Source organism: Chelonia mydas, chromosome 7, assembly GCF_015237465.2.
Source record: "Chelonia mydas isolate rCheMyd1 chromosome 7, rCheMyd1.pri.v2, whole genome shotgun sequence".
Classification (NCBI taxonomy): domain Eukaryota; kingdom Metazoa; phylum Chordata; order Testudines; family Cheloniidae; genus Chelonia; species Chelonia mydas.
In genome coordinates, this window is record NC_057853.1 from 34,353,487 (window position 1) to 34,414,828 (window position 61,342).

General features: G+C 41.8%; 1 protein-coding gene across 5 annotated transcripts; it reads right to left on the minus strand.

Annotated features, from left to right (window-relative positions):
* Positions 1–496: 496 nt before the first annotated feature.
* FBXW12 (F-box and WD repeat domain containing 12) lies at positions 497–29,352 on the minus strand. 5 transcript variants are annotated; one of them, XM_037905654.2, is made up of 10 exons: positions 29,031–29,352; positions 25,331–25,368; positions 23,279–23,442; positions 21,900–22,021; positions 16,858–17,067; positions 15,143–15,307; positions 12,750–12,957; positions 11,583–11,764; positions 11,371–11,498; positions 497–3,111 (listed from the first exon to the last, which is right to left on the minus strand). In XM_037905654.2, the coding sequence occupies exons 1-10, from the start codon at positions 29,121–29,123 to the stop codon at positions 2,925–2,927; spliced, it is 1,497 nt and encodes a 498-aa protein (XP_037761582.1). In that variant the 5' UTR covers positions 29,124–29,352; the 3' UTR covers positions 497–2,924. The 5 variants fall into 5 exon arrangements, with proteins under 5 accessions (XP_037761582.1, XP_043406382.1, XP_037761583.1 ...); XM_043550447.1 differs by having other exon boundaries at positions 23,390–23,442; positions 29,031–29,349; XM_037905655.2 differs by lacking the exon at positions 497–3,111 and adding an exon at positions 8,316–10,701.
* Between the last annotated feature and the right edge of the window lie 31,990 nt (positions 29,353–61,342).

The window sequence follows — 61,342 nt, forward strand, 5'->3', positions numbered from 1 at the left end:
GGGTGTTAATCCTCACAGAAAAACACAAGGGAATGAAGTAGGAAAACAAGGATGCATGTGGACATCTTGTTACAATGTCTTTTAAAAGAATGACACCTTAATTTTGATTCAGGCATAAGTCCAACTTATGCTTTTCCTTTTATTAAATTTCTCGCTTAATAAGCCACCCTCTGAAAAGCATATCAGGTGGGGAATTAAATATCAGAAGTAAACAATTGATACTTGATATGATGAAGTAAACATTCCCCATCCTGGGAGTACATAATACCATAATGGAAACACATGCATTATGAAACAGACATTTCAGGGGAAATAAATAACTGGCACTCTAATTGTTCTGTGAAATACAGTCGTTCAGAATGCTGTAGTTCTTCAGCTAACTAAAAAAGGAAATGGCAAACTTCTGTTCAGTGGAAGACTGTATTACTGTAGCAGTTGATTCAAAAAGATGGTGAGATCAGCAATGTTTATGTAAAAATTGGGCAACAGTTCGGAGTGGTTGTAGTTAGAACAGTGCTTTGTTCTATACTTTTATTTCAGTTATGTCAAACATTTTTGTTTACAGATTAAAATGTTTGTTCCAGCATCAGCACTGCATGCTCAACCTGATTTCTAATTGGTTTTTTTGCTATATATGTAACCTACCTTCAATAGTTTATGGTCTTGAAGTTAGGAGTAGCTGGTGACTTTGATACAGCAGATAAAACTAGATTGCTGCTTGCAGGCTTACTGTTGTGTTGCTTGACAAATCTATGGCCTCAAGGCCCTTCATGTATGTAAAACAGTTTCAACCTCTGGAGGAAGGTAAACACTTGCATCTGTTTTACAGATGGTAAAATGAAATACAGATTAAATGACTTGAAAGTTACACAGCAAGTTACTAGCAGAGCTGTTTGATTAGAAGGCAGGACTCCGGGATTCATTGTTCAAATCTCGATTATGTTGTCTTTAAGTAAACTAAGCAAATATTTGGGCATCAGGATGTGTTGTGTACTTTTCTGACCATAGCACTATCGCTTGTACATTAAGTTATTACCGATATTTATGTTAATGTATCATCTTGTCTGAAGAGATTTGATCTGTAGCATGCTGTGGACAGGCAGCATGTATCAATATCTGGCCAACAGATTGTTTACTACCCTAGAAGTAATACACTGAAGTTAACAGCTTTTTAAAGTTTGTTGGTTACAGTAGGCAATGGTCACTTTCTAATTTTGTTTTTGTAAATCTTTTATCTCCAAACATGTCTAGTACTCTTGGCAGGTACCCCTCAGTTCTTAAAAACACAGACCTCAATATCTGATATTCCTGTTTGCAATCATTTACTGAAATTAGAAGTAATGTAAAATGCTTTGATACAGTCACTTTGAACCATTGATTTAAATCAGATTTAGGCTTTGTAAATCCATTTGAAAACTTGTGCTATTGAAACTTTACTTTAAAATTCATATACTACATTATAAATATTGTAAGGAGCCACTAGTTGCAGAGTATTTTGAGTAGTACAAAATTAACTACAGCAAAAAAGTGAAAATTATTGTTCTGATCTTGTAAGCACTGAAGCAAATACATAACTATATTCACCATGTATAGTCCAGTTGTCTTTAGTGGGACTATTCAGGCTTAAAGTTAAGTATGTTTGGATTATTGAGGGCTAAAACTATTTTTATTCAGTTCTTCTCCTAATGGCGCAAACTCTGTTCCTACAAAGCAAAATGGTCTGTGTTAACAAAGTTTAGACTTTCAGTACATTTAAAAAAAAAAAAAGGCAAGCCTAAGTTTAGGCATGAAAGCCCATAGTTGTGCTCGAAAATTGCACCCTTCATTGCCTAAGTCCCCTTAATTTCAAACTGCAAACTCTGATAAAGTATATCCTTGTCAGGGCATTTTAGCTTTCTTGATTTGTGGAAGTTCAATATACTGTATCAGAAGGTGGAGTAGCTGCAAATTTAGCTGGGGCTACTTGCTGATTTTGTTTGTTTCTGATGCTTTTACAGTGAGGATATTAGTGACCCTGGACATGTGTTCAGTATAGATGACCATTTTAAGTTTAAAATTTATAAGAAGAAAAATCATTAAACAAGTAAAAAAAAAAAACCCTCTACTTCAGTAGTTTGACTATAAAATGGGATGAAAGTAAAGAACTAGCACCCTGCAAATAAAAATTTAAATTTTAAAATTATTGAAAATTTTCCCACCATGCTTAGAATCTTCAGTTTTCTCCTTTGTATTTTCCAAAAAAAAAAAAAAAGTATTGGAGCTTTGATTTAAATTGAGAAACTTGTACTTTAACAGGTTGCCTACAACTATGGTCGTGTGCTGTCTTGCAGAGTTAAAATTTTTATTCCTTTGCCTTTAGAGAAAATTTGGATCAGAATAGTCTGTCATTTTGTAGTGTATTAAAGCTGTATCCGTCTCACAGCTAACGGGTTTTTATAGTTTGCTGGTAAGCTCCTACAAGGACTGCTTCGTCATCTTTAGTAACTGCTACTCCTGAGTTGAAAATTGAATATGGAAACAGAGCAGTGTCACCATTCCAAGGACCTAGATAAGATGAAATGGAACTTCACTAGAATTTTTTCTTGCAAATTTGTATACCTTGTCATCTCCAGAATTGTAATAGACGAAAATCCACTAGCAACCATTTCCTGGGGCCAGTTTCCCTTCTTTCGCAGTTGGGAGAATGTGTTAGTGGGCATGAGCTATTTGTGTCTTAGGTTGTAATGTAGTAAGACACAGATCAAACAAAAGAGAAATAACATATAAGCAAATAATTCATCTTTTTAAAACTTAAGCCTACACATTTTAGCAAGTCTCATAATGGTCATGAACAATTCCCCACACAGGTTAGTCAGTATATTATAGCGTATTAGAATTTTAAATGCATTCTGAAAGCTCAGTGAAAAATAGTTGCAGAATGATGATCACATGTTTTTAAAAAAAAAAAAAAAAAAACCCAATAATAACAGAAGCAATCTGAAGGTAGTCAGGTGGGACCTGGTGTGCAAATGAATCCCAGTGGCATTGGGAAGAGTGGCTGGATTTGTAGGTAGCCCAACTCGGGTTCTACTGTAGCTATGAACACCTCGGGAATGGAGGTTGTCCTTTACTCTGAAATGTTAGTAAAGGAACAAAACGTTAGGGTTCTTTCAAGCTTACAACTGAACATTGACTTAATACTACTTTGAAACTGTACTATGCAGAAGAAAAATGCTGTTTTCCCTTTATTTTTTAGTTGTTTACATTTAACACAGTGTACTGCATTGTATTTGCTTTTTCCTCCGTCTGCTTCTGCCTGATTGGAACCAGAAGTGTGCAAATGAGGGGTGTGGGTGACTGGTCAGTTCATAACTCTGGTGTTTAACTCTGAGGTTTTAATATACTGTAGAGCTGCTACTTCTCTACAGGAGATTGGGACTGAAATTAAAGCGCAGATTGGAAGCTTAGACCTCTGTTCTCTATAGGGAATCCTGCTAGTCTGGTGGAGACTAGGATGCCCTGAATTCATTTCTGCTGACTACTGCAGCTGGAATGGGGAGGTCTGGGACTTTGGTAGATGGTCCTGGATCACCACCTGGTGAAGTTGTATGCAGGGGAGAAGCAGCACCTGGTGACCACAGACAACTCCCATTGGAGTAGAGTAATGAGCAGTAAACTTGCCCTTTGCACCCTGTTGGTCCTATATGAAAATATAAATGAATCAATTTTATCTTGCTTATTCAGTACAGTACCATACTTCTTCACTTCTATAGTTGAAGATTAAGACCTGTGGAACTTGCATTTCACTTATTTCAGTGAATTTAAAATATACTATAACTAAATGTGACAATCACTAGTTGACTGTAGAATGCAAAACTTACAGGTGTGACTGCTTGTACTGTAGGTATTTACTACGTGTGCATCTCAAGCTGAGGTAACCACTAACTGTAAAAATACAAATTGAAATTCCAAACACCTGATTATTCTTTTTTTAGAACTTTAATTTTGTTCCAGTGGGTTCTTAGTCTGCCTGCATTTCATAAACATACATAAAGACATCTGCTATAAAACTTCTTGAGATATTTTAAAAATGTGGTTGTCATTTTCTGGAAGTTATGTTTGCTAAACTTCCAAAATACAAAAATTCTCTATTTAATTCTTTCATCTAGTTCGGGGAAGAGGAAGTCATCAATTCTGTATTGCACTGCTCTATAAAAATACCACAATAGTTCCAGTCAGAAACAGTAAATTCTAAGTCTCTCCCTAGGAAAAAGAAATTGGAATTTATAGAAACTTTTTTGGAATAAAAACTGAGAATTAATCCACAACTTCACCCATCAGAGGATTAAAAGGTGCTGGGCTTCTAGAAAGCAGAGAAAAACTTTAAATAACTTCAGATACATGTTTATAAATTATAGTCCAAAAGACAGGTTTTTTATTAAGAATAAACTTTATTAAGATTTAAAGGCCGCAGAAACCCATTTTCAATCATTTTGAAAAAATGGACTTTACTTCAGTATCTTGAGTGATGCATATTTATTTTCACAACTGGATAATGTAACAAACATAGGATGCTTTTTCCATTCAGATGGAAGCGAGTGCTGAGATATGTTGGATTAAATTTATAGCTCAAAACAGTGAAGAAAATGAGTGATGGTAGCCTGACCATCTAGTTATTGCAGCATGTAATCAACAGCCATTATCTTTAAGCATAATCTGATGGACAGACTATAAGACCTGGAGTCACACTGAGTCTGCTTCCCACTCTGGCGTGCTGTATGATGACCAATGACATCTTCCTCATTGGTAAAATGAGGACTGAACGTACTCACACTGGTATTTGAGATTTCATTAAAGTGTTTTAAGACCCTAGGACAGACTGCACTATAAAAGTACTATATTAGAAAGATAAAACAGGGTTAGTAGAGTTTAATTTCATTACATCCTTGTTCAGGTATGGTTTGTCTGCTCTTAAACTTAATACCAAAAAGTGCCTGTATGGGGGAAATGTTTTTTCTTACATTGAGTTGAAAGCAACTACAGGCACCTGTATATTGAGGAACAGCAAGCTAGTCTAGTGATGGAGAGGGGAAATGATTTGCAGCCTCCCAATTTCTTGTAACAAGTTAATATGGGAATTTTGTAGCTTCAGAAGTAAAACTAAGGCAGAGCCTTGCATGCTTTTTATGGTTTCCAATATGGCTTCAAGTTGCAATGGGGGAGGTTTAGATTGGATATTAGGAAAAACTTTTTCACTAAGAGGGTGGTGAAACACTGGAATGCGTTACCTAGGGAGGTGGTAGAATCTCCTTCCTTACAGGTTTTTAAGGTCAGGCTTGACAAAGCCCTGGCTGGGATGATTTAACTGGGACTTGGTCCTGCTTTGAGCAGGGGGTTGGACTAGATGACCTTCTGGGGTCCCTTCCAACCCTGATATTCTATGATTCTATGTTGTCTTAACTTCTGTAATTCAAAATTATGAAAAAGCCACACTGGTTTCAACAACATTTACAATGTAAACTTCCAAAAACAATCTACTTTATGTATGAGAGTTAGAGCAATGGGCTTCTAGTAATGCAGTTTTACTGTCTTTATACTTTGTGTTTTTGGTATGCTATGTTGCTGCCATGTAAACACTTGTTACAGACAATTTTAGACTAATTTAAAACTATAAATAACTTTGGATTTTAAGGGTGTAGTGTAGAAATTTAGACCTGTGCTTTTGCAGATTTGTTATGCATCTTGGATTTCATTAAACCCACTGGATTCACTCACTCAGTGAGTGACAGAGGGACAGCTTTGGGTTACACCTGTTTGGCTTAATCTGACATAGTTCACCTCACTGCACAGAGAAGGCATCAGCAGACTCTGTGTCTTGGATATGAGTTACCTTTGCACAGCTCTCTGCTTTGCTAGTGAAAACTCATGGAAAAGCAAAGAATCTCATGAAAAGATTTTTAGTCTTTCTGCACATATTTTTTTTATTTCACATCTGACTCCAGGATCTTTGCCTACCCTGAGCTAATCTAAATAAGGTTGTGCCAAATCTGTATAATAGCTTCTGATCTTGTTCCAGTGCTACTGTTCAAATTTATTTCTGTTTTGGGAATTAGGACCAACAGCTTATGCCCATCTGTGCAATGAAATACTTAAAAAAATTAAATTATGATAGGCATAAGGTTCATGAAAGCAGGTCTGGGGTTTTTTGCTAATCCCACTAAAAAGCAATCCACTAAAATTCATTGTCAGTATTTGTACAAATGAAGGTACAGAATTGAATTTTGGAAACGTTTTTTGCTTTTGTTTGCTGTTCATGGAGGAATAATGTCATCCGTTTGTGTGTAAATGCACTGGATCACTGGTTGTATTAAGGCTTTGTTTGAAGACTTGTCTGAGAATCTTAAATTAGAATTGTGAAGAAAATCTAGTAAATGTATAGTATTTGAACTGTTTAGAAAGCTTCACTGCTAAATACTTATTTCAGGCTGTTAATTATTTTTCCAAATATAAATCAGCTTTGCTCCCCCATTCCCTGTTTTCAAGCTACCTTTGCCAAGGAGTGGATTCTGAATCATATGTATCTGCCTGGCCCACGTTTAGATTTAGGTCGTTCTCTCCACCCCGCCCCCCCCCCCCCCTCCCCCCCTTCAGGATCATAGTCAACTGAAGTGCTAGTAAAAAGAAAAGAAGTACTTGTGGCACCTTAGAGACTAACAAATTTATTTGAGCATAAGCTTTCGTGAGCTACAGCTCACTTCGTCGGATGCTAGTGTGGAAACTGGCTTTAAATTTACATCCGACTGAATTAGTACATCTTGTTTAACTTTTTTAAAAGTTAAGTACATTTTAAGTTGCTTTTGGAGAAACAAGTTGAATTCATATTGTAGAGCCTAGAGGGGCCCAATCAGGATCAAAGCAGTATTGTGCTGCATGCTGTACATCAAGGTAATCTCTGCCCCCAAGAACTTAATCTAAGATCTGCGGTAACAATTTGCTGACTGATATACTGCAAAGTAGCACTTTTGTACTGTTAGATATAAAGTTAGCATTTAACTGCCATACGCTAAATCAGTTTAAAACACTGGTAGTTCATGGTATTATATTTTGTATTTGGTCTAGATTATAGGCATTAAGCCCTTACACTGGTACAACTAGAAACATTGGCTGAAGAAAGCCATGGTATTTAGGTTTCACTGTTACTATTAATTCACAAGAGGAATAAGTGATGTAGGTCTGTATGTAAGATTTCTGATACTGTCTTTGTTCTACTTTCAGATTTGAGATTACATCTATGGAAGAAGATTGTAATTTAACTCATTTTTAAAAGAAAATTGAGTTTTAGATACCTTTCTTGCTCTGCATCTTGCTGTCTATCCAGTGGTGAAGTCTTGAGAGCCCCAATGGTTGGTATAATTTTTAAAAAAGTCTGAGATCAAAATCTTCCTAAGTAACTTGTTGCATGGGGAAGCTTTCTCTCTGGTAAACTGTTATGTATAATATAGATGCTGTCTTGTAGCTAACTTGTCTTTAGTAAAACAACATTCCCTCTACATCTGAACTAAGAAGATGCCTGCACTGTGGGATGAGGTAGTAGGTTGTATAGTTTTAGGGTCATACCCACAACTGGGAGATAACTATACAATCTACTGTCTTTCCTAAAGCAGCAGAAAATCAGCAATGTCAGATCTTTCGCTTTAAAGTTTATTCTCCAGTTCTTCAGACCTTCTCTAGGTCAAAGGGCTTGTGGGCAGAGGAAATACATTTCTGTAGCATAGCAGAGTTGATATGTATGTCTGGATTTGTTTATCCCAGGAAAGTCAGTTTCTTTACCATTCTGATTTTCAAGTTAGATTTTTTTTTTTTAATTCTCTTTAGGGGAGAAACACAGGTATGGAAGAATAGATTTCATCCTAACTGTATATTGCATGGGGTAATTTAAAAACTAAAACTGTTGCATTTCTAATTAAGCAAAATACTAGTAGTGGTAATTGGTTCCATAAGATACAACTTGTTCAAAGTTGAATAGCTGTGCAGCTAAGCTATATTTCCTGAAACTAGGACTGTTAAGTACAAATTTCTCTATTGGAGTGAGGTAGTAGATTGTATAGTTGTAGGGTAGTTATTTTACCCTGTTCAGGAGATAACTATACAATCTATTGCCTTCCCCGAGGAGTAAAAAAATCTGCAGTTCCTTTGCATGCTAGTTGAGCATCCTGAGTTTACAGTTGGTGAGTGGACTTTCAGGTGATTTGAGTGGCTGGATTTATAGCACTAAATGCTAATGTGGCACACCCTAACATTGCATTTGGCTACTGTGCTGAATTTTTTTTCAAAGGTGAGTGATGTGTTTATATACAAATGGTCTTTCAAATGTTTTCTGTTGCATTACTAATCTTGACTTAAAGTGGTCAGACAGTCACACACAAGTTTTGAAATTCATGGGTGCCCTGACAGCATGTAGCCCAAGTAGCCAGTAAACTGATGTGAGAAAATGACTTCAGCAGTACTATCTTGTGTAAACACTTCACTGTCTCTCTCCACTTCTTCTCCCCCACCCCAAGGCTAGGGAGTGAGATTCAATTAGTGGTTCTCCACTTTTTCTTTGCACCTTACTAAATGGGAGAGTAATCCCCATCAGAGTGTAGGATGGCTATGATCCCCTGATGCCTGTTTTAACCATCCTGGTGGGTTATGAGCCCCAGAAGGTTTTCTTTACCCAATAAATCTGAGCTGGTTACATTTATTTTTTAAATGGCATAGGCTCAAACTTGTTCTTTCACTGCCTAAAATGGTTAAACCCTGACTCGTTTATTGTGTGGGAGAAGGAGCTACCTGATAAGTGATTAATTTTAGGGGCTGTTCTGACTGAACAAGTGGTAGTGGGCTTAATTAAGGTGAATCTGAAGCAGTATATCAGTCATCAAGGTTTTTAGTCTAGAGACAACTTCTGTAACTGATCCACCATTCCTGACTTATTACCAAATATAGTGAAATAAAGCTGAGGTTATCTGGAAATATAAATGAATGTAAAATGTCACAGTATATGTATGTCTGAAAACAAAGTCAAAAGAAACTGCAATAAAAGTTAACAGCTGATTTCACAGTGCAGCTGCTAAATAGAAGAACTGCAGAAGAAAGTGGGCTCCTAGGAAGAGGTAGTAGGTTGCATAGTTTTAGGGCAGGGATTTTGCTCACAAGGAGTTAACTATACAACCTGCTGCCTTTCTTAGGGCTTTATTATTACAACAGGACCATTTTGGCTCAGTCTAAACTTCTGCAGCTTTGATATGTGAAGAAAAAACTGGTGTAAGCCAAACATTTGATCATATTAAGTTTTAATGAAAGTAAGTGTGGCAGCAACAGACTCATTCTGACAACCCATGTAGAGTACTAACCTCAAGGTTGTAGCCGTATAGTGTTGCTTTGGAGGACAAACAGAACACACTATTTGCTCTTTTAGTAAAAGTGAGTGATGTAATATGGTAAGAGTCTCTCTCACCTGCCTTTCAAGATTAGGCTAAGATTTTCCAGCACTGAATGAGAGAGTTAAGGTATATTGTTAGTTCAGGTGACTTCTAATATTAGAAGTGAGGGATGTACCTCTTAAAGTACTCAATGCTGATGAAAGTCTCAGGTTCGTAATGACAACTCAGATTTTCTATAAGATGAATAAAATCAAGCTTTAAAACCCTTAAACATTTTAGATGTTTAATCATGGATATTCTTAAGGGAAGACTTGCAGCCAGCTTAAAAACAAATAATGTTGAATGAATCACAAGCAATGGAAGGAAGTATAAGGGTCCTTTCCTGTAGCTGTGTGAAAGAAGAAACTGTTCTGTGACTACACCATTGCAATATAAATGTATAGCAGAGTATTATGTACTTTTTTTCAAGACTTCATGTTGGTCTAAATCTTGCAGGTGTGGAAAAGATGTCCCCTGCTATGTTACTTAGGGGTAGTCAGTATGTACTTCAGTTCTTGACAGAGTATCATACATCTGCTGGATAAAACACCATGCCAGGAGATGTTGCACTGAACCACACTATATTGACAGAACCAGGTTCAAGAATTGTTTCCTTCCTGTTTTTTTTTTTTTTGCATTAAAGCACATATTGAGTATTTCCATGAGCCTAATTGTACTTTGTTGCAGAGCCAATAAATTTTAAACTGTTGTATGACTCTTTATTTAGGGTAAGCGTGCCTAAATTTTCATGATGGAAAGTGAAGTTTACTTATTGAGATACTGCATTCTAAAGGCTATAATATAAATAGCCGTGGCATCACTGAAATTAGTGTATTTTAAAGGACTATTTTTATTCCACAATTGTACTAGATGAAGTACAGCTTAAGGATGATCTCTAAACATTGTGGTTAAACTTCAGTATATATGCTATGTGGTGGTAGCATTATTTTTATGGCTACCACACAGGCTTTTACTTGACCCCACAACTGATGGTTTCTGATTAAGGCGACCTAGCTTCATGGTGCTCATCAGCATCTCTTCTATTCAAATGGGGGTGTTCACAAAGCTTACCACTGTATATTGCTCAAAGGGAACACCTCTAGCTAAGCAACACCCACAACTGCAGCTAAAATGAAGGATTATTAAATGTTTCACCATTTACAAGTTAAAGGAATATGCTCTTAAAATACTTGTTTCGTCACTTTCAGCTACCACACCTACAATGCTGATGTTGTCACATGCCACATCTGTAAAGCCCCTGTTGCAGAAAAATTGTGAACAGAACAAGTTAAATTGAAAACCTTTTAACAGGGAGCTAGTTTTACAATTTAAAGTTTAAACACATTAAAACAATATTATTTTAATCTAGCAGCCCAAAGCACTTAGGTACCCTAAACTTTCAGAGTGTGGCAGGAGGAGAGCCTGAATAGTGCCTTGGCAGTATGTTGCATAAGCTCTGCCTGGAGTTTAAACTCCATTACACTGCAGCTTCTCAAAACATAGATACAACTTACTGAAAAATAAAGGTGTGACTTTTTTGACAGATGGCTTACAGCAGAAATTGACTTTATACAAAAGAATACTATGCAAAATACGAGAACCACATGCTCAGTTTACTAGAAATTTTTTTACATATAAAAAGGCTTGAATGGCTGAAGGTGATGTATCTTCCACAGCTGTTTGAACAGCAGGGTAATTTATTCCTAAAAAGGTCATTTAAGTTTGATATTTTATGTGGGGGTGGTCACTGCTGCTGTCTTCAAAGAAAATCTGCCTCACATTGATTGCCAATGTCAGTTCACCTTTCAATGTACTGAGTTGTTCACATGTTTTTGTAAGTGGAAGAAAATTAATCATATAATAAACAAAGGCTTGATTTATATCACAACTTGCTAGGTTTATCTAGTTACCAATTGAGCTTTCTTACCTTGACCATCTGTGGGTTCCCCCTAGTAAGTAATAGCGACTTGTCAGTGAAGAGATTTTGTTTACTTTTTTCCATGTGTACACACGGAGTGAGAGATCCAAAGATGATGTGACAACATGAAAAGAATCCTTCCAATTTAAAATAAAATACTGTAGTTAAAGTACAGTAAACAATGCAAAAAAAAATTAGTACTAAACAGTTGAGGCACATACCACCCATATTGAAGTGATTGTATTGTTGTGATGCTGGAAAGCTTCTAATTGAGTCCCAAAAATTGAATATAGTTTTAAGTTTGATCCACATCCTAGAAGAATTGTTTCTGTTCCATGCCCTTCCATGAGAATTGCTGTGGGCCAAGTGCTTTGTGGCAGTGTGAAACTTGCAATCTGTTGAGCTTTTATAAAGAGAATACAGTACTTGTAAACACACATACTTCAAAGATTATATTTCAACTCTAAAATCACTTGTATTACAATCTGCAGTATAAAGAGTTTAGATGTATATATCTATAGCGATATCTATTTTTAAAAAGAAACCCCTTCTCTGGTGCCCAGACAGCTTGGGCCTGCTTACTATGAGCATGATATCAATGTTCTTTTCCATGATCTACCTCTACCATCCCATGATAGGTCTCCCTCTCTTTGTGATAGAGCTACATAGTCAGGAGAAGCAGTTGAACAGGAGCCCTATTTTTACATAAGGGGCTGCAGGCTTTGTGTTCTTAATGAGGGTCCCTTGACTTTGGAAATCACCTTCTAGCCACTAGGGACTGTGTGTGTATATTTTAATTTAGCCTCTTATCCTTTTGCATTCTGCAAGGGATACAGGGGGGGAAAAAAAACCTCTCTCTACTCCTTAAGTAACTTCTTGAGAACAAAGGGGGGCCTGCCACTATATGCCAATGGTCAGCTGGCTCTGTGGGAGCAGTGCTAGTGATTGTTTCCAGAGTTGAGTAGTCCTAGACATGTGTGTCAGTGTGCCCTAGCTGAGCTTGACTGCTGGGACAGTACATAGGGAAGTGTTGGCTTCAGTAAGGACACAAGCTATGCACAGCTTTACAGATCAATTTCAAACACCTCAAACTGCAACCAGAAGCCAATTAGCATAGTTCCTGAAGAACAGCTGCAACAAATGCAACTTATTTTTTCCAGTCTCCTATAACAAGTAACAATGGATATTATCCACATTTAAAAAAAAAATCTTGAGAGACCAAGTATAGAAAATTCCATCCCCAAAATAAAATGTTTTGGAAAGAGTTTTGTATCCTGAACTATAATAGTAGACATCTGTGATTACTACTGAAAAAAACAAAACCACAAATGGAATAAAATTATTTCTCTGCTATGAAGTGTTTATAGGCAATAGTTATCAAAACATACCTAGAACTTCCGTTTTATATTTAGACTTTTTGACAGCTAGATCAAACACTGTGATGTTCCTTTGAACTGACATGCGATCTTGGTGCATTACTGCTATTCTTGCTGGTGCTTTTGGTAACCAGCAGACAACAGCACAATTGTTGACAGGCAGAGAACTAGATATGGGTGGTTCATCCACTGGGTTAATCAAGCAATCTGTATAAAACATCTGGTGTAGGGAAAAACAAAGACAAATAAACTATTCAGTCTGCAGTGCCACCTATGAAAAAACCTTAAAGACTTCATAATTCTTGCTAAGGATTTTTTCCATAAAGAAAAGCTTTTTGCTAAATCAGATTTATTGAAGTTTATCTTTCAATGGTTTACTGAAAGTCATCACGGTCTTAATGAAAAGTGTGAGTTTGATGTTTGTGAAAGTATGGGATAGGACCTGGCATAGCTGAGCCTTAGAGCTTGCCTCCACTTAGCAGAGGATTGACAGCCAGTGATCGATCCACCAAGGGTCAATTTAGCGGGTCTAGTGAAAACTCGCTAAATCACCACTGATCAACCAGAGATTAACCACTGATCGCTCTCCCGTAGACTCCACTGGAACCAGAAGCGTAAGGTAAGTTGATGAGAGAGTTTCTCCCGTCGACCAAGTGCAGCGTAGACACCGCAATAAGTCAACCTAAGGTACGTCGACTCCAGCTACATTATTCACATAGCTGGAGTTGCGTAACTTAGGTCCATTTAGCCCAGTACCGTAGAGCTGCCCACAGACTGAGCTGGATTCCTTACACAGCTCTGCCAGTGTATCTGAATGTTTAACGACAGCATTCTCTGCTATTCCACTCCACTTTCCTTTTGTCCAAGAGGCAGTTGTGCTAAAATGTGCATGTGGAAAGGGTGTAGGGGGTGTTGGATGCTAGCAGAGTACTGCCGAAAGTGGCACTTTTTGCACGAAGAAGGATCACAAATGACTTGTGGCCTGGTTTATTATTTTGTGAGGTGTTTCTAGTAAACTTTTCAGTGTCCATTCTAAAACATAATCTGACCTGTCAAGGGCGGTTGAAACTTTGTTGTTGCTCAAGTTATCTAATTTATAGTAGAATCTCTCTTACACAAATACGAATCTAGGGTGAATTTAAAGCTGGTTGGGAAACAACATTTTCTGCAAAAATGTATCCGGAATTGGGACAAAAATGCCAAAACCTCAAATTTTCACAGAACTGAAATCCCACATTATTTTGTTTCAGAAACATTGAAACATGGTGTTTCCAAAATGAAATGTGCTTCCTAGGATCCCTGGCTGCCCATCTAGTAGGCTGCAGTGGAGATGGGGACACCAGAAACCCTGACAGCTGCTAAGGAAAGTAATGATTGTCTCACTGCTGCCCATCCCTGAATAGCAGTTGTGAAATTGACCAGACTCTGGTCAAGTTACTCATCTTGCCAGTTTCACTGCTGCTATTTAGTGGTGGGCAGCAGTGAAACTGAAAATAATTGTCAGTTTGTCTGCGTCTGCCAGAGTTCTTGGGTCCTCTGTAGCCTACCTGGTGAACTAACTGGGAGTGTTGATTCACAAGCTCCTGTTGCAGCCAGGGCTCTCAGAAGCTGGGCAATGGAGGGAAGTAACTGGCCTGGAAGATATGGGGTCCTGAATCCAGGGAAGTCCGCATAGGCAAGCTGGCAGAAAACCAGGCAGGAGTCCAATATAAATTTGTCAAAATCTACCCCTCTCCAAAAAAACCATTTAGGTTTTGACAAATCAACAAACTCCGATGAAAAAAGTGTCTTGTTGGAATTTAGCTGAACCTAGCCATTAGCAAGGAAATTCAGTTGTAAGATTTCTCATTCTGTAAAGAGCAAGAGCTTGACAGTACCCTACTAGGTGCGTCAGATGCCCAACACTGAGAACAAGTTATTTGTTTACTCTTCCAGCAAAGGTTCTACGGTATTTTTATTTTTCTAATTTTCACATTAGTTATTAGCAGATATGGAAAATTGCTACGTAGGCTCTACTTGCACCACAAAAATTTTAAGCAACATTTTAGATATTCAAATTCAGCCCGTTGCATTACAAGCAGAGTGTTTTGTAACAGAGAAAGCTGCATTATAAATTATGTGTAATGCCATTAAGATTTATGGGATAAAATACATTGAGCACTTCGTTCAGGAAGGGCAAATTCTTTACGTGAATTAGGAAAATATTCTAACAAAGGAAGAATAAATATTTTCCTACTTTGAGACGGAGATTGTTCTAGTGTATATAAATGCTGCTGAGTCCATTAGTCAGTAAGATATGCCAATAGATCCAAGAGGAAGGCAAGAGACTATATTAAAACGTTGTAGAGACCCTATATTTAAATGCAGCTCCCAATTTTATGTGAGGGTTTAACAGCATACTGTACCTTTGGAAATGTATTTGCATTCTCAGTAGATCCAGCAACTAGACATTGCTTGTCCGGTGAACAAAGTAATAAATCAATGCTAGAGTTTTGAAATGCTGCAATACATGAAACCTGATTTAGATTAGGAACTTCTAACGTATAGATAGCACCTCCTGCAGTAGCCACCTACAATAAAGAAAAGATGAGTAAGAAAGAAACATGGTTACATCCCAGCTTCTGTAAAAAAAGAATTTATATGAATCTGAAGGTTTCGTGCTCATGACATCAAGCATTTTTGTCTCATTTGAATTTAAACTTCGAGTGGTACTATTAGCACCAGGCTTGAAGACTAAAGTGTATCCTACATCAAGATGTGCATAGCACAGAGTCCCCCACATAGTCCATTCAAAAGAAAAGGAAACTTCCTACTGAGGCTTTTAAAAAGAAAAAGCGGAGTCCATTTTTAGGGGTCATCACAGATGCTTTCCCGATGCTCTTACAGCAGTTGGCATACAGGATGAACCGCCTCCTTATATGTGTTGAATCAGACACCTTCTATATATTGTGTATGAGGAGCAGCAGAAGCAAAAGGCAGTGGAGAGAGATTTCCTAATGATTCAATGTCTTTGATTCCAGTCTCTGAAGTGGGAATTCAGTTCTCCACCAGTCCATCAAGTGCTGCTGCAGTAGCACAATGCCACTATGCTGTAATTTTGAACTGCTATAATATACATTCAGTCCTCTTAACCCTGTTCCCAGCAGTTATGAGGAATACAGGAATGTGCAGTACTCATCCCCTCGCTAGCAGCACTAACTCCACGGAGGGCTGAAACAGTCACTTCCCAAATAAGCCCCACAGACACACAACTATAAATAAAGCCTTTTTCTATTCCTATCCAAAATATGCACAAATTCTATTGTCCTGCTCTGGCATGCTTCCACACCACACATGCCTGTACTTGTTCCATTGTAATAGCACGGCAGAAGACGTACATTACAACCATTTGTGTAAGCACTTAGTATGTGGCATTTTCCTGTGTTCTAGATACTTTGTTCCAAAAAGATGTAGAAAAACTTAGGGGAGTCCAAGGAAGAGGGCTTGGAGGAAAGATTTTAGTTTCCTCCAAGAAACTAAATCGAGAAATCGAGTTGCTCCTTATCCACATTATATTAGTTATATATATATAAATAAATGTGGATATATAATGTGGATAAGGAGCAACTCGAAGGGGATATGATGGTCTCCAAAGTGTATAAACACAAGGGAGCATGACTGTGCTATAATCAACAGAAAAAGAATGAAGTTAGTAAAATAATAAATTTGAAGCTAAATATCAGAACTCCAGGCTGTGAGAACTAAAGCTCTTCGAAGAGACACATCCACACAGTCTAGTGGTTAAAGTTCCATCCCTGAAGATTTTTGAAATGAGATTGGATGAAGCACTAGATCATAGATCATCCGGTGCAGAATAATTAATTCTTTACAGACTGTCCTAGGATGAAATCCTGGCCTCACTGAAATGAACTGAAGTTTTGCCATTGATTCCAATAGGGCCGAGATTTCACCTGAAGTCTCTTTCAATAAATTTTATGCACCTTTAATTCCTATCTCCCAGTGCTTAAAATGCACCATATCAGAAGCGTATTCCTCATTATTTTAAGTGAGCACATATCTAGGTGTAGCTGATCTTGTTAGATAAGTGGTCATTAATTTACGGTCACCTTGGTTTACTTACAGTTAGGAAGGGCTTATTGTTCACTGAGTAGGTAACCAGACTGGACGAGGATGACGATGTAGAGAATGCAGCAAGCTCTTCCCCGGTTTCTCCATGCCAGACTTTAATGGTTCCAAAGGCGTCTGTGCTGATTGCTAGTTTGTACTGTGGGACAGTAATAACCTTTACAAATGGCACTTCCTGGGAGGGACTTGACCATATCTGTGTACCCTGAACAAAAATATACAGTTAGGGGCCAGCTTATGGGCATTTTAAATAGATTTAAATTGTTATCAATAATGCATCCCCTTTTTCCCAGTTGCTTGTTTTTGTATGTATATACCATTGAAGATATTATCTATTTCAATAACATTTTCCTTGGTATTTTCCAGTCTGTGTGTTGAAATAGTTTTCCTTTAACAAGATAGCCATTATTTTCTCCTTGTTGGAACTCTCTTCCCCCACTGGATTCTACTAATGACTCAGCTTACTCCATTGTATTTCAAAAATCCTAAATTGCAGCCAAGAAGCTGTTTCCAAAGATGACATCATTTTAAATAACCTGATGTTTCCTTTGCACCACAAATCTCACTTGTTCTTCGCACACCCAATGACTGCAGACCACAGGACTGGAAAATTCCACTCCTTCACCCCCACTTGATAGCAAGAATCTGCAATAGTTTTTAAATCTTCCTTCTCCCCTATTCTCTTTTACTGTCCCTACCATCTTTAGGGTACCATCACAAACTGGTCTGCATTGAGAATTAAAAGCACATTTTAGAGCCACATGTACATGCAGGCAGACTACACAGCAACATTTGCTACCTTGCTTTGCAGATTCATCTCAGTTAGGACCCTTTGCTACTCAAGTGCTGGGTCTCTCCTGAGCAGGAATTACCAATAGCATTTCACTCTGCCAAAATGGATGGTGGTTTCTGAAGTGGTCTAATGATCACAAGAATTAAATTGAGACCAAGCACACTTCCACAAGTCATCTTTGCAAGAATTGATTCTAGTGGCCCAGTTTATCTTTGGCATAATTCTGTTCAGGTCAACTGATACAAGCGGAGGTGCACCTGCTTGCTTCCATGGGTCAAGTTCTATCCTGTTGTAACTGACACAGGAATCCTGGGCTGAACTCAACAGTAACAAACAGTGTTGTAAATTAGTCAGAAAATGGGTGTGCATGTCAGATGATTGATGTTATTGGTCACGGTCCATCGATTTACCATTTAATAGGCATGCAAATTGTAGGTGTGTAATACTGCATGCCAAAGGTTTGTAGGGGGGAAATACTACCAATACTGGCACCAGCTAACTTAAAAGTTTGCCGTATTATTGCACTCATTTCCCCAACCATGTTTACAAGGGTTTGTCTCTCATAGTTGATCTTGAATGCTTTACATTTGGCCAGTTAAATGACACTGGTTCAATTTAAGGTGTATTTTCTAACTGTACGTGATAATGTGCAGTCCTGGAGTACCTTAATATTACCATTTTAAATTTTGATTGCATTTAACAAGTCTAGTTTCAGAGTAACAGCCGTGTTAGTCTGTATTCGCAAAAAGAAAAGGAGTACTTGTGGCACCTTAGAGACTAACCAATTTATTTGAGCATAAGCTTTCGTGAGCTAGAGCTCACTTCATCAGATGCATTTGTGGAAAGTATAGAAGATCTTTTTATACACACAAAGCATGAAAAAATACCTCCCCCCACCCCACTCTCCTGCTGGTAATAGCTTATCTAAAGTGATCCCTCTCCTTACACTGTGTATGATAATCAAGTTGGGCCATTTCCAGCACAAATCCAGGGTTTAACAAGAACATTGGGGGGGGGGGTAGGAAAACCAAGGGGAAATAGGTTACCTTGCATAATGACTTAGCCACTCCCAGTCTCTATTCAAGCCTAAGTTAATTGTATCCAATTTGCAAATGAATTCCAATTCAACAGTCTCTCGCTGGAGTCTGGTTTTGAAGTTTTTCTGTTGTAAAATAGCAACTTTCATGTCTGTAATCGCATGACCAGAGAGATTGAAGTGTTCTCCGACTGGTTTATGAGTGTTATAATTCTTGACATCTGATTTGTGTCCATTTGTTCTTTTACGTAGAGACTGTCCAGTTTGACCAATGTACATGGCAGAGGGTACATGCCACAAGTACTCCTTTTGACAAGTCTAATTTCTTTAAAAGTAATATTCCCCAATAGCTGTTTTCAGGGGCACCAACCTAAAGCCTATTCAGTGACTATCTTAAAAAAAAAAAAAAAAAAAAATAGAAATCAACACATACGGCACTTTAATCTTATTGCAAAATTTCACATGAACCTTCAGGCAAGATTGTCACGCTAAACATTGTGTAGTCTGTCCCCCCCTCCCAGACAAAGCAGCAACAGCAAATACTTTACGCTCTTAGAAATGCTGAAATCTAAGATCTAATTCAAATGAAGCCAATGGAGCTTTGATGCATGAAGAACCTTCACAGTAATAGGACAGAATACTAGAAATATGAATTGCTTGCATACTCTGCCAGATCTCTTTGTTCCTCTCAAATGTGGACAGAGAAGTCAGGGAAGAAAAGTCTGATCTCATTAATATACCATGGTTTTTGTGCTGTGATTTGAATTAGATATTGAACATTATGGATGGACCACAAGCCTGCATCTCTAGTCAGAGTTTAAGGCCGGAAGGAACCATCCAACACCCACACGCTAAACCCCACAATCAAAATGAGACTAAAGGACTAGCCTATTCTGTGCCACAGGCAAAGAATAGGAGGGCCCAACCTGCACCAGTGCCCAAGGCCCCCACAATGGCAGGGAAATGTCAGACTCTCCTAAAAACAAATTGTTTGCTCCTACAATTCCTATTGGGAGAGTGTTCGAGAACCTCTTTCCTCTGATGGTTAGAAGCCTTCTAAATTTCAGCCTGAATTTGTTCATGGACAGTTTACATTCATTTGCTGTTGTGCCAACATTGTCCTTTATCTTAAATAGCTCTTTGCCTCCCTGGTATTTACCCCTCCTCCCCCAACATATTTATAGATAATAATCTTATCCCTTCTCAGATTTTTGCTAGCCTAAATAAGCCAAGCTCTTCCAGTCTCCTGTCATAAAATACGCCCTCCATTCCCCAGTCATCCTATTTCCTGAATGTGGGTGACCACAATTGTATCCAGTATCTCAAGCGAGGTGTTACTAGTACTTTGTACAATGGCATTATTGTTTCTCTGTCTCTGTCTCTACTGGAAATGCCTCTCCTAATACATCCTAGGATCGCATTTGCCTTTTTCACAGCCACATTAAATTGATGACTCAGTTATCCTGTTCTTGACCCATACGCCCAGGTCTCTTTCCTCCTCTGTCTCTTCCAACTGATGGACTCCACATGAGTACCTGGGGTGTTAATCTTTTGTGATCAAGACTGGCACTACTGCTAAAGAGGGCTTTAAACTAGGAGATGAGGTTGCAAGAGGCTCATGAAGTCTCCAGTGTATTGAAGCCAGGCATGGAGCAGGAAAATCAGCTAACAGAAGATATAGTAAGGGATAAGGGAACACCACAAGCTAGAAAACTGGGTGAGGTCTGAGGGAAACAACTGAAGTGCTTGGACACAAATGCAAGGAATCTGGGCAACAGAATGGAGGAACTGGTACTACTGGTGCAGGAGGTTAAACCAGATATAGGGATTATAGAAAAGTGGTGGAAAAGCACTCATGACTGGAATAGAGGTATTGAAGGTTATGTACTGTTTAAGAGAGAGAAGAATAAAGGTAAAGATGGTGGGGTAGCATTGCACATCAACAAAGCTGTAAACTTAAAGAAGTGATAGTACAGACAAAATCTGCTTGGGTCAAAATCACATTGGGGAAGGGTTGTAAAAGGAGGTTCTCCTGGGATAGTATTAGGGGTCTGCTATAGACTCGAAGAGTCAGACTCTGTTATGGATAGCAATCACTTCAGTATTATTAGAGAAATACTTTGCAGACTTGTGTCATAATGGGAAACTTTAAACTTCCTTGATATAGATTGTAGAATAAATACTACTAATACTTGTAAGGCCCAGTTATTCCTGGATGTGATAGATGACAGTTTTCTTCATCAAATAGTCACTGAACCAACAAGAGGTGATGCAATTTTAGACTTAATTTTGTTAAGTAGTGAGACATCACAGAAAAGCAGGTCATAGGAAATAATCTTGGATTGAGTGATCACAAATTGATTCACTTTAAATTAAATGAAGGACAACCCAAATCATGTCATCAACTCTGTTTTTTTATTTCCAAAGGGCAGACTTTGGGAAAGTAAGGAAATTACTTTAAGTCAGTTGGAGGGAAGAGCTCAAGGACTTAAATCCGAAAGAGGCTTGAAATTTCTTCAAATCAACTATACAAAAACAATCTGTATTTTGCAAAACTTGTAGGGAAAGGTTCCAGACCCCCCCTAGATGAATAGCCACCTCAAAAAAGGTTCATAGGAAGAAGCAGAGAGCTTATAGGGAACGGGAAAAGGGGCTTATCAGCAAACAAAGCTATACTGTAAAAGTTAGAAAAATGTAAGAATAAAATGAGAATTGCTAAAAGTCAAGCTGAATTAGCTCTTGCCAAGGAAATTAAATCATAGGGGTTTTTTTTTATGTAAATAAAAAGGAAGGATGAGGTTGGGCCACTATGCAGTGTGGATGGCAAAGAGATTTAAGATCTAGGTATGGCCCCAAAACTAAAACTAGTGAGTGTTCTCTTCTGTACATTAAAAAATGCCACGATTTCCCCCTGCATAACATTAGAGAGATGACACTAGGAACAAAAACTGGGTTATCTGTAGTCCCCCTTCCTAATTTACATATTAGCCATCTTATGGCATCTGTATTTTTGGAATAGTTCACTCAGTTTGAATTGAAAAGCATGGGCAATGTTTGACCTGTATTTTAACTATTGCCTTCTGATGATTTAGAGCTATTCTAGAACAACAAATTGTGTAAGAGGAGTTGGATACATAATTGTTTTTTAAATGATTGTATCGCTATTCTTGATTGTGACACTGGACTTGTAAACGAGTGTGCATCTCACCTCTTGGACCTGCCATGCTCGGATAGTGCCATCAGTAGATGCAGTGCAAACCACAGACCTCAGCTTTCCAGCGCCAAACACGTGCTCGTTGTCTGAGAGATAAGCCAGACCAACTATTTTACCTACAATAATAAAATACAACAAAAATATCAGTATGACTGTCAACTAATTTCATGCCCACCAGGAACAGTAAGGCCCCTATCCAGCAAAGCATTAAATAGGAGACTAATGGAATTAAGCAGAATGGGGATGCAAATCTGGGGAGGTCTGGATTGCTTCCTGGCACGTTATCATTCTGCACTTTCAAACACGGCCTAGTAGTTTGTTCCTAATATTCAGAGGAACGGTAGATAGAGTGTTCCATTTTTCATGAGTGTGATGACTCACTTATTAGCGTAGCCCATGCTGTTATCCAAAACCTGTTCAGTCAAAATAAAAAAAACTTTTCATGCAACAACAACAACAACAACAAAAGTGTCTGCAGGAGAGAAAATAAATCACATAAATTATTCCCGATGCTGACGAGGTGATTAAACAATATTTATTTCAGCAAATAACTTCAGAATAATACCTGGGTAGTAATAAAATGGCTTAGTTAAAACTGTTAACCCTTTGCTTGACAATCTTACTGTTTGAAAATATGATGTATTCCAAAACTTGCATTCTAGTTGGTTTTATAATATGATGCCTTCATGGCTTGAGTTAGCATGAAATTAAAGGGTAAATTGCACTAGCTGAAGGGAATATAATAAGTTAGATTCAACTTTTATTTGTGTGTGGAATCCAGAGTCCAGTCTTATTTTTATGTGTGGGTACTATTTAATTTGGACTTCACTGAAGGTGACATGCAACTCAGAGGATATAGGGCCAGATTTTTAAAAGGTGTATGTGTGTCTAAAGATAAAGATAGGCACCTAACTCCCTTTAAAAGTCTGGCCATAGTTATCAGTGAAGAGAGAATTTATTTAAGCAGCATGGAATAACAGATGAGATTTTTATTTGGTTTTATGTCACTGTCTTTGAAGACGACATTTTCTGCAAAATGTTATGGGATGAAGCTAGTAATTTTAAAACATTCAGGGCTCTGTGCACACCCCATCATACCATACAGCCAATTTTCCAAGGTGCTTCAACTGAACCTGAAGTTTTTCCTCATGGTTTTGTACCAGTAAAACTTTCCAGCTTTTGGATTTGTGGGATTTGCATGTAAAAAAAATGCATGTTCAAATTGGGAACAACAATTTTGCAGGCTGCTAAAGTCTTTATTGCTAATGTATAAAGCATTTGTCTGCCTAGATCCCATGAGGGGTTGGATCCATTTGTACAAAACACCTTACAACAACAGAAGTAACGATTCTTTTTACCGTTTTCTCACATACCTTTATGCCCCCTCATGGACCTACATATATAATCAGCTGATGGCCGGCCTGATGCCATTTCATGCTCAAGTTTGGAGCGGTGGAGATAGTACTGTTTCCATGTCTGCATACCGGGAGTCAGGTTGGAAATATTGCAAAAGGTCCAACGATCTAGGCACATCCTTCTATGAAACATAAAGGTGACACTATTCAGTTAAAAGTAGGGGATGGTCATTCTGCAACACTTTTCTTAACTATTCACACTTGCTGGATGTCACTAGCTAGGTACATCCAAATATTTGTCATGGATAAAAGCATGATTTTGTTATTTACTTGGGGAATTTAAGATGCGGCAGTGGAGAAAGGGAATTCCTCCCCAGTCACAAAACAAGACCCTGCAGTTACCATCATGAAATATGAAGAGATGGAAATAAGGAAACGCCATCATGGATTGAGAGTACAAACATCGATTTGTCTGCCTCCGCTATTTTGCTCACTGCAACATGCTGAAAATGTTAAAAAAAAAAAAAAAAAAAAAAAAAAAAAAGCCCGGTTGCATATAACGCATTGGAGAAAACATTCTAGAACTGTTTGAGTGAAAGTGTAACTTCCTGAAGTACGGACAGTCAGTGAGAGACTTACAGCAATCCCCAGAGTGGGTGTGATTCAGCAGCACTTGAGTCTGTGTGCTTTTCCACTGACTTTATTAGGCAGAAGATCAGGCCCAGAAAGCACAATTTCTACTCCCTATAAAGGCACTTGTGGAAAGATGTGACTGAGAACCAGTTTTTCCTCTAAGATGTCCCCAACCTCTACAAGGGAGTGCCTGACCTTTGGAGAGTCTGACTGTACGAAAACAAGGTTTGTAAGCTCAAAATAGGGTCACCTAAAATGAAAATGTCCCTGTGATAGTAAACACGCTCCCAGCCAATAGTGGTAAACTCTCCCGGAACCTGAACTGATCTGTTCTTTCCTAATTCTGGAATTTATTAATTTATTTGTAAATAATTTAAAAGAAAACATGCTAATGAAAGGTGCCAGCCTGTAGACCAAAGGCCTGTATTTGTCTGCTGAATAGATACAGCCCACTTGGTGGCAGCAGAAGCTTCCCCACTAGGGTGACCAGATGTCTTGATATTATAGGGGGACAGTCCCGATATTCAGGGCTTTTTCTTATATAGGTGCCTATTACCCCCCATCCCTGTCTCGATTTTTCACACTTGCTATCTGGTCACCCTATTCCCCACCCTGCCCTGTCAATGTACTTAGAAGGAAAATCTCTATAAGAGTTGGAAGATAGCAGTGAGGCCATAGGCTAGACTGAGGCTGTGCTAACACGGATGCCAATTAAGTTATAACTTAACTGTGTTGCTGCTGAGGTAACAGATGGGTCTGCCTTATTCATTACTGTATTTTTAAAAGATTATCCAGGGTGCCCAAAGCACTGGAGGGGTGCTCTTATTACAGAGCAGTAACAAAGTTATTAAAATAAGGTGGTATTTGTATGACGTGGCTATAGTTTCATATCAGCCAAAGGGAATGGATTCCAAACACTATGGTGGTTGAAAAACCGTGTGCGCACACATATACATGCCTTACAATCAAGCCTGGGAGCCCTTTGTCCACCATGTATGCTCTTCAACTTTATGTAGTTTAAATTCTTGGGTCACAAGTATTTCCAGGTTTCTCATTCTGTGTATGCCCCAAGAGAGACTGGGTTCTCTCAGTCCCCATCAGAGTCAGTGAGGGGTGAGGGCACCCAAGTTGATGTTCAGCACCTTGCAGGACTGGTCTGTTTGAACTTGGTAGCCATGAAGCCCCTGAAAGGGCCCACCCACAGGAACACTAAATGACCACCTTCTTAGGAAAGGAGGTGCCAAAATGGGAACCAAAGGCTACTAAAAAAGGCAAAGCAAAAGTACCGGGCAGGTGGCTATAAAAGAATGCCAATGCGGGACACTGAGCAGGGAACCCCAGGCAGTGCCCACGCTACCCCAAAAAGACAACCTTGCAGCTTGTCAGCTATTACAATACCCAGACTGGACTCCCTGAAACACTAAAAGGGGCACTCACCTCCATAGGGAAGTTGTGCCTGCGGCTTCGTTCCATGCCTATTACAAAGGGAAGGGAGAAAGATGAGACATTTTAGAATGAAGGAAGCTGAGTTTCAGACTTTTCAGTGTTACTGTGACTGACAGAAAAGAGAAGATAACACCAGTCATTGAAGAGGGAAGGGGACCAGGAAATCTTTCTAGGTCTGCCGTGCACCCCCATTTCTTTGAATCATCACTCTTTTAAAGTTTACATTTTGTTTGAATGTTTAGCACAACACAGTAAGGGGGAATTTTCAAATCAATTAATTGGTTATAGTTTTACATTGATTTTTATAGGAATTATACAGTTAAAATCATGAACAAAGTTTTGTAAATTTGGACATATGTATATGGACTGGCCTAGCAAGCTTTTTAGTTAAGTAGTTCAGGCTTAATCCCAAAATTTGAAAATAATTATTGTGACGTGAAAGATCAATAAAGATCTAAGCTTCGAACACCCAAATAACTTGCTACTAGCAGAAATAACATCAAATGGAGAGTAAAAACTCATTTTTACAAGATCCAATAAGCTGAATGTATGTGATCAGATAGAGATAGTGTATAGATCTTAAAGGATTGTTAACAGTTCAGTTTATACCACCCACTGCACATTTAGTGTAGGATATTAAAGCCATACAGAACACAGTAATATGGAGTATACTACCGATTCAGAAATGTGCTAGATAACTATTCAAGATTGTATTTTGTTGACATTTCCTTCAGTGTTTGTGTACACATGTTTTATCTGTATGTCTGTTTACTTCGCCATACTAAAAGCTATATAACTATTTAAAGAGTGCCATCCTGCACCATCTAGGTATTTAAGATAGCACAGTAAAAGCAATCTAAAACAGAAAAGCAGGTTAATATTGTAACATTAAAATGGGTTATTGCCACCTGCAGATGAAAAGAACAGACGGAGGACCTGTGACACAAGGATAAAAATAGAGGAAAAGAGGTTATAAATATGGGGCCAACAGTGGCCATAACAAACACATGCCTTCGGGGAAAAACCAAACCAATTCACCCACCCTTATATATTGTTTAAAGAGTATTCCACACCCTGGGGCCAACCAAAGCAAAGTCTTGATCTCTTGCCAACCTAAAACATGGCAACTGGATTCTCAAAAGATGAGTGACATCTCAACGTAGGTACCTGTCAGGTTCCTCCAGGAGGCCTCAAATATATAAAGGAAAGTGCCAATTTGATATATCAGGTTTAAAAGGTATGCAGGATGGGTCTAATGCAATCCTGGCTGCTCATACCAGCAAGCATATGCACAGCTGCACTCTGAACACACTGCAAGTGACAAACATTCATTTGGAAAGAGCATTTCCCAACAGCAGGATGGACTACACACTGCAGCTGGATTCCTGACAGCAGAGAAGTTGAAACGTCAAGCTGATATTTTTCATTGTTGTTCTCTCCCCCTGCTCCCAGTTCCGTCTAGGATGGGTTTACTCAAGACTTTGTACTCAGTGTGCTCGTTCTGAACTGGCTCAAATAAAATAATCTCCTGAACTTTGCTTCAGTGGTTTGCCAATCAACTGCCATCTGTGTAAAAGCAGCTCTTAGAAATTGTTTACAAAATAAGCACTGCATTATAATAAATAATGCTACTAATAATTGCATTTTATAGAATCTTCCAGCCAGAGATCGTACAGTGCTTTACTTTTATTAATGAATTTAGCCTCACTGCTCTCCGGTGAGGTAGGGAAGTCTGAGTTCCATATATTAAATGGGGAACTCGGCGCACAGTTAAGCAATTTATTGAAAGTTAGACAGGAGTTTTATGCATAGCAAGGCAAACAGCCCAAATTGTTTGGCTCCCAGTGCTGTCCTTTACCTGGTAGGTATTGCTTCCTCTCTATTCCAGCGGAGAGGATCAGTCTTTTGGTTACAGTTATCACTGATAAACCATTACTGCAGATCACATGGGATGGGCAGAGCTTTGCGTCAAGTGTGAAATAAAACAGACTAGCTTTCTCACCTGGTCTAGCTGCTTTGAGTCATTCTGGAGAATCCAAAGGGGATCCCCAACTGGCATACAGCTGCTGTAATGGCTGTACACCCAATCCCAAACTTGGTCCCTGCTGTGCTCACTAGCAGGAGCACCTGACATTTTGTGTCACTATGAACGAGTCCCTATTTTCCTCCTCAAGATCTGCTCATCCCCACAGAGTAGGAGCAGGCACGGGGGCTAGGCAGGAGCCTATGTGCTTCCACATTGCAGAAACAAGATGGTGTTTGCTAGGGGAGGTTAAGAGATCCTGCAGCAGCTTCTGTTGCTGCCCTCCATTTTTTATCCTCCCCTGCCTCATTCTCTGCCCTGACCCTCCCACCCCTCTGGCAACAGCTGCTTCCCCCCTGGTGGCTTGGATGCAGCATAGGGAGTATGGAGAGTTTGGATGCGATAGCATGCTATACGCAATTCTTCTGCCATGGCTGCCAGGCAGAGACTAGAGAAGAGAAAACCTGCAGGCTCATGGGGGTGTGATCTCAGAGAGGCTGGGGCTGCAGCCCTGAGCATGGATCAGAGTGGGGTGATCATGGAGGTGAAAGAAAGGCTGGCTCAAGGGAGAGGCCCATTACCAGTGGTCATGAAGGGTGGGAAGGGAACACTTATGTGTAGTGATGATGGTTGTCTCCAGACTTGTGTGTGCTCCTCCAGCCCGCAGGTGCTGGAACTACTGGTGGGGAGGGTAGGGTGCTGCTGCACCCCCTGGCTTTAAGCGATTTCCATTATATATAGGTTTCAGAGTAGCAGCCGTGTTAGTCTGTATCCGCAAAAAGAAAAGGAGGACTTGTGGCACCTTAGAGACTAACAAATTTATTTGCGCATAAGCTTTCATGAGCTACAGCTCACTTCATCGGATGCCCGATGAAGTGAGCTGTAGCTCATGAAAGCTTTATGCGCAAATAAATTTGTTAGTCTCTAAGGTGCCACAAGTACTCCTTTTATTATATACAGAGTTTACAGTTTGGTTCAATGACAGCACCCCTGCTCCAGCCTGCTGTCAATTTCACAGCTCAGATAGCTGGTGCTGGTGGCCGCTCTGCTGGAGTTTCTAAATGTCAGGGCAAAACAAACACCCCCCAGGGCCACGCAGGTACTTTATTTGTGAAGCAGGCTCCCCTGCTGCCCTGCAGGGTGTGCTCAGGTGCAGTGGCAGGCAACTGGGGGGGGGAGGGGGGGGGGAGAACAGGAACCACTGCATCCGATGAAGTGAGCTGTAGCTCAGGAAAGCGTATGCTCAAATAAATTGGTTAGTCTCTAAGGTGCCACAAGTCCTCCTGTTCTTTTTGCAAATACAGACTAACATGGCTGCTACTCTGAAACTTTGGTGGGAAAAGGCATCCCCGGGAGTGGGGAGAAGCGCTAAGGCAGCTCTGGCGGGACAGGGAGCTCTAGGAAATGGGCTTGCAAAGGCCCTTTCATTCTTCCAGCGCCAGGGCTCGCCCAGCCTGGTGCAGCGTGTCTGGGAAAAGAGAGAAGCCCCCACCCCAGGGGCACGGGCCGTGCAGCGGCCCCCAGGGCTGGGCTGAGCAGACGCCACCCGTGTCCTGCCAACGGGGTGCGACCGAGCCCGCGTCTCCCTGCGCTACACGCGCGGCTGCGGGCGCTGGAGCAGAGCCGAGGCGCCCCCCGCCGCGGGTGCGGCCAGCCCCAGCTGGGTACCTGGTTCACCCGCGCGGCGCGGAGCAGATCCGGTGCCTCCAGGTAGGAGAAGACGTGGACGAGGCAGTCCAGCGTGAGCAGCTCGCTGCCCATCTCCAGCCCGCACCCCCGCCGCGCCGGGGAGCGCCCGGCCGCTTCCACGCCTGGGCCTGACGTCTCTCCGCTTCCGGACCAAGCGTCCTGCTTCAGCTACAGCGGCTGCTCCGGGGCGGAGCTAGGGCGCCTGGCGATCAGCTGGCTGCGCTGATTACACCGGCACCGCCCCTTGCCCCAGGCACAGCGCGCGGGGCCCCTGCCAGCCAAAATACTTCATGGGCGCGGCCAGCTAGTTGCACGAGGGCTGCTAAAGTGTAACGCAGCGCTCCGGGCGCGGGCACAATCTGCTCAGGACAGGACTAAATACTTTGTTTGAGGCTTGTCCTCTGTGCCCATTTGTAATCCTCTTTCTAAGCCCCAAGCCCCCTTCTCTCCTTTACTTCCTTCAACCTGTGTCAAGGCCCCATCCTCTCATCCCTACCTGTGAGAGCAGAGTGGGCCACCCAGTGTTGAGATGCAGCTACTTCTAGGGTGGCACATGGTAGCTTGACTAGGTTACAATAACATCACATCTCTACTTAGGGCAGGCAGTGAAGGTGAATCCTTGATCCGGCTGAAATGACAGGGGGACTATCCATAGCCAGAATGCAGTTACCTGAGTTGAAATAGGACAAAGATTAAAGACACCCTTGCCCTCTTACTGAAAGTGCCATGGAACAATTAATGACCATCCATGGTCATGACCTTGGTGTTGTCTCATCCAAAAACACCAGAGAAGTATTCTTTCCTCTAGAGGAGGGACCATGACATATGATGGGAGCCAAGCAAGAAGACTTAGGGTAGCTAGTGGAAGGGGAAGGCTAAAAGCCTGGGGGCAAAGTTTCTATGGGTTTAGGCTGTAGTTTTGCTTTAATGCTTTTCTACAAGTTTTACTGTGATCTACAGCTATACTGAGTGAAAGAAGAAAGTGAGCATGATGGAAACCTGGAGAGCTTCCTTAGCTCTCGTCCCCTAACACCTCTACTCTACTTGCACTACATTGTTGACATCTTCATCATCTGCACACATGGAAAAGAAGCCCTTGAGGAATTCCACCATCATTTCAACAATTTCCATCCCACCATCAACCTCAGCCGAGACCAATCCACACAAGCGGTCCATTTCCTGGACACTACTGTGCAAATAAGCGATGGTCACATAAACACCACCCTACACCGGAAAACTACTGACCACTATACTTACCTACATGCCTCCAGCTTCCATCCAGGACACACCACACAATCCATTGTTTACAGCCAAGCTCTAAAATACAACCGCAATTTCTCCAAGCTCTCAGACAGAGACAAACACCTACAAGATCTCTCTAAAGCATTCTTAAAACTACAGTACCCACCTGCTGAAGTGAAAAAACAGATTGACAGAGCCAGAAGAGTACCCAGAAGTCATCTACTACAGGACAGGCCCAACAAAGAAAATAACAGAATGCCACTAGCTGTCACCTTCAGCCCCCAACTAAAACCTCTCCAGCACATCATCAAAGATTTACAACCTATCCTGAAAAATGATCCCTCACTCTCACAGATCTCGGGAGACAGACCAGTCCTCGCTCACAGACAGCCCCCCAACCTGAAGCAAATACTCACCAGCAACCACACACCACACAACAAAAACACTAACCCAGGAACCTATCCTTGCAACAAAGCCTGATGCCAACTCTGTCCACATATTTATTCAAGTGACACCATCATAGGACCTAATCACATTAGCCACGCCATCAGGAGCTCGTTCACCTGCACATCTGCCAATGTGATATATGCCATCATGTGCCAGCAATGCCCCGCTGCCATGTACATTGGCCAAACCGGACAGTCTCTACGCAAAAGAATAAATGGACACAAATCTGATATCAGGAATCACAACATTCAAAAACGGGTAGGAGAACACTTCAACCTCTGTGGCCACTCAGTAAAAGATTTAAGAATGGCAATTTTGCAACAGAAAAGCTTCAAAAACAGACTCCAATGAGAAACTGCTGAGCTTGAACTAATATGCAAACTAGATACCATTAACTTGGGTTTGAGTAGAGACTGGGAGTGGCTGGGTCATTACACATATTGAATCTATTTCCTTAAGTTAAGTATCCTCATACCTTCTTGTCAACTGTCTAAAGGGGCCATCTTGATTATCACTACAAAAGTTTTTTTCTCCTGCTGATAATAGCTCGTCTTAACTAATTAGCCTCTCACAGTTTGTATGGTAACTTCCAACTTATCTGTATGTATGTGTATATATATATATATCTTACTATATGTTCCATTCTATGCATCCGATGAAGTGAGCTGTAGCTCACGAAAGCTTATGCTCTAATAAATTTGTTAGTCTCTAAGGTGCCACAAGTACTCCTGTTCTTTTTTTGGAGAAAGATAGGTAAGTAGTTAAGTGTAGGAGACCATCCGTTCAGACACACACACACAAGGAATGGGAATATTGGGTTGGTTGGGGAGGAGGAGGGAAATACTTTTTGCTATAGGATCATGTCTTTAAAACTGGTGAAATAAGTTTTAATGTGATTTTAGCTGAAATTAATTCATACCTGGAGAAAGTAGGGAGTAAAGGGCAGTCTGTTTTTGACAGAATAAGGAGTATATTAAATGAGGACTCTTAGATGTGACTAGAAGAATCCTCCATATAATATGACAAGGCCATTTACTGAAACTTCCCATAGAAGACAAAGAAAGAGAGAGACCTTATCCTTTATGCTTCATTAGCTACAGGATTTGGGGGGACTTGGGTTTTTGTTTGTTTTTTTTTAAGAAGAAAGCAGCTTAAAGAGGTCTCCGGTTCAAGAAAGGGTAATGAATTAAGATAAAGCAGGTCAGAAAGCAGCAGAAACAGGACTCTGGCAGAGGGAGAAGAAGTCAGAAGAAGAGAAACTGTGAAAGTGAAGATGGGAGGTGAAGGAAAACCCGCAGCCCGATGGCCCAGCAAAATTAGATTGTACTTAACTACACAGGTAAATGCAAAGTGAAAAAACCTAGTCTAGGAAACACAAATTCCTCCCGGAGTCTAGTTAGCAAGAGTTGAGAACTGGTAAATCAGCCCTTTAGAGAGGCAGAATTACCCTTTTGGTGGAGAAGACAACATCTTTGCACCCCAAGAGGATTATTTGGACACCTGACTGTTGTCCATGGATTCCTGCTGGTTCCAGTGACCAAATCCAACTGTGGAATTGTCTGAAAATACATGAGGACCAGAACAAACCATGAGGAGAGACTGAACATACATCGAGATGGAGAGAAGCAGAGAGCCCTATGTCTCCAGCCACCTGCCATACATCTTGTGTCAGTTACGCCCACCTGCAAAGAGTAAGTTTAACCAGCACAAAACAGATTTTACATATAAGGACCTAGCTGGAATTAAACTTCTAAATTTAATATCTAGCTGAGACTTCTTTGCTAAAACACAGGCTCATACTTGTTCTTTTAACCTCTGCAGTTTGCAGGAGAGAAAATAAACAACGTAAGTTATCTCTTTTCAGCAGAAGATTTGATTGCTGCAATAAATGTTTAAATAACTTAGATTTTCATGATACATGACTAATACAAAACTTTTACTCATTAGTTTTGTTAACTCTGTGCTTCCTGTTATTTGAACAAAATATATTGTTTTCCATACATAACATAGTCTGGTGGATTTTGTAACGTGATGTATAAAAAGGGTAACAAAGCTCATTGAATTCTTCTAATTTACTATATGGGTGGAGTTCAGAGTTCTCTGTCTTGGGAAAACTAATCACTTAAACTTTCAAAAGGCTGATTTTCTTAAAGTCTACAACTTGTGTGCATGGCAAGTTACTGTACTATAAGCCAGTGTGTGAATCTACAGCGCAGCAATCTTACTGCGTTGTAGCAGGGTCCCCACAGGATGTGTCTGCAGGGCAAGCGGGTGAACTGTAGAGTCACACCCTAGCTTGGAGCACAGCAACTTGACATCTAGACAAGCCCAAAGGCTTTGTCAGTTTCCCAAGTGAGTTCTTTCCCTCACAAGGCAGAATTGCTTCCTTGACTGAGTCACCAAGTTCCTGCTGACTCTTTATCCTATGAAGAAACATCCATTGTACACTCTACAAAACTATATTGCAGTATGTTGTATTTGCCAACATGCAGAACTTGCCATCCAAAGATAACACGCATTACACTGCAGAACAGAGATGGCGCAGAGTGAGTCAAAGGCAGCAACAAACCCCAGGGCTCCTGGCTTGCAATCCTGTGTCCTACCCGCTGGAAGCACTGCCTCCCCAATGGGCACTTTCAAACTGGTTTTAAGCCCTGTTCAGATTGTATTTTTTCATATACTATAAAACTTGACTCAATTTGTGCCAGAAACTTCCAGGTTTTGGGTTTTATATTCCATCTGTGAATTATGTTTCCTTAAAAAACCACAGCCCTCTTGAAGTACCTTAGAAATGCACCATAAGCACTAAGCCAATGTTAGACAGTAATTAATGAGGCAAATTACATGTCAGGATGTGCTGGTGATAACTGTTTTCCACTGAGGACAGAAGCAGTGAAATTTTCCAGCACAACAACAGAAGCACTGTTTCCCCCACCTCCCAGCAAGACAAAAAATGAACTCCACCTCACACAAATCATAGAAGATTAGGGTTGGAAGAGGCCTCAGGAGGTCATCTAGTCCAACCCCCTGCTCAAAGCAGGATACTCTACTGCAGCCCTGCAAATACTCTACTGCAGCCCTGCAAATATTCACCAACCTGAGACTATCCCATTAGCAACACTTGGAATGACCTATGTGCTGCAGTTAGGTAGGCCAACCTGGGGAAGTCTGACCTTTAACCCCCTTACTCTTTTTTTGTCTGCATGCCCAAGAGGAAATCACATGCATGGCACAAGCCTGACCCAGAATATTGCAGGGAGGAGGATATTTTGTGCGAATAAGGAAGGGCAGGGACTGCAAGATGAATCACCGAAACAATAATTATCCTGAGGAAAAACCTTGGAGGGTGGATTAACTGTGATAACTGCCTTTTCAAGGTAACAACGTGAACTGTCAACTCTCCTGAACTGTTCGAAACACTTTAGCACAAAACGAGAAAAAGAAAAAAAAAAAATTGGAAGAGCATAAAAAGTGATCTGGCCAAAGAGGCACCCTTCAATTCCAAACTGATAGGATTGAAGCTTGTAATTGTTACACACTATGCAACAGTAACTGCTTCCAAAACTATTTTTAGCATACCGCACATATAGTGAAAATAAATAAAAAGACAGAGTTGCCATAAAGCCAGGAAATAAACTTTTGAAACTATTTAGCTTTTGGCTAAGCAAGGCAATTGAGCTACAGCATTCCTGAGTGTGCATGACAGTCTCTGATAAAGTGAACTCTAAACCATCATTTTCTCTTCCAACTCCAAGCTGTAAAGTAACAATCAGCACTTTTAAAATCCACCACACTTGAATCTTAAGCCCCTGTGTTCACTACAGGGCCAGCAGTGGTTTTATATCTAGTTTACTACTCATCTGACCTGGTTAGAACAAACGTGGCTGAGTCATGTTCACACATCAGCATTTTTTGCTCCACAACACAATCGCACGTGTGTCTATATCTACCACTGTGGCTAAGCATGTTTGTACCAGTGCAGGCTGGGGAAATCTGGGCAGTGGCCCCTTAGTGCTTCAGCAGGAGCTAGTGTCCAGAGGGCATGCACACAGAATAGGACCAGCAGCAAGTCAGACAACGCACTCAGAGATGTCCTCCTGCCCAGAGCTAGAAGGAAGGAGCGGTAGCCAAACTGGTTACTCAGCTATGCTTGTTTTATGGGCTACTCTCTAAAATACAAAAAAACAAAACAAAACAAAAAAACAAACAAACCAAGAGTGCCAGGCCAGGCCAGACCACCAATAAGGCTCATTGGTAAGCATTGTTACCAATCAAGCATTAGCCACAGTGTGTGGGCAGACAAGTCATGGGCCTGACTCCACTCCCACTGAAGACAATGGTAAAACTTCCATTGACTCCAACGATGATGGATCAAGCTCCCTGTTTACAGCCCTCCAGGTCACTGTGGTCTTAGCTACAGCAGGGAATTTTAGCAAAATATTCCCAGCCTTGCTGCTATTGGTGGGAGCCCTAATGTACACAGGCACCAGCTTCCTCAAGGCCCTGGGGGTGCTCAACCCCTGCTCCACCCCTGCCCCCCATCTTCCTGCCCAGTTCTGCCCCCTCCCTCAAGCACGCCCCATCCCTGCTCCTCCTCCTACCCCTCCCACCACCTCCTGCATGCTGTGGAACACCAGATCATGGCTAGGGTGACCAGACAGCATGTGTGAAAAATTGGGACGGTGTGGGGGGTAATAGGTGCCTTTATAAGACAACCCCAAATTTCGGGACTGTCCCTATAAAATTGGGACATTTTGTGACCCTAATCACTGTGGGCGGGAGGCACTGGGAGGGAGGGGGAGGAGTTGACCGACGGGGCCGCCAGCGGAGAGGAGGCCCTGGAGGAGAGTGGGGGAGCTTACTGCCAGTGTGTGTTCCAGCCTTGGGGCACCCATGGAGTCAGTGCCTATGCTAATGTAGACAAGACACCAGTGCCTTCCAGTGTTTTCACCACTAGGTGAATTAAATCTGCTTACGATATTTTAAACACTGGTTGCTGCCGGAGCCTTTGCTACACTAGGGTTCCCATCAGCATGCTTAACCTGATGACAGCACTTTTGCTAAAACTGCCTTGTGTAGTCTTGGCCTGACAGAGTTACTTACTTGGTTAAAATATCTTGTATCACTCATTCTCTGTATTGCACCTGATCAGAAAAGATCACTATCAAATTTGTACTAACACCATTTGTCAAATAAGCCAGAATTAGAAAGATACAAAACAGTGGCAAACAATTTCTCACGCTGCTTTGTGGTAACATTATTTTGCTTTGACGTGCAGCCTCCTCTTCTCTCCCCGTGCAGACACAAAGGTAAAAAAATCACACATTTTGCACCCGAGGAATGCAGTACCAGGCTCATAGTGATGTGTTTTAAATAAATGCTTTTCCTGCAGTATTTAGAAACAAGCTCAACATCTGCCAGAAACATACAAGTTTAAGACAGTTATGAAAAGTATAAGCAGATATAGACTTCCCAGAATAAGAATGAGTTTGGGAGAGGGGATTGGAAAGTCTGGACTGGGTGCTTCTCAGGCACTTCTTTCTCACTCTGATTGCGAGGGCTTAAATTTCATAACCACAGGCTGTTCTGAAAACAAACCTCCACCAATTTAACACTCTAAAATCTACTGCTGTGTAGTTAACTACATACATTATTTACAGTGAAATACTCAATCATAGCAGTTGTCCATCCACTCCAGTATCCAGTCTCAGAGTGATCGATACCAGATGCTACCAGAGCCCCCATAATGGGCAATTGCACAGTAGCTGATCATAGGGAATATTGCTTCCTAACCCCAAGTGGTTAGTGTTGGCTTATGCCCCAAAGCATGAATGTTTATATCCTTGATATATTTCAGCCTAACTGTGGATGCTTTCATTATCCATACAAGTGTCTAGTCCTTTTCTGAATCCAACTAAATTCAATCAGGCCTAGCGGCAATGAGTTCTACAGGCTAATTATGTGTTGTGTAAAAAAACCCGCCACACACGCATTTCCTTGTACCAATTTTATATGGATGCTTTTCAATTTCATTGAGTTTGAGAGTAAATAAGAACCTTCCATTTGACAGTCTCTAGACTAATCATTTTTTTATATACGTCTGTCATGTCTCCCATCTAAATTAAGCAGTCCTGATCTTTTCAGTCTCTCTTCACACAAAGTCTCTCCATGTCCAGAATAATTTTCATTGCCTGTCTTTGAACTCCAACTTACTCTTAAAAAGAAAAGGAGTACTTGTGGCACCTTAGAGACTAACCAATTTATTTGAGCATAAGCTTTCGTGAGCTACAGTTCACTTCATCGGATGCATACTGTGGAAAGTATAGAAGATCTTTTTATACACACAAAGCATGAAAAAATGGGTGTTTACCACTACAAAAGGTTTTCTCTCCCCCCACCCCACTCTCCTGCTGGTAATAGCTTATCTAAAGTGATCACTCTCCTTACAATGTGCATGATAATCAAGGTGGGCCATTTCCAGCACAAATACAGGGTTTAATAAGAACGTCTGGCGGGGAGCGGGGGTAGGAAAAAACAAGGGGAAATAGGTTACCTTGCATAATGACTTAGCCACTCCCAGTCTCTATTCAAGCCTAAGTTAATTGTATCCAATTCGCAAATGAATTCCAATTCAACAGTTTCTCGCTGGAGTCTGGTTTTGAAGTTTTTTTGTTGTAATATCGCAACTTTCATGTCTGTAATCGCGTGACCAGAGAGATTGAAGTGTTCTCCCACTGGTTTATAAATGTTATAATTCTTGACATCCGATTTGTGTCCATTTATTCTTTTACGTAGAGACTGTCCAGTTTGACCAATGTACACGGCAGAGGGGCATTGCTGACACATGGCGGCATATATCACATTGATGGATGTGCAGGTGAACGAGCCTCTGATAGTGTGGCTGATGTTATTAGGCCCTGTGATGGTGTCCCCTGAATAGATATGTGGGCACAGTTGGCAACGGGCTTTGTTGCAAGGATAGGTTCCTGGGTTAGTGGTTCTGTTGTGTGGTATGTGGTTGGTGGTGAGTATTCGCTTCAGGTTGGGGGGCTGTCTGTAGGCAAGGACTGGCCTGTCTCCCAAGATTTGTGAGAGTGTTGGGTCATCCTTCAGGATAGGTTGTAGATCCTTAATAATGTGTTGGAGGGGTTTTAGTTGGGGGCTGAAGGTGACGGCTAGTGGCGTTCTGTTATTTTCTTTGTTAGGCCTGTCCTGTAGTAGGTGACTTCTGGGAACTCTTCTGGCTCTATCAATCTGTTTCTTCACTTCCGCAGGTGGGTATTGTAGTTGTAAGAATGCTTGATAGAGATCTTGTCGGTGTTTGTCTCTGTCTGAGGGGTTGGAGCAAATGCGGTTGTATCGCAGAGCTTGGCTGTAGACAATGGATCGTGTGGTGTGGTCAGGGTGAAAGCTGGAGGCATGTAGGTAGGAATAGCGGTCAGTAGATTTCCGGTATAGGGTGATGTTTATGTGACCATCGTTTATTAGCACTGTAGTGTCCAGGAAGTGGATCTCTTATGTGGACTGGACCAGGCTGAGGTTGATGGTGGGATAGAAATTGTTGAAATCATGGTGGAATTCCTCAAGGGCTTCTTTTCCATGGGTCCAGATGATGAAGATGTCATCAATATAGCGCAAGTAGAGTAGGGGCGTTAGGGGACGAGAGCTGAGGAAGCGTTGTTCTAAGTCAGCCATAAAAATGTTGGCATACTGTGGGGCCATGCGGGTACCCATAGCAGTGCCGCTGATTTGAAGGTATACATTGTCCCCAAATGTAAAATAGTTATGGGTAAGGACAAAGTCACAAAGTTCAGCCACCAGGTTAGCCATGACATTATCGGGGATAGTGTTCTTGACGGCTTGTAGTCCATCTTTGTGTGGAATGTTGGTGTAGAGGGCTTCTACATCCATAGTGGCCAGGATGGTGTTATCAGGAAGATCACCGATGGATTGTAATTTCCTCAGGAAGTCAGTGGTGTCTCGAAGGTAGCTGGGAGTGCTGGTAGCGTAGGGCCTGAGGAGGTAGTCTACATAGCCTGACAATCCTGCTGTCAGGGTGCCAATGCCTGAGATGATGGGGCGCCCAGGATTTCCAGGTTTATGGATCTTGGGTAGTAGATAGAATATCCCAGGTCGGGGTTCCAGGGGTGTGTCTGTGCGGATTTGATCTTCTGCTTTTTCAGGGAGTTTCTTGAGCAAATGCTGTAGTTTCTTTTGGTAATTCTCAGTGGGATCAGAGGGTAATGGCTTGTAGAAAGTGGTGTTGGAGAGCTGCTGAGCAGCCTCTTGTTCATATTCCGACCTATTCATGATGACAACAGCACCTCCTCTGTCAGCCTTTTTGATTATGATGTCAGAGTTTTTTCTGAGGCTGTGGATGGCATTGTGTTCTGCACGGCTGAGGTTGTGGGGCAAATGATGCTGCTTTTCCACAATTTCAGCCCGTGCACGTCGGCGGAAGCACTCTATGTAGAAGTCCAGTCTGCTGTCTCGACCTTCAGGAGGAGTCCACCTAGAATCCTTCTTTTTGTAGTGTTGGTAGGGAGGTCTCTGTGGATTAGTATGTTGTTCAGAGGTGTGTTGGAAATATTCCTTGAGTCGGAGACGTCGAAAATAGGATTCTAGGTCACCACAGAACTGTACCATGTTCGTGGGGGTGGAGGGGCAGAAGGAGAGGCCCCAAGATAGGACAGCTGCTTCTGCTGGGCTAAGAGTATAGTTGGATAGGTTAACAACATTGCTGGGTGGGTTGAGGGAACCATTGCTGTGGCCCCTTGTGACATGTAGTAGTTTAGAAAGTTTAGTGTCCTTTTTCTTTTGTAGAGAAGCAAAGTGTGTGTTGTAAATGGCTTGTCTAGTTTTAGTAAAGTCCAGCCACGAGGAAGTTTGTGTGGAAGGTTGTAAGGAGAGTGATCACTTTAGATAAGCTATTACCAACAGGAGAGTGGGTTTGTGTGGGGGCACTGGGGGGGAGAAAACCTGGATTTGTGCTGGAAATGGCCCAACTTGATTATCATACACATTGTAAGGAGAGTGATCACTTTAGATAAGCTATTACCAGCAGGAGAGTGGGGTGGGGGGAGAGAAAACCTTTTGTAGTGGTAAACACCCATTTTTTCATGCTTTGTGTGTATAAAAAGATCTTATATACTTTCCACAGTATGCATCTGATGAAGTGAGCTGTAGCTCACGAAAGCTTATGCTCAAATAAATTGGTTAGTATCTAAGGTGCCACAAGTACTCCTTTTCTTTTTGCGAATACAGACTAACACGGCTGTTACTCTGAAACTTACCCTAATCATTTAAAGAGGGAGTGACCAGAACTTAATATAGTATTCCATGTGATGAGGGTGTATCATTGACATTACAATATTCTATAGTTCATTCAATTCAATCCACAGCAACAGTCCAAAAAAGAAGAGAGTGTGTGTGTGTGTGTGTGTGTGTGTACAAACATACATTTTATTTGCTTTTTTGACTGCATATTGAGGAGATATTTTCCGAGCTGTCCACAATGACATCTTGGTCTTTTCCCCTGAGTGGTTATAATTTTATTTATGACCTAGGGGGAAAGGCTTTAATATTTTTCAACTATAACCCCAAAAAGTTTTAAAAGGGTGTAAAACACCCCTGCTCCCCAACTTTGACTCAGTTGTGACGAGTACTGTCACTAGAAGAAAATATAACATCTACTGGAACAGATCAGTTTCCTTTACTATGAGCTTTCTGTTTTTAGGGCTTTCCTTTGCATACTATAGAAGCTAGAGCTAAAAAGTGTTGAACTAGAAACTAGTATTAATTTTTCCTCATGTCTAAATTATGAGAGTAAGTAATCACTGCAGTAAGAGTGAGAAAACCCACAGCCTGTTTGTCAATGCCAGGAAAACAATAGTGCACTTTGCCTCTGAAAAGTCACTACACTGAAACAGGAAGCGTGCTGCCAGTTTAATATTAGCCTGATGACTGATGGGAGGAGTGGTACGATTACAAATGTTGTTTGGGAAAAGTTTTTTTTTTTACTTTTCTCCCCCCACATCCTCACTATGTTTAAAGAAATATTCACATTTATAAGGACACAACTAGTGGCATGGAGTCTAATTCTGTAGTGAATAAATTTAGGATGCTAGTCAGCCAAAGACTGTACCTAATACTTATGTGTGAGCTGCCTCCATGGGCCTTGGTCTGTGAAGTACAATGGTATTAGAAGATAAAGTGCTTTATTATAGCACTGATGTAACATATGCTTGTGTGCTTCTTTTAGTGCCACCTGCTGTAGGGGTTGGATAACTATTTCTTAAATGGACAGAAGAACACAGGGCTGGAGGGTAGCAAAAAATGGCTATACACACAGGCCAATGTAATGGTTTTAAAATAAAAGTGGTTTTAATTCAGTGCTGCTTGCTTAACAGCCCTGAAGACTCAGGTCCCATGTTAATCTACAGGCCAGGTACAGCCTGGACAGTGGTAGTGCAAGCTTCCCCACCCGGCCCCTTTCCAACCTGCCTCTCTTCTCATCAGCAGGGCTGTAGGAGTAGGTTAGCCCCTGCGCCCTTTCTGTCCTTGTCCACTCTGCTAGGAGTGCCGGGCAGCATTCACTTGGTTGTTGGATATTTGTTTGTAATATTTTATGAGGTCCTGTTTTTTCCAACAGTCTACCCTGGAAATTTGGGGTCTTAAAACAGGACACCTCGGTGTCCGCCTGTGCTCAGGAGCAACCCCTCATTCTTCCTTTCCAGCAGGGGGCACTGCTGCAGGCTTTGGAAAGCCATTCGCCCCAGACCCCAGAGAAAGCAGCTGCGGCAGCACTTTCAGGTGGAGGATGGTAGCTGCCATGCCACCTTATCACCACCTCCAGAGCCTGGTGGGTGGCACCAGCCCAGGTGGTGAGGGGTATGTGGGGAGGGGACAGGTGACCCTGCTTGTCTTTCACCTTACGTATACACAATAAGAACTCAACAACCAATTTTGAGTTGGAGACGGTTGTCACTAAGTGCATTTACACCTTCCTTCCTTTGGGCAAATTGATTTCTGGGATCAAGTGATAGTCGAGATTAAAATCCCTGTTATAGAGCTTTGGGTGTTAGTTCATTAAGGGACACCATTTAATCCATCTCAGGACACAAGGGGTGGACGCAAGAGGTCACTGTGTGTCATCTTTATGCCTCCCCCACAATCCTGGGGCCAGTTCACTCCTAGGTATAAGCAAGAGTAGTTTCTGAGGCATTTCTGGCAGCTGGGGATTGGGAGAACATGCGGGCACACTGGATACACCTAACCTCAAGGTGGTTCAGGCTGGAGTGGTGCAAAGCTAGCTATGCTGGCCCAATGCCAGGGAATCCTTGGGTGGCTAGCCAGCCAAGCTGGCCTTGCACCACCAAACAGAAAGCACCTGCAGCAGGGGCCTGCATCTGGCCCACGTTTTCTGCATTGAAGCAGCACAAACTGCAATTGGGGGAGGTTTTTTGGGGGGGAGGGGAAAATCAGTGTTTTAAACGTTGTTAATTAAAAAAAAAAAAAAAGTTGCACAAACTCCCCTGCAGTGAATTTAGGGCTAAGGAAGGATTCCAGAGAGGCAGCCAGGGAGACTAACTCTCCCTACCACACAGATCCAGCATGGGCCTCCACAGCCCAGTGGGTGGCAACAGCACCAGCCCAGGAGAAGTGTGTGCGTGCCTGGGGGCGGGTGACAGATGTCTCTGTTTGTCATTCTGACATTTGGTTAAGGAGATTTAGAAAGTTTTTCCTAATATGTTACCAAACTCTAAGGGTAATTCAGTATTGGAACAGGTTGCCTAGAGAGGTTGTAGAATCCGCACCATTAGAGGCTTTTAAGAACAGGTTAGACAAACATCTGGTAGGGATGGTCTAGGTGTGCTTGGTCCAGCCGTTCACTAGATGACCTCTGGAGAGCTCTTCCAGCCCTGTTTTCCTATGATTATGTGTTTCTATGGGCAGCAGAAGGCTGGTCAGAAAATGGAGAAATAAATGCATGACATTACTTGAAAGTGGTTCTTGTTTAAAAAAATTTTTTTTTGCTTTCTTTCTTTGCCTGATTTGGATTTTTTTTTTAAAGTGATGGCTGGGGAAGGAATTTTCAACAACCAAAAAGATGGAAAAAAGAGGAAAAAAAAAAAAGAAAAATATCAAAAGAAAATATTGAAAAAAAATCAAATACGGATACATTTGTCAGAGATGGACAATATCCAGAACAAACCTTGTTGAATTACGGTTAATTCCATAAGATTTAGGTTAATACCTTTGGGGTTAAAACCACTGTGTTAAAAATGCAATAATATAGATGTTGTTGTGGCATTGCATGTACCTTTTCTAGTCGGGAGTGGGGATGCTAATGTACTTCCTCCATCATCAGCCTTTGAAGCCACCCTTCCCCTCTTCCCCCAGGGAGATTTGCACATACCTGCACCTTGTTTTTAATATGTCTTCTCTGTAATGCTTTTAAACCTTCAGAATAAAGGCTTACTTAGAAAGAGCTGAGTGGTAACTTATATCTGTAGCGATCACTTATCAGTCTCTGACAAGAAAGCAAGCAGATCTGTATAGGCAGACTGTCTTTGCTAAGAAATACCCGGTGAAGGCAGGGAGCTGTGTAGTCTGGACATATCCTAGTCAAAGGGGTGACTCCACCCAAGAAAGGCAACAGCTGGTGAACTGGAAGCCTGAGAACAGGTGTCCTTGCTGGACCACTGAGGGGAAATACAGAAGCAGTTGCCCTGAACTGTGACTGTCAAGGTTCCTTCCCCACTCTGAACTCTAGGATACAGATGTGGAGACCTGCATGAAAATTCCCTAAGCTTATTTTTACCAGCTTAGGTTAAAACTTCCCCAAGGTACAAACTAATTTACCTTTTGCCCTTGGACTTTATTGCTGCCACCACCAAGCGTCTAACAGATATATAACCAGGAAAAAGCCCGCTTGGAAACTTCTTTCCCCCCCAGATCCTCCCCAAACCCTACACCCCCTTTCCTGGGGAAGGCTTGATAAAAATCCGCACCAATTTGCATAGGTGAACACAGACCCAAACCCTTGGATCTTAAGAACAATGAAAAAGCAATCAGGTTCTTAAAAGAAGAATTTTAATTGAAGAAAAAAAGTAAAAGCATCACCTCTGTAAAATCAGGATGGTAAATACCTTACAGGGTAATCAGATTCAAAACACAGAGAATCCCTCTAGGCAAAACCTTAAGTTACAAAAAGACACAAAAACAGGAATATATATTCCATTCAGCACAGCTATTTAATCAGCCATTTAAACAAAACAGAATCTAACGCATATCTAGCTATATTACTTACTAAGTTCTAAGACTCCATTCCTTTTCTGTTCCCAGCAAAAGCATCACACAGACAGAGAGAACCTTTGTTGCTCCCCCCATCCAGCTTTGAAAATATCTTGTCTCCTCATTGGTCATTTTGGTGAGGTGCCAGCGAGGTTATCCTAGCTTCTTAACCCTTTACAGGTGAAAGGGTTTTTCCTCTGGCCAGGAGGGATTTTAAAGGTGTTTACCCTTCCCTTTATATTTATGACAGTGACATATGGCAGCAGTGTTTGTGGGATCTGTAACAATGTAAATTGATTGAGTACTGTAGAAGTACACAGAGAAAAAGGTTTCAGTAGTCTTTTCGGAAAAGGAATAACAAAAAGAGAGATGGGGAAAATGACTGATGAGCAGCTGAAGACAAGTCAGCTGATTGATTTATGTGGACAAAGGGAGGTCAGCTCTGAAGACAGACCCAAACCACAGTTAGCTGAGTTGCTGTATTCTAGTGACCAGCTGAGAAATGATGGTCTGGGTTTGAAAGAACCTCCAGCCTGCTTACAGAGGGTCCATCTGATGGGGAGAATCTTGGCGCCAATGCCTGAAAGGAAGCCAGGAAGAAGCTGACAGAGGGAGCAGCTACGTTCCATCAAGACCAAGTACACCACTGCAACCACCAGCAGTGCCAGCGCCAGCATGAGAGAGAAGTGAAGGAAACCAGCACCAGTGCAAGGATGCCAGCACGCAGGGCTGGCTCTAGGTTTTTTGCCGCCCCAAGCTCTGAGAGCGCAACTGCACAAGCAAAAAAAAAAAAAAGGAGGGCGAGAATGCCGCCCCTGGAATTGTGCCACCCCAAGCACATGCTTGCTTTGCTGGTACCTAGACCTGGTCCTGCCAGCACCAAGGAATGCCAATGTCAGCATGAGAGAGAAGAGAAGGAGAAGCAGCGTCAGCATCAGGAGAGAGAAAAGGACAGGGACCATCAATATCAGATTGAGATGGAGAAATTGCACAAGCAGAACCATAGTCCAGTAGGTAGAACCAGTCCCCAGGTCCCTGTCCTGGTAGGTGGTGTAGACTCCAAATTTCTCCTTCGCTTTAGGGAGGGGATGACATGGATGTGTTCCTGCATGCTTTTGAAATGGGGTGTGACTTGAACATGGTGGGGAAAGGGGACATGGTAAGGTATCTGGCTCCACTACAGTCTGGGACAAAGGCCCCGATGTTTTCATCCTAACAGGAAGGGAGGATTATAAAGATTATGATAATTGTAAACATGTTTAAACTGATCCTTGAAGCGTACAGGAGATGGTTTGGGGGAGTTCAGAAAAAAGGGGACATGACCTTGACTGAGGTTTCAACTCAAATTAGGGGTTATGTAAGGAAATGGGGAACTGGTTGGGGGGTTACTACGATCAAAGAGGTCTATGGGTTAATGGGGATAGAAGAAGTCTATAAACTCTTCCACTTGGACCTGAAAGCATGGTTAATAAACAAAAATCCTAGAGATGTTTGTTATGATAGCTGGAGAACTGGAAGACCAGCATGTGGATAGCTGTCCTGGGTTTGATAGAAAACCTAATAGGGAAGGAATGGGATCAGAGGACAAGGATCGGGCTCAAGCCGAGATTCACACCCGGTGGCTGGGAAACCACCTCCACGAAGCTCCGGGAAAGTGGGGAGAAGGGGTGTGCCAGACGTGGCCAGCAGGGTCACTTTGCTGAGTCCCCATGAAGTGCTGGAAAGGCCAGCTGCACCTCTCCTCACAGAGTTAACTGTGTGACTGAACCTCCAGAGGGAGGGAGTCACCAAGCCATTTGGCCAATGGCATATAATGTTCACCCCTTCCCCCTGCACAGCGTACATGTCCTACAGCCGATGGCCAGTGGGAGCAGAAGTGGGTGGTTAATGGGGAAACAATCACAGGATGGAGAGATACTGAGCCTGCTAAGATGACAGTTAAGCCCCATGGAGTGAAACCCCATCAAATGGTCCCAGGGGATGAAATGCGGGTTCAGGTTCCTGGTGTAAAAGCCCTCACTTGACCTACAGCACAGCTCTCAATACAGACCCAGGAAGGGCTGGGCTGCTGGGGGTAGGTGTGTTGTCAGATATTCTGTATTCTTTGCTTCTGTGAAATGATGTTACACATCACTGAAAAGAGAAAGAGTAAATGAGGCTCCCTCAGTTAGCCTCAGACAGGCAGGAGGGAGTGAGAGCAAAAATGCAAATAGACTAGCTGAGGTGGGTGGGTGTATGTGTGTGTGTGACATTCCCTCAGGAAGTGTCCAAGAAGACTCAGGTTACATCCCCAGCTAAAGCAGACAAGTGCCTGAGGAGAGAAGAGATGAGATCACTGCTCCAGAGAAGGGACCAGACCTACTAACTTCAAAGAGAAACTTGCTGGGCCCTAAAGCCCAGATCAGGCAATTAAGCTCTCTGCCAACCCGTCCAGGGACCCAGGGGGCAGTAGAGCATGATGCGGGCAGTGTCTCCAGCCAAAATAGGGACACTGAGGCAGCTGTGGTGCACTGTCAAATCTATAACACCCACCTCAGGATGGGAAATGCCCCAGTAGAGAGTCAGACATCTGCTTGGGAGATGACAAAGGTAACCTGTAGCCAGGAAGGAAGAGAGTGCAAATCTCCCACAGTCTGCTTGCCTGATGGGCTGCGAAAACAAAGGATCCTGAGGTAGGTGGGAGAGGGAATTCCGCTCATCTTTACTCAGGGTATGGGGAACAAAAGGCCACCCTGAAAGGGGATCAATATACCTCCCTCTCTCTCCAGAGAAACTGAGGTGAGGTCAGCAGCTGGAGTCCCCAGGCCCTGACCCTAGGGGAAGTGGGGCAGAATCTGGCTATGGGGGGTGAAGAGTCTCCGTGGTTCGACTCTTCCACTGTTAAAAGCAGTGCATGGTTGAGAGCCACTATACAGGGAGGAAGCCCTGACAGATTTCTCCCTTTGGTCCAAAGAGTAGCTGCTTGTAATATTCTCAGGGGCTGGGGAACCTCAATCCAGACCTGAGTGAACCATGGGACACTACGCACACTCCCTAAAATCACATGGGAGGTGGAAGTGGGAGAATCAGGTCTTAAGTTTAAACTCAGATGTTCTGGGGTAACAAGAGTAAGAATGGGCATGTGAAAGCTCAGTCCCATAGATTCCAAAGAGAGAATTTATGCAGGATCATTGTCAAATAACTCCGTACAGATTTCTAAAGGAAATATGCTGGCTTGATAGCAGGAGATTTATTATCTGAACAGGAGATATATGAAATTGTGAAAAGTAATGGCAAAATGGCCATGCAGGGACTAAACCTGTCCGGGGAATAAGTCGGTGTGTTCCCCATGGGTGCCAGTCAGCAACCTAGTTGCACCCACTTCTGGGGGGGGGAAATGTGACACACTGACACTATCACGTAATATCCTAAACGAACCTTATGGAATTAACAAACTTTAATGAATTAGGGTGAATGCCTTTGGGACACCTTGTATTAAAAATACAATTGGGTATGTGTTGTCGTGGCATTGCATGTACCTTCTCTAGTAGGGCGGGGGGGTATGCTAATGTACTTCCTCCATCATCCTCTGAAGCCACTCCTCTGGGGAGATTTGCATATGCTAGTTCAAACTGGATCCTCCAAAGTCCAGACAAAAAAAAAGACTTCTGGATAAAAGCCTGGGCTTTAACGTGATTCAGGGCCTTCTTCCTGATCCTGCACACGGACAGAACCCCGATCCACAGAAGGCTCCATTCCTTACGGGAGGATTGGATGGAGTTGGCCTACAGAGGCCTCATAAGACTTTGTTCTGAGCTGAAGCTCTGACGAACTTGTGACCTCAAAGAAACTACTCAGGTGGGGGTGATGCCCGATAAGATTATTAGCATGCATGTAGGTTCTTTCATTGTTTTTAATATGTCTTTTCTGTAATGCTTTTAAACCTTCAGAATAAAGTAGGCTTACTTGGAAAGAGCTGAGTGGTAATGTATAGCTGTAACAAGCACTCTGTTATCAGTCGCTGACAAGAAAACAAGCAGTTCTGTTTAGGCTTTGCTGGGAATGACACACTGAAGGCAGGGAGCTGTGCAGCCTGTCAGAAGAGGTGAGATGTGGGTCTCCACCCAAGAAAGGCAACAGCTGAGGAGCCGGAAGGCTGAGAGTGGGTGTCCTTGCTGGTTCACTGAGGGGAAACACAGCCCCTGCACTGTGACATTTTCTAGAAAAAAGTTAATAAAAAAAAATTTCTAAATAAGAAAATTTTCAACCAGGTCTAGACAGCAGCAGTGCAAGCTTTGCAATAGAACTGCCTTGACAAAGTGTCAGAGAGTTCAATCTGTGCGTCCATTCAGTCTTTGTCCTCTCTGCGGTAGGGTAAAATTCAATGGTAATGCAAATTTAATGGTAACACCTTTCAGTTGATTCTGAATGCCTTGGGCCACATTACAATCACTGCACAAAAACCTACATTTAGATAAGGTATTTGCATGTGCATCCGTTAGAGAGCATGACCAAATATCTCAGAATGTTTTCCATGAATACCTCACTCTAATAAAAGGAGGAGTTTGCTGGGCCTGGGCTTGCGTCTGTTGCATTTGCTTTGGGTGAACATGCTGGCAAATCAGTGTGATGGCAAGAGCATTCACACAAACTGCATGTTAGAGAACTTTCACAGAAAGCGACTTTTGAACTCACATGAGCTAACGATGGTTTCGTCTCAAGATCACAGATTCAGTTCAAAGCAGGATGAACAGTGATCAAATCTTTTGTTTACCCTCCATGGCTGTTCGGTGGCCTCGGACCAATTGTAAGTGCACACAAAATGCTCCACAGAAATTGGCACTGTTGTTGGCTCTCGGAGCAAACAGGCCCAAGAACTGAGTGATTGATGCTACAAGATGCAGAGCATCCTCAGCTCCCATTGACTAGGCTCTAGAGACAAAAAGAATGTGGTCTCCTCAGGTAGGTCTGTACCTGTGCTGTGGATAAAGACCTTCACTCCAGTATTCTTAATGTAGCACCTTTCACAAATTTACACGGTGCTGGATCCTCAGCTGGTGCAATTTAGCAGAGCTCTATTGAAGCCAATGGAGTTACACAAATTTACACCAACTAAGGATCTGTCCCAACACTCCTAAAAATCTAAACAAAACTGAACCCTTTGTGCCCTAATACTAGTCTGCCTCTATCTAGGGTGACCAGATGTCCCAATTTTATAGGCCTGGTCTTGATCTTCAGGGCAACCTCCCATCCTCTGTCCTGATTTTTCACACTTGGTGTCTGGTCACCCTACCTCTATCTGACATGGTAACCTTTATATTTTCTCAGTCATACAAAGGTCATGTTAGAACTTGATCAATTTTCTTCTATGCCATTATACCTCTGCAGTTTACAGGTATGTGTGTGATACCTTTCATTTATTTACTCCACAATTGCTGTTTGGAAATTTATATCTGGAGGGCAGTAAGAATCATCTTGAAGAGGTTAACTGACCCCATGGTAAACAGATGTGCATTAAGTAACACTTCCCATAAACACAAATTAGCGTTTTAGCTTCGTCAGGCATTTTCCAGGAAAACACGTTTTGATAGATTAGCACTGTTTATATAGTTTTAAAGAAAATACTGAATGCAAGTTCTTTTGCTTTACATCATGAGATAAAACACACTTCCAATTATGTAAATAGAGAGAATTTCATGGCCTCATGAGGTAGTAGGAAGTTCTTTGTAGGACCGTGGAATCCTACTTTCTGCAATGCTGGGGTTCACAGTTAGCAATTAAAGTTATTTGCTACTAGCAAAGGTTACTTGAACAACAATCAAATCCAGTACAGTACTTTCCCCTCCTTATACTTCACTGCTGATTTAAGAATAGTTGTTAGGTTATAAGACGGGCCAGGGCTGAAGTTGGGGGAAAAAAGTTGTGGCACTTTACAAACATCACGTGCCATGCCCACAATCCCTGCATGCCCTGTACACCTGGCTTACAGTCCCATCATCGTCATCTTGCTAGGTCCTTGTATCTATCTAGTCATGTTATGAAACTAGTGTTGTAAAACTGTACCTGAAGTGTCACACTCGGGGGAGAATGAAGAAAGATTCCTTTCAGAGAACGAACATTTATTTTTTTCAATTTTCAAGTAACTGTCATTTATTAAATTTCTCATTGATATTAGTAAGTTATATTGTAGATATTATACCATAAAATAGTACTTGATGTCTTTTTCAATGCAAATCCCATCGCTTTTTGTCTTCCTCTCCATGCATTCTCTACTGTTTCTACCCTTCCCCTTCCTGCATACTGCCTGTAATGGACAGTTTGCTTCCCCATGATCTCCACATGTAGCATTCCCGTTCCTCACACCATGTGTTACTCCAGTCCCATGCACAAATTTTGGGACTCCTCTCTGCTCACAGAGAGCAAATAGACAATTTCCCTTTTCCCTGTGTTTCTTTTCCCCCACCCATCTGTCTATACACACTATCTGCTTTGCACTTCACCATGCGCACATTGACATTGTCTATAGTAGCAAGGTGAGCTTTGTTTGACTACTGGTGTCAAGCACAGCTCTGTCTCATCCTTTCCTCAAATGGGTTTCTGAATGTTGTGGGAACAGTCAACTGAGTTCAATGTATGTTGTAACAAAGTCTGATTAACCTCTTGTATCTAGCATGGTTTACTACTATGGGTGTTGAACAGGGCTGACCGTGTCCACACTAGCAGGACTAATGTTTTCAACACCAGTTGAATGGGGTTAGAGGAGCTATGTTTGACACCCATTTTCATAGCATAGCCACAGCCTTGGGTGGCTGTGTTTCCTCACTGTGAGGATGTTCTCCCCATTGTTCACTTTTTCCTCTTTTCACATTATTTGCTCCTCCATCCCCTATATATTCCCCAGGCACAACAAACTCTCCTCTACATAAGCCAGCATCTCTAGCTTTCTGGTTCTTGCACCACTCAAAGCCACGTCAAATATTTTCTGGATCAGGTCCACTGTGATCAAGACCTTCGTCTAGCAACAATTATCATCTTTTCACCTACACATCCATTTATAAATGTGCAAAGGAAATGTCAGTGTTAAAGACAAAAACAGCAAATGCCTAAGTGCATATTGTGATGAGCTGGGATTTTTTTTTTTTATGAATATGGTACAAGCCTCTGTGTGGCTGTTTATGATGGGTTGCTTGCTATGGGGTAATATCAAAAGGGACTGCTAAAGAAACCAAGCAGGAAAGGTAAAACGTTGGCCCAGATAAGGAGTATCCATAGACACACTCAAACACAATAGCCAGATTTTATGAGAAGAGAAAGATCAAAGGGAACAATAAACCATTACAGGAACAGGGGCCTAGAAGAGAAGGGGTGAGAGGAAGTGTTCAGCGTGTGGGGAGGCTGACACAGACTGGAGCTGCAGGCAGGCAGGCCCACCCTCTCAAAGCAAGGCTTAAGCATCTAGGCCAGGAGCAGCTAAAAGGTTTAGTAAGATGCATGCTGTTAGGCCTCCCTGTGCTATTTTTAACCTATGTCTCTGGATGCTGCATTCCTACTGTAAATATTAATCAATACTGTCTCAGAAGGCTGTGTGGTCCCTGTGTATTAACCATTAGTCACAGCCCAGCGTCCAGACCCCTGCTGGGCGAGCTGAAGTAGTCCTAGTTGGTACCCAGGGGTTGTAAACCAGCTCTTGGTGTAAGCGTGGATGAATTGCGGAACTCCACCCAGGAGAGGTAAAGGCCTAAGGCCTGGCACCTGTGGGGGTGTACACAGACCGTGAGAAGGGTCAGTAGTGCAGCTAGCCCCATACACAAAAAAGGTAAGAGTAACAATTTCAAAAGTGCCTCTGTCACTTAGGTTCCTAAGCCCTGGTCTACACTAGGACTTTAGGTCGAATTTAGCAGCGTTAAATCAATATAAACCTGCACCCGTCCACACGATGAAGCCCTTTATTTCGACTTAAAGGGCTCTTAAAATTGATTTCCTTACTCCACCCCTGACAAGTGGATTAGTGCTTAAATCAGCCTTGCCGGGTCGAATTTGGGGTACTGTGGACACAATTCGACGGTATTGGCCTCCGGGAGCTATCCCAGAGTGCTCCATTGTGACTGCTCTGGACAGCACTCTCAACTCAGATGCACGATTGTTTGCCGTTGCTCTGACGCAGGGAGGGGCGACTGACGACACGGCTTACAGGGTTGGCTTACAGGGAGTTAAAATCAACAAAGGGGGTGGCTTTACTTCAAGGAGTACTTCAGGCAGGACTTCATGGAGGGTTCCAATAAGAAATGGTGCACCTAAGTTATTGTTCTTATTGGATAAAGGAGGTTAGTCTGGCCTCTGATTGATACATGGCCAGATTTACCTCGCTGCACCTTCTCTGTGAGTGACTGCAGTGTGACCTAGAGGAATGAGTCCCCTAGACGGGGGGGCGGTGGTGTTGCAAATGAGTACAAAACAAATCTGGTCTATTTCTTGTTTTGATACACTCCATCTATCTTTTACATCTTTGGCTGGCAGCAGACGGTGCAGAAGGACTGCATGCCATCCACATCTCATGGCTGCTCGGCAGAAGATGGTATAATAGGACTGCTAGCCATCCTCATCTCTTGCCTGCCCGGCAGAAGATGATGCAATAGGACTTCTAGCAATCCGTATCACCTGCCTGCTCACCATAAGATGGTTCAATAGGACTGACTGCAGGACTAAAGAGAATGACCTGATCAAGTCACTCCAAATTTAGTCCCTGCGCCCATGTCTGCCCAGGCGCTCCTGATTGACCTCACAGAGGCAACCAGGAGCACCTCGGACATGACGATGATGGCTACCAGTCCTATTGCACCGTCTGCTGCCACAAGGCAATGGGTTGCTGCTGCTGTGTAGCAATGCAGTACCGCGTCTGCCAGCACCCAGGAGACATACGGTGACAGTGAGCTGAGCGGGCTCCATGCTTGCCGTGGTATGGCGTCTGCACAGGTAACTCAGGAAACGATTGTCTGCCCTTGCTTTCACGGAGGGAGGGAGGGAACAGGGGCCTGATGATATGTACCCAGAACCACCCGCGACAATGTTTTAGCCCCATCAGGCATTGGGATCTCAACCCAGAATTCCAATGGGCAGCAGAGACTGCGGGAACTGTGGGATAGCTACCCACAGTGCAACACTCCGGAAGTCGACGCTTGCCTCGGTACTGTGGAAGCACTCCGCCGAGTTAATGCACTTAATGCACTTAGAGCATTTTCTGTGGGGACACACACGCTCGAATATATAAAACCGATTTCTAAAAAAACGACTTCTATAAATTCGACCTAATTTCATAGTGTAGACATACCGTAAGTCACTTACAGAGAAACTTAAACATTCTGAAAATGTTACTCTTGTTTTTTTCTGTGTTGTTACGTGTCTCGGTTACTAGGCTGCACTGCAGTCTTTTTTTGGAGTCTCACCAACATTATTCAAGGTACATTAGAATGGCAGGTCCATACAGTACTCAGAGAATAATCATGTGGGTCTCTCTTTTTACATTTCCTCAATTGTGGAGAATCCATACCATCTGAAACCCAAAGCACACAAAGTACCTAGAAGAGACCCTCCATTAACCAACAGTAATAGAACTGTGCAGAGGCCAGCAGTTTGGGTTTGCAGGGGTTCGTGTAGACCTTTTATTTTATTTGTACCCCTTGATTTCCACTTGGAGTCAAGTGTTTGAGTGAACCCAAAATTCAAAGAGAAACTTGGCCAATACCCTCTGGTTTCATGTGGGAATCTTTGAGTTGTACTTGGTTCACACTCAAAACCAAAAGTCAGCACACGTGTGACAAGCTAAAGTTGCATCAGAGAGGTAGTTGGGTGCCCATGTTTAATATGAACAACTCTCTCCAAGAGCTGGCGTTTAACCAAGGTGGTACAAACTTGGCAGAAATCTCTGGCTGCTTTCCTTCCAAGAAGCTTAACAGTCAGCAAACTCCAAAAACACAGAAACTAAACAAGACAACTCTTAGCTTTACCCAGAGCTTTCATCCTGGCTTCTCTTCTGCTCTGCTCAGCTCAGCTCCTTGTCTAGCTCTCCCCCTGGGGAGTAACTTAATTCTTCTAAGGCATGATGGGAGATGACCAGTTACTAAGGTCAGCTGTACCTAATTAGCTTTCAGCTGGAAGAGCTTCCCTGTGCTAATGCTACACTCTGTTTGGGAATTAACCCCTTGAAACCACAGGCCACTGTATATCTTGGCAGGGCTTTCTCTCAGGAACATCATTAGGGTGACAGTCAGAAGGACTGCAGATTCCCCACCCAGGGGGCACAAAAATCCCACAGGTCCTCTCTCAGCATGCTCAAGACTGTGTCCTGGGCTCACTTCTAGTGTTCCCAATTTTGGTTGGAGGGACTCCTGGAGCTTTGATCACATGACCTAATCTTTAATTAAAGATTAATCTTTAATTCCTGGCGACTCCCGGACAATCCTGGAGGGTTGGCAACCCTACTTGAGATTCTCAACAGAGCTTTCAAATGGTTTGTAAATTCTGCATTTCAAAATCTAAAACTGGTCTAAGTCCCCAGTATTGGTCCTGGCATTCTGAATGCCAGAGTCCGGACACTGAGGGACATAGGCAATGGGTTACATGGGCCCCTGGCCTGCCAACATTCTGGAAAGCAGGCCCAGCCCCACCAATGTTTGAGCTGGGTTGCAACCAGAATTTTGCTAAGGCTGGGGGCCAGGTTATCTGCCTGGCTACCACCTAAATTTGAGTGGCATTGCAACTTGGTACATGGGGTTGCCAGACGGTAGGGTAGCTGGGCTAAATTTGAGTGGCATTGTGAGCAGGTGCACAGGGGGCCCTGCCGCCCCTCCATCATCCATGCCTACTTTGGGGGTTTTACTCCTCAGGCCCTCAAGTATAAGGGCTTGGCCACTTATATCCCTACGGCGGGCTTTGCCCCTGACCCTCAGCAAAAATTTTACAAACCCGGCACCTATGCCAAGGGACTCTGTTTCATCCTTCCTGAATCCAGACCTGCACCAACTGCTTACATAATTTACCCATCCCAGGATGCACTTCTGCAGCCTGCTATTTATTATTTGTTTTACTGTTCACTTGGCAGTCTGTAAATGAAGTTGTAAAACTGAGATTTTAAAAAGAGGCATTATGGTGGTCAGCCTTGTGATGTATTACAATAGCAGACAACAATGTACCCTGGAAATTTGTAAATGTTATTTATTTATTGTATTTATTGTTTTAAAAACAACCATTTAGGACATAAGTGTATTAACCTCTCAAATTCTGCCCCTGAAAAGATTCCCCAGACTGACTATTATAGGAGATGTTTTGACAACAGAACAGTGCAGCTATCATTAACCTGATAAAAGGGAGCCAGAATTTGGAATATTGATGGTATGTGTTTCTAGGATCTAGTTACAAAATGGGCTTTTAATCACATTCCCTACCATGAATTTGTGTTGTAAGAGGCCATCTTTTTAAAGCTTTCTTTTTTGGGGGTAACTTTTGATCTTTATGCTTATGAAAAATAAGACATCAATAACCCTGACCAGAGCCAAGCACTGTGCAAACTTCCTTACTTGGCTTAGCCAAGGCAGCAGTGAATCTATCGTATGCAGTGTCACTGTTGCTGGCCTGTTTTCTGGGTTTATGATAGAATCCAAAGGACTATATCAAGGTGACCAGACTCATCTTGCTCTTCTGACCTAATCCATATTTGAGCCTACAGTTTCACAGCTGATCTGCTAGCATATTAACTCACTGCACCACCTAAATCCTAAAAGCAACCCAGATAGAAAATTAATAGAAAACAATTGTGGAAACAAATGATGAATGATTCAAGGGTCTAACTTGGGCCTTGTCTTTGTTGAGAAGAAAGTTGTCGCTGCTAAATAAAGAGATGGAAATGCATTCTTTGAGTAGCATATGATGACAGTGAATGTATCAGATCTGGAAAAAACAGCTCCCACTTCTCCAGAACATACGCTTTCTCAGAATTGTGAACATCTTGCAAGAAAGATGAGGGCTGTTGGCAGGTCCAGAGAGGCCCGGGCCACTTCCAGCTTTTGAGGCCCCTAGCCATAATAAAAATAAAAAATGATGACACATGAAAACAAAATAAGGCACCAAAATAGAGTGAGACAATTTGAATATTTTTTTATTTGACAAATGCTTTTCTAGCCTTTTTCTGTGCAAACACACTAATTATTGAGGAAAAATCTACCTTTTGTGCAATGTCACAGTTGATATTAAAGCATGGTGAGTCCATTCAAATGCTCTTGTCCCATAGTTGAATGGTGATAGTTCTTTACTTGCTTCAACACATTGAAGGTGCATTCACCTGAAGCCACTGATGCAGGCAAATTGACAAAAATACACAATGCAATTGTGATATTAGGAAACACCCAAGAGAGTCCAAGTTCAAGTATTTCTTGAAGCAATTCCTTTGGCTTGCAATCCAATTTAAAGTTAGTGGAATATATTCGTTTGCGGAAGATGACCTTGTCACTGAGGTCTTTTGAGATTTCTTTGTTGCGCTGTTGCTGAAATTGTTCAGCTGCAGAAAGTAGATCTTCGTTACTCAGTCTCTTGAACTGCCAAAGAAACCCCAAAAGGGAACAAATTAGTTGCAGTGACTCAAATCGACGTGTAAGACCTGATTGAATAGAGTCAATGATGACAAGGAAGAAGCTCGGCATCGGATTCAGTAGGTAAGCTGAGATTGGCGGAGAACTCATGAAATGCCAATATTCTGTGCTACTAATTTGGACTCAGTCAGGATCGCCTCCCATTGTTCACGAATCTGTTGAATGGCATTGATAAGACTTTCAATGTTATCCCTCTCAACATCAAGTGTAGCATTGCATGCTTCAATTACCAGATTAGTTTGATGAGTCATTGCAAGTAGCTTCATCCACAAAGATGACAGCAGAATGCATTCAAATTTGGACATGTGCTTCTGAATAGGCTGAAGTTCAGTTCAAGCCTGTGCAGTGAGATTGAGAGAGTCAAGCTCATTTAAAGCCTTTCTCACTGAATTCAAATGCTGCACAACAGGTTGAACACCATCAATCCGTGCCGACCATCTAGTTTTGGATATCCCATGCAGTGAAAAAGGAAGATATTGCTTCAGAATTTCCCACCTTTGTGGACTGCTACAGAAGAGATTGTACATTTGCTGAACAGTTCCAAAGGAAGTAATTGCCTCCTTGCATGATTCAACACAGTCAACACCTGCAAGGTTTAGTGTGCAGTTTCCACAGCTGGAGAAAATATAGTTTGAATTATGCTCAAGCAGAACTGCTTGTACACCTTTGTACTTCCCAGCCATATTAGATCCATTGTCATAGGCTTGACCAACGCAGACTTGAAAATCTAACTAAAAACCTTCTAGAATTGCTAGTACTTGAGCAGCAATTTCTTTCCCAGTTTTTCTTGTGAAATTATCAAACAAAATAAACCTTTCTTCAATTGAAAATTTTGAACTGTTTACAATCTTAACATAGCGAATAAACATCGTAGTCTGTTCCTCCTGAGAACAATCTGGAGTGGCATCAACAATGTTTGAAAAATACTTGGCATTTCGAATCTCATCAAGAATTGTTGTTTGTACGAATGACCCACATTACACAGCTCAATAAACTTGTTTTCTATGCATGTGGAGAGATAATGGACTTGCATGCACTTTTGACTCTCTTGCAATTCTCGAACATGTTTAACATGCTCTAAGAAAAGTGGGCCATATTTGCTGAGGAGCTCAACTATGCCTAGAAATTTGCCATTTGCATGATTACCAATATGTTGACTGGAACCAAAGAAAGCCAATCCCCGCTCAGAAAGAAAAAGGATGACATTTAGGATGTGCTCAAGAAGGGTTTTTTTTTTTGCCAGTTATTAGTTTCTGTAGAGAGTTCAGTCAAGAGTAAATTCTCAACTGAACTTTCAGCTGATGCTGCCCTACTGGCTGATTTCCATGCAACATAGTTTTCTTTGTGTGACGTTGAACTCTCATGTGATGGTATTCGATCTTCCAACTTCCTCCAACCTCTGTTCATGCTCCATCCTGATTGATCAGAGAGAACTGATGCATTTGCAGCACTTTTGTTCAAAATGAAGCAGGGTGCACAGTACAGAGATTGTTTTTCCATACTCCAGCATAACCAGTCTCTTGTGCAGGTCTCACCATTTGGAAGTTTTTGTCAGCAGACAAGTAGGGAAAGCATGGTTATCAGCATCTCATGGAATGTTACTTGGAATTTCAAAACAACTAATTTGAAGAAAAGATTGCATTTGGGCAGCATTGCTCTTGTCAATAATTCCAATGTCTGTCACAGTTAAACCTGTAGTACTCATGAATTGCTCTTGCTGCGTAAGATCTACATCTTCCTGTTGCTGTTGAGTTTCTTGATCGTACACAGGATCTTCTGCTGCATCTGTTACTGTTGGCATATCTCCTTCTTGACTACTGTTCCCATGTTCAGGTATTGGCATTGAAATATCACCTGTTGCAGTTCTGGAGTTTTCATTATCTCTAGCATTGTTTGTTGTGTAAGGTGTGGTTTCCAGTGGTTTGAGAAATGAAGTTATTGGCTTTGAGCTCTTCGCTGCTGCTTCACTCAGTCTCTTGCTTGCACCACTTTCTAATCTCCTCTTCATAGTGATCTATCTGGTCAATATGTAGCCTATCCACACTTGAAATATTCTGCTTTAAATAAGTAACTTATCTACTCTTGAAATCTTCTACTGTAAACATGTACACAAATGCTGAATGGTACACAAATGCTGAAAAGACTTAAAATGAAGGAATACTAATTAAGACCACAAAATGAAACAGTAAGACAGGTTATTATCCTTATCAGTGAATCAAAACTCAAGCACGCAAGGTATAATATAACAGGCTGAGCTGAAGACAAAGGGATGACATGTATATAGTAAACACAGCCATGGATACAGACAGAGGGATAATGTCCAAAAATTTCAAATGTGTGTCCTCACAAAACTCACTGTACAAGACGGTCCTCACAAATTTTGCCTTGAATCTGGGCCTATAGACTACGAAAGCTTAAGATGATGGCCAAGCTGCCAAGCTAGGGCTCAACCAACCAACCAGTCACGTCTTTTAGCTACCATATGAAGATAATAATGAGGAATTCTCACACATAAATAATTCCTTAGTCAACTCGACGTAAAATTATAAAGACACTAAAATGTAACAATTCTCTACCTTTCAACACACATGTGATCCAGCACCAGCCACTAGTAGTGGTTTGTTTATATAATTAGCTGATCTGAAAGGACACGTTCATCACAGTCTAATCTTGTGCCATCAAACTGATATATTTTTATTAATATTTATGAACATTTGACAAATATGATAATATGACAAATAATATGACAAAATCTATATTGGTTAACAAAAAAATTATGTCTTTTACCAAATCACATCTCTTATTTGCTTAAATTTGCAGCTCTAAGCTGAGAGAGTGTGTCACATTTTGGTCCGATAGGGATGCGCATAAAAACAAGTTGTGAAACTTATCAAATGCCAAAAAATTAACATGTGTCTAAATTTGAGGCACCCTTTGAGCCTGAGACCCAGGCCAAGTGGCCCTCCTAGCCTCCCCTCTTATTGGCTCTGGCTGTTGGTCTGAAGAGAGGGCTGAGAGTCAGGAACTCACAAGTTCCAATCCTAATTCTACACGTCAACTCACCCTATGGCCCTGGACAGAACACTTAGCCTCTCTAAGCATTAGGTCTCTTCATCTGCCATATGGGAATAATGGAGAGACAAGGTGGGTGAGTGAATATCTTTTATTGGACCCACTTCTGTTGGTGAGAGAGATAAGCTTTTGAATAATGGCAAAATGGAGTTTACCTACCTCACCATGCAGCCCAATACCCAGCAAAGTATTATCTTACAGAATAGGTGAATATGTCAGTACTATTAGTTAATTATTATTTGTATTATCATAGCACCCAGAAGGCCTCGTCATGGACCAGGACCTCATTGGGCTAGGCATAGTGAAGCCTTTTTTCTAAATGATCAGGTCAGCAGAACACAGTCCTGCTGGTTTGGCTCCTTAGGCCAGGAGCAAGTATCCAGTGTAACGGTCCTCTGAGATTTCCACTTGTTTCCAGAAGGCCAAATGACAAAATTTACAGCCTTAGTGTTGGTAAAAAAAAAAAGCTACTGATTGAAACAGTAGCAGGGTGTAAGGCAACATTCTGAGGCAGGCTGGCTCAGTGGCTCTAGATTCTATCAGGGTTGCACCATGGTTAGATTAATAGTCTCTGTTCAGGATTTTAATCTTTAGAATACTCCCCCAGTGAACCATGGGTTCTGAGGTTCCTTGTCGGCTACTTTTAAGGCCCATTTATATTTTGGTTGTGTTAGGCCTTGCTGGTTTCTATGCTCCCTCCTTTGTTCTCACATCTCTGTGGTATATTCGCTAGTCCCTTTTTTTGCCCTGTATTTGTGTTAACTTTCCTGAAGTCCACAGGTTTTGCTCTTGTACCACAATTTTCTGTTGAAATCAATGTTGTATTTCAGAGGGCTCCATATTTTTTTATTTTAATGAGTTGTACTGGTTTTATTGTATAGTGTTTAAATGCTATCTAATAGGCACACTATAAAGGAAAATAGTGCGTATAGACACATTATAGGCTAGGCAAAACAAGTGAGAAGTCTAGATTAGGCTACAGAGACTGTTGGGAGGGTCTATAGAGCAATTTAGGACTAATACACTATCAGACACCTCACCAAGCCAGATACCCCGTCTTCACACATTACGCTCTGCAAAGGCTCACTATATACACACACCTCAGCACAAAGTAAATATCATGTGAACCAACAGAATAAGAGAAAGTCAACAGCACAGTAAGCGATTTGACTCCTTTCTGAGGAGGGTTTTGTGCTTCATGCTTTTGCTGTGGTGTTGAACCATAAGGAGACAACAATGTGCTTGGTCTTAACCTAGACTGTTACTTCTTCAGACACCAAACAGCTGACCTAGAGTTTTTCATGCTACTCATATCAGCTGGGAAAATCAAATGTTTCTAGGTTCAGTATCAGAGACAACAAAGAAAGAAACAGGGATTGAATTCTGAAGAGCTCCTGAATTTTATCTTATTTTGCACATCAAATTAGAAGACAGCAGGGAACATGAATTGAATCTGGAGTGGGCATTTTAAATTACTCTCTTATTTCTTCAGTGTTTAGAGATGAGTTTGGTCTCAACACCCAATCTACATTTCTGAATTTATAACAACTATGGCTGGTCAAGATCTCAGCACTGTAGACTGGGTATAACCTTCCACACAATCTGTTCCCATTA

What these genes read in the sequence shown, in the direction of transcription:
- FBXW12 (XM_037905654.2), bottom strand. Translation starts at nt 29,123, where the DNA reads ATGGGCAGCGAGCTGCTCACGCTGGACTGCCTCGTCCACGTCTTCTCC. An exon ending in GTCCATGAGGGGGCATAAAG is followed by an intron (nt 22,022 to 23,278) that starts GTATGTGAGAAA and finishes TTATTATTGTAG; the next exon opens with GTAAAATAGTTGGTCTGGCT. An exon ending in GAGCATGGCAGGTCCAAGAG is followed by an intron (nt 17,068 to 21,899) that starts GTGAGATGCACA and finishes ATTTTTGTTCAG; the next exon opens with GGTACACAGATATGGTCAAG.